The sequence below is a fragment of the Lampris incognitus genome, chromosome 4 (genome assembly GCF_029633865.1).
Source record: "Lampris incognitus isolate fLamInc1 chromosome 4, fLamInc1.hap2, whole genome shotgun sequence".
Lineage (NCBI taxonomy): Eukaryota > Metazoa > Chordata > Actinopteri > Lampriformes > Lampridae > Lampris > Lampris incognitus.
The window spans coordinates 26,960,630-27,017,391 of record NC_079214.1 but is presented as its reverse complement, the minus strand read 5'-3'; the positions used below and the strand labels follow the sequence as shown (position 1 = coordinate 27,017,391).

Sequence of the window (56,762 nt, the reverse complement as noted above, 5' to 3'; positions counted from 1 at the left end):
TTGAAGTAATGACACATCCGCTGCCCTAAAAGGCTTTCCAAACTAAACCAAAAAGATTATTGTTATTATTACTATTGTTGTTGTCATTGTTATTTTTTGTTGTTGTAGAATCACAACAATGTGCATGATAGACAGCATCGAAGACCATTATACCAATAAATAAATAAATCTTTGTTTGGTAACTTTTTTCTTTATTCAGAAAAGTGCGAAACAGAAACATTAAATATCATACACCATACATTTTCTTTTCACATCACCCTGCCTCCATATATAGCACACATACAAATTAAGGTTGTGCGATCGGAGAGAACTAACAATCGCCACCCCCCCCCCCCCCCACACACACACACACACACACACACCCTCAACCCGGATCTCTCCCCTCGAAAACAACGAAGACAAAAGATTAAGGTCGATCACCTTGCATCTTCTCTTTAATTTGTAAGCCGTATCGCACACTCGGAGAGTTTTAAGGCTGGCCCCAGGCATTCAGGCCACCGACCACGCCGTCAGGACAAATTCGAGGAGAGAGTTGGCCCACTGTTGCAAAGCCAAGGAATGTGGTGGTTGCCACCTCAAGGCCAACATTTTCTTGGCTGCGTGAGACCAGCCCATACAATGCGTCTTTGCTGCAAAGACAAATCTAATGAGGAGTAATCGTTACTGGCGCGTAGCCGTGGGTGGGCCTGGGCCCATCCACTTGGCACTCAGGCCCAACCAATCAGAAGGCTCTCTTTTTTTGCTGGATCGTCCAGTGAATTGCAGTCAGTGAACACTTTCAATTATGTGATTACGCGACCAATAAAAATTAAGCAATTCTCGTTTCTTACGTATTGCTTACCATATGATGATGATTGGTCAGATTTTTTTTAAGTGGCAGCACATTTCGCAAATGCCAGATTATCAGCAGCCCCTCCTCTTTCACTCTGTACAGCCAGCGCGTTTCACAGAGGAACAGAAGCCTACTTTCAGCTTGCTAGCTGCTTGTAATGTAGGTTAAGATAGAAATCATGGCGAAACAAAACACTTTGCTCAAGTTTGTCACAAAAAGATGAGGAGCAGGAGGGAGAGAATTCAGCTCAAGTTCAGGCATCATTCTCAACTCACCGCCCACACCAAGCCCAGTCACTCCTGCTGTAATCATCAAAAGTAAGCTAATTTACAATTTCGGACTGTAGTTTGCCTATTGGATGTACAATTGGATTTTACGTTGATGTTGCTGCGTCTCACATCACACATACAGATATGTGATGATAAGAGGCAGAAAATACAATAATAAATACTGATCGTGCAACCCAACAAAATGATCTCATTTCTCTCCCTCGCTCTTCTCTCGCTCTCTCTCCCCCTCGGTTGTGCAAGTTTACACTTCACAAGAGCTAGCTCAAAGTTCAATTCACACAGATTAAAATGAAAGTTCATGTTCCTAGTTCAAAGTTTACAGTCCAAATACATGAATCAGATCCTGTTAATGTCTTCTGTTTTTTGTTAATGTCCTACTCAGATGGTCAGATGCTTCAACTCGCTGTGTCGTTTCGAATTCGTTGCCGATATGGCTGACAGTCGGACTTGTTTTTCTCAGACCCGGCGGGCACAATTTGCATAAAAATGTGACATTTTTGTCCGTTGGACTCTGTACTGATTTGTCCATGAAACTCCTTCAAATATTCATATTGTAGCGGACTCCATCCATCCATCCATTATCTGAACCGCGTATCCTGCTCTCGGGGTCGCGGGGATGCTGGAGCCTATCCCAGCAGTCATTGGACGGTAGGCGGGAGACACCCTGGACAGGCCGAAAGTGGTTCCGGGTTGACAGCGTGTGCTACGAGGATGATTGTTTGGGGCAGCGCCATGTTGCTCGGGCTGTTGGTTTTGTGAAAAGAAATAAAAGACACACGCGTTCGTGTAGTCAATGAGAAAAATTGTCCGTCCCTACTTTCCTGCAATTTCTACATTGGTGCCCCCGACGTGATGTCTGCTGGACGTTTCCAGAGACAACTCTCCGTGAACATGACGACTAATGCAGTTTCTCTCAAGCTGCCTGAGTTCTGGGAGCCGTCAGCCTCGGCTTGGTTCGCCCAGAGTGGTACTCACTAATTTTCTTAGCCACTTATGAGTAAGACCATTCCTCAAAGAGCCACAGAGATTGCAGATATAACTCGGGTGTTTTTTTTATCATCACTCTCAAGATATTTACCATCTTTGTGTATGTTTAAAAAAACATAGTACCATGCTTTCCATCCTTACATCTCTTTTTATTCTCAATTAATAATTATATTGCATTATTAAAATATATAATACTTGTTTGTGAGTTTGTAGGGATGTGAGTGGAACCCATCTTATGTATGCGTGTACATATGCAATTGTACATAAGCATTATCAACATGAAAAAAATGTTTCGCAAAGCTACACACATAGGCTATACGTCTACCCATGATCCCACGCTGTTACTTAGCCTACGTTCTTTGACGTATCTTCAGTATGCTGCCATCTTCTGGATAATTTATTTCAATGTGCTAAAACAGGGCACAAACAGAACCTAAAGAAGTAGGTTATAGCTATGTTCTTATTATCAGTGGATCTATATGAGGCGCAAAACAAAGTCTCACGAGCCTTATGGGGCTCGCGAGCCTCGTAAAGAATAACGACCCAGACAGAAGCGCAGTTCGCATTGCGGGAAATCATCGCGGACGCCACAAAATACTGTTATGCGGTGTTGGCTCTCGGCGGTTCAACAGCAACCAGAGTGGTGAGCCTCCTCAAAAATCCTCCGCAGCAGCATAAATACTCAAGGCTCACCCGTTGAAAACTTTTGAACTTTCTGACGCTGAGCGGGCCAGCTGGCTTTTCTCTCTACCATGCCTCGGTGACAGTAAGCCGTTCGAATTTATGGTCAGGATGCTAGATCTGCTGGGAGAGCACAAGCCCGACTTCCTCTTCATCCAGCTGTTTCTGCGACAGCTGCTTTCTCAGGTACGGGCTGCTTTAGCCAACACCGCCATCACTGACTGTCATGCTCTGGCCGAGGAGGCTGGTAACTTTTTTTTTTCCTGGCTGGTCAACAGGACCGCGCGGCCGCGTTTTTTCCTGCCCAAACATTTTCACCATTGCCTGGAGACACAACAGTTGCAGCAGCAGCCTTTCAACGGCGGCAGGACCACGGCCTGTGTTTTTACCACCCAAGGCAAAGCGGTGCCGTTCTCCGTGCAGTTTCAACGCGGCGGGAAACGCCGTGGCCGGCGCTCAGTAGTGGCCATGTGCGTCGGCCGAACTGGCAGGCTGCTCTTCATCTAAGACACCATTTCTGGACGGAGGTTCCTGTGCGACACGGGCGCGCAGAGGAGCGTCCTTCCCGCATTGAGAATAGACATCCTGTCCTGCGGATATACACCCACACGGAAGCCGCTAACGACAGCCCCATCCGCACTTATGACACTAGGTACGTGGAGCTGTGTTTCGGAGGACAGCGGTTCGGTTTGGACTTTTTCACGGCAAAAGTGGCCTTTCCCCTCCTTGGCGCGGAATTCCTATGCGCCTATGGGCTGCCTGGTGGATGTCAAAAACCGCCGCTTGATCGATGCTGTCACTTTCAGTTCGTATGTGTGTACTCTCAGCGGAGCGGACTCCATCAGATTGTCTAGCATGCTCTCCGCCACAGACGATTTTCTCCGGCTTCTCGCTGAGTTCCCGGTCCTCACGCAGCCCACCTTCTCGTCTTCCAACGCCAAACGCGGAGTGGCGCACCACATCGTCCCCACTGGCCCACCAGTCTATGCTCGGGCTCGGCGTCTCGACCCGGCCAAGCTCGCCGCCACCAGGGAGGAGTTCAAGAATATGGAGCGTCTCGGCATCATTCGCCGCTCCAACACATCGTCCCGAAGCCAGGTGGTGGGTAGCGCCCGTGCGGTGATTACTGCCGACTCAACAATACTACGACACCGGACCGCTACCCAGTCCCACACATCCAGGATTTTTCCGCCCATCTAGCTGGAAAAGTCATCTTTTCCCAAGTGGACCTCGTCCGTGGTTACCATCAGGTGCCCGTCCACCCACTGGATGTCCCCAAAACGGCGGTGATCACCCCATTTAGACTGTTCGATGTCCTGTACATGGCGTTCGGACTCAAGAACCGCCGCGCAGACATTCCAGCGCCCCATGGATTCGGTGCTGCGGGACCTGCCTTTTGTTTTCGTCTATCTAGACAACATCCTTGTCGCCAGCACCTCCAATGTCCAACACCTGTCCCAGCTCCGGACTGTTTTCGAGCGGTTCAGCCAGCATGGGCTGATCGTCAGTCCAGCCAAGTGCCAGTTCGGGCTGACCACCATCGACTTCCTCGGACACTGTTGACATATATGGAATGTGTGCTCTCAGTTGTAGAAGTAAATCGATATTTTTTGTATTAACACAGGCAAACGTCATGAGTACATACGGGTACTGTATGTTGGACAACGATAACAGCCAATGAAATGCGCTGAGATTGACATGTGGTCTACGCACAGACCACACATAACAGTGTGCATTTGTCAATAAAGTTTCTCTTTCTACGTTGATTCCGGTAAGAGAAGAACTGATGCCCCACTGTGTATTTTTTCCTCTGTAAAGTTAGCATTTATTTCGGTCTAGCACTGGGTATGCACGCCAGAATCACTGAACAATTCAACTCTAACAAGAGGTTATGGGCCCAGTACTACCCAGAGATAGTTATCAAGCGATTTGCTACCGAGAGAAATATCGCAACGTACCGCGTGTGTCGGTTAGCATGCTAGCACCATGAGTAGAAGGGTCGCCGAGTCAAATAGCAGGGGCGAAAGACCCAGGATGGAAAGATCGAGTAGCCGTTGGTCTCAACTAGTCTTTGACGGAGATGAAAAGAGCTGTGAACTGTGGGAGACGAAATTTTTGGGCCATCTTCGGTTACAAGGGCTAAAGGACACTATTTTAAATGAGCCTACCGACGATGATGGACGTGCAGAAGATGGAGCGAAAAATGCCGAGGTCTATGCGGAGCTAATCCAGTTTCTGGATGATAAAAGTTTGTCGCTGGTAATGCGGGAAGCAGCGGACGATGGGCAGAAAGCGCTGACAATTCCGAGAGACTATTATGCAGGTAAAGGGAAGCCACGTATAATTAGCCTGTATACAGAACTGACTTCACTTCAAAAGTCGAGCAGTGAGAGTGTGACGGAATACGTTATAGGCGCAGAGACAGCCATCACCGCATTGAGAACCGCTGGTGAGACATTGAGTGGTGGGTTGGTAGTAGCAATGATTTTGAAGGGACTACCAGAATCATTCAAACCGTTTGCTATTCATGTCACGCAAAGTGATGTGACAATGCCTTTTGCCAAATTCAAAACGAAACCACGGAGCTACGAGGACACTGAGAAAATGCGCGCAACAGCATCCGACGACAACGTCATGAAGGCGCGAGTGCAGCCAAGTGCGAGACCCGCTCTGGCCAGGGCTGGTGATCGGCCAGCCGAGAGTGCAGACATAGTGTGCTTCAGATGTGGTCTGAAAGAACACAAAGCCAGGGCATGTCAACGCAAGCAGTGGTGTAGTCGGTGCAAAAGCCTGCAGACGGAGACAGCGGCGGGACGACGCGCGAGAAGTGTCCGAGGAGGCGAGCAACAAGGCGCATATATTCCTGACGAACGACGGGGACGCGGAGATCCAGCCAGGGCGTAGTGTCAGGATGAGAGGTTTGATGGTGGACACGGAAGCAACTTCACATATCATCACGGATATAGCAAAGTTCAAGAAATTCGACGACAGGTTCCAGGTCGATACACACTTCGTGTAGTTGGCTGATGGCACAAGAAGCAACGGAATCGCAGAGCGCATAGGAGAGGCGGAGGTGCGCTTGATCGACACCAGAGGGCGACGCCACAACACGACGCTGAGACGGGCGTTGTACATCCCCTCATGTCCGCAGGACATCTTTTCTGTGAAAGCTACTGCCAGCGGAGCGACCGTAATCTTCAAGAAAGGAAAGGACGTTCTACAAGACAGAGACGGTACACAATTCCACATTCATGAGCATAACAGACTATACTACTTACACACAGTAAATGATGAATGTGATGACCAATGTAAAGCATGTTTTGATATAGAGACATGGCATGAGAATCTAGAGCACTGTAATTACGATGATGTTCAGAAATTACAAAATGTTATTGATGGTATGACAATCAAGGGGAAAGTAGACAAACTTACCCTACATTGCGAAGTGTGCACTCAGGGAAAATATATCCGAACTAGGAATAGGGAGCCTGATGTGAGAGCCAAAGCAGTTCTAGAGTTGATACACACACATCTAGCGGGACCAATAGACCCAGAGTCCAGAGACGGGTATAGGTTTGCGTTATCATTCACTGATGATTATTCCAGTGCAGTGTTTGTGTACTTTCTAAAAAAATAAGAGTGACACAGTGCAAGCAACAGGGAAGTTCCTTGCTGACACAGCCCCATACAGGAAAACTAAATGTATCAGATGTGACAATGGTACAGAATTCATGGGATAGAATTACCAGACACTACTCAGCAGAAATACAATTAGGCATGAGACCTCAGCACCATACTCACCACACCAGAATGGTACAGCTGAGCGAAACTGGCGACCCCTGTTTGACATGGCGTGGTGTATGCTGATAGAGAGCGAGTTGCCAAAAGTGTTATGGACCTATGCAGTGCAGACAGCAGCTGTAGTGAGGAACAGACGCTTTTGCAATCGAACAAAACAGACGCCTTACTTAATGCTGACAGGAAAACGGCCTAAAATTCTAGGATGCAAAGTTTGGGTCAGTGTGTTATGCCTATAAGCATGACAAGAAAAAACTAGACTCGAGGTGTGAGAAAGGAATCTTTGTCGGGTACGACAAGAATAGCCCAGCCTACATGGTCTATTATCCTGACAATGGGAAAGTGCAGAAGCACAGACTGGTTAAGTTTGTGGCAAAAACGATTGCGGAGCAGCAGACACAGACTGACATGACGCCTGACGACGATGACGTCAAGACGCAGAATAGGGCTAGCAAGACCAGGCAAAATACTTATGTGAGTCAAGGATGTACTCAGAGCCAGATCCCAGTAACTAGGCCTGAGGTGAACAGCAAAACACAGATGGGCGAGCCCAGCCATGAGCCTACACGATACTCTTCTAGAGTTAGGAAGAAACCAGGTTATTTAAGTGAATATGTATCTGATGAGGAGAGTGATGATCAGGTACTGACGAACATAGATTACTGTTACAGACTGATATATAATGTACCCCTAATATTCAGGGAAGCGGTAACCTCAACTAACTCAAAGGAATGGATTAATGCAATGGATGACGAAATGCAATCGCTCAGAGAAAATGACACATTTACTCTGACCAACTTACCTGAGGGTAAGAATGCAGTGGGGGGGTAGAAGGGTATATGCGATTAAGAACGATGTTGAGGGATCTGATAAATACAAGGCATGTTATGTAGCTAAGGTATACAGTCAAAAGATGGGTGTAGACTATGAGGAGACATTTTCTCCTACTGCTTGACCAGTATCAGAGTGTTGATGCAAAAAGCAGTGCAGGAAAACCTGATTTTAAATCAGATGGATGTCAAAACTGCCTACCTACATGCACCAATAGATTGCGAGATTTTCATGGAACAACCAGAGGGTTACGAGGTGAAATCTAGTACAAATGAAAAGTTGGTGTATAAGCTAGAAAAGTCATTATATGGGTTAAAACAGTCAGGCAGGAACTGGAACAAAATTTTGCATGAGTATCTGAGCGAAAAGGAGTTTTTGCAAAATCTAGCTGATCATTGTGTTTACACAAGGGAAACAGGAAATGAGAAAGTGATAATTATATTATGGGTTGATGACTCGATTATTGCTGCCAGTGATGAAAATGCACTGAAGGTTGTAAAGCAGATGCTCACAGCAAAATTCAAGATGAAAGACTTGGGTAAATTGAAACATTTCCATGGTATCGATTTTGACCAGTGTGATGAATATGTGAAAATGTCACAGAAGAGGTATGTGGAAAAAAATGCTCGAAAGGTTTGACATGCAAGATTGTAAACCCTAGAGCAACACCATGTGAACAAAAATTGCACTACACTAATGATGCAGAAATGTTGAGTGATGCCAGAAAATACAGAGAGATGGTTGGTAGCCCATCTGACTACATGTACGAGACCCGATCTAAGTTTTGTAGTAAGTAAACTGTCACAGTACTTCACTGAGCCAACAGAAGTGCAATGAATTACTGTAAAACATATACTGAGATATCTGAAGGGCACAATTGACAAAGAGTTGTGTTACAGGAAATGTGACGATGAGAAACTGTGGCTACAAGCATATGGTGATGCAGATTGGGCGGCTGACGTAACTGACAGAGGCGTCACAACTGGTTCGTGTATAAGCCTAAATGAAAATTGTCCTTTTGCTTTCATGGAAAACCAAAAAGTAGCCCATTATTGCATTGTCCACTTGTGGGGCAGAGTATATTCAATTCAATTCAATTTTATTGTCATTAAAAACAATGTGCAGGCACATGCTAAAAATGAAATGAGGGCTGTGGCTTCACCAAACAGTGCAAGACAGACACAGACAAACACAGCAAACACAGTATAAGATATACACACATGAAGACCAAAAGCTAAAAATAAGTTAAAAGAGAGCTGGAGTACAAAATATTTAAAAATATCTACAGACATTCAGTGGGTAGCCAGGTTCAGGTGGGCAACAGCTTGTGGAAAGAAGCTGTTTTTGAGCCTGGTAGTGCGGGCTCTGAGGCTCCTGTAGTGCCTCCCAGAGCGCAGGGGGGAGAACAGTCCATGGTTGGGGTGGGTGGGGTCTCTGCTGATGCTCAGACCCCTTCGAAGGCAGCGTTTGTGATAAATGTCTTTTATGGCTGGGAGCTGGGTACCGGTGATGTGCTGGGCCGCCTTGACGATCCGCTGCAGAGCTTTCTGGTCTACTGAGGTGCAGTTGCCGTACCACACTGAGATGCAGATGGTCAGGATGCTCTCTATGGTGCAGTGGTAGAAGTTAGCTGCAACTACACAAGAGTGTATGTACCTAGTACAACTACTAGAAGGTATTGACAGACGTCAGTATGCACCACGTAAGGTCTATGAGGATAACCAAGGTGCAATAGCGTTGGCAAAGAATCCTGTAAGCAGACAGAGATGTAAGCACGTTGCCATAAAGTATCACTTTGTAAGGTCAACTGTGAATGACGGAAAAATAAGTCTGGAGTGTTGCCCAACAGACCAGATGGTAGCAGATGTGATGACAAAACCTGCAACAAAAATTAAGTTGATTAAGTTTGCAAAGTTTGTTTGGAGAGTAACCATGCAAGTGAAAGGTTACATGATGCGAGGTAGAAAATCTTATGATGTTTTGAGTTAAGATGAACAACATGAGAGCAAGTGGGGGTGTTGATATAAATGAAATGTGTGCTCTCAATTGTAGAAGTAAATCTCTATTTTTGTATTAACACGGGCAAACTTCATGAGTACATACGGATACTGTAAGATAGACAATGATAACAGCCAATGAAATGCGCCGAGATTGACATGTGGTCTGTGCGTATATAATGTAACCAGGTTAAAATTAATGTTTTTATTTTATTTTGTTTGAGTATGAAATATCACCAAATCCTGTCTGTGTGCTGTTATTTGTGTTTACTACATTTTATTTTATGTCATTATTTACTTTTATGTATGTTTTCCAACGACCGTCATATACATGTACTGTCGCTTTAAGAGAGAGGTCTTGTGGGTACACGGAAGAGGGAACGCGGGAGAGGCCATTTTTGTTTTGTGGGAGGAGTCTCAAGCAGCAATCGAGCCGAGCCACACGTATTTCTTACCGTAGGACAGTTTTGCTGGTTGAGGAGAACGTAACCTTGAGTATCCCTGTAAGAAGATACTGCAAGCTGTGGGATAAAATACTTGTTTATCCTTTCTTACATCGGAGTCCCGTGGACGGTTTCTCCTTCTAACGCACACGAGTGAAGTCCGGGCAGTGGTTGAACTTCGACCCCCACGTCCGTAAGAAACACCGCTCCCGCTGGAGGACTGGACGTTTGTCGAAGGGTTTGAAACCAAAATAAATGGCAAGGTGGGCCAAATAGAGTCCTGTGTGTCCCCCCTCCTTCCTTGATCATGATGATGATGATGATGATGATGAGAGACTGAGGGCCCCCACAACACCTGGGGCCCCACCCAACTAGAACACAACGCAGAGCTAATGATGAGAGTGACGGGCATGCAGCAGGCTGACCAGCATAGAACAGCATAGGACTGCCCCCGTTACAATAACAATGTGCATCTGTCAATAACGTTTCTCTTTCTACGTTGATTCCGGTAAGAGGAGAACTGACGCCCAACTGTGTATTTATTCTTCCGTAAAGTTAGCATTTATTTCGGTCTAGCACTGCGTATGAACACCAGAATCGCTGAACAATTCAACTAAAACCCTGCCACCCTGCATTTTGGAAATTCGCCTCCGGCGGTTGTTACATCCATCTGTGCGTAGATGTGTTCACTCATGCTAGCTTTGTCCGAGGCTGTTGCTAGCTTAGCTTCAGTCATTCCGGTGTCACGGCACGATCTTCTCGGGGTAATTATTTTCCTGGCTAAGGCCACCTTGTCGCATTTTTAGGTAGCTAATGTTCTGCCAGTTTAAAAAGATCACATTGCGGGACTTCGCAGCAACATACGAGATAAAAAGATAGATCAGATGCTCTAGCTAGCTGTATTAACTGGCTAGCTAGCCAGCTGCAGTAACTTCTTAGTAATTAGCGATTGCTAACTAAGGTTAGCTAACACTAGTGTATCGGTTTCAGATTACTTTTTAGCTAGCTAACAACGTGATTATCGTTACGTTAGCTACATAGCTAACAACAATCAGCAATTGCAAACTAGCATTAGCTGACAATGTTAATGATTTGCGTTATGTTAGCTAGCTAGACAGCTAACAACATTAGCTAATGCTAGCTAACGTTAGCTAGCTAGCTAACATTAATGTTACTTTGGATATCCTAATAACGTTACCTAACTTTAACTAACCGTTTATATAGGTCTTTGACAGATGACGTCACACACAAGCGCGCTCTGAGTCAGCCGCCATGTTTCTGGTATTTCTGTGGTAAACGCTGTTGTGGTATATTTGTGGTAAACGCTGTACTCGGAGCATTTTCCTTTCATTCGCTTTCTTTTTTATCGCTAAAATTGTAATAAAAGAAGACACACAACAGACAGACTGAGAATCTACGTTGAAAGGGTCATCGGAAATGGTTGTCAGAAGTATAAAATCTTAACAGGAACCATATCCATCAACATGATACTTCCATGTGAACGTGAGGCAGTCCCATTTTTAGATAAGATTGTCACTGTCTGTTGTGCACTGACAAACCAATGTCCAGCTATAATTTAAAAATGTGATGTGTGCTGATGTTAAGCTCAGCCTTTAACTGCACCATTCAAATGAATGCACCCGTAATATCAATCAAACATGTATACATATTCAAGTAAAGGGTCTGAATACTTGCACCATTGTCCCCAACAATAAAGTTGAATAAGTTGACTTTTCATAAATGTGTTTGTGCTGACTCCTGTCATTTCTGTTATTAGTATTTTGAAACTATAGTGCCACCTACTGGCGGAAGGGTTATTGCTCCTGCAAGGAAGTGATGCGGTGCCAGCCCATGTTGTCATAACGGCATTTCCTTTCAGTATGAGTTCGCTTGAAAACAAAAGTAACGTTAATGGATGTGCTCTACAGTTGTTTTTGTGTCCCGTAGAGAAGATCTATCAGTAAATATGGTGTTATTTCGTGTTTAAGTTAGAAATGAATGTGTGTTATGGGAAAAGTTAAATCATGGGTTTCTATGAGTGTTTAACGTTACGTCGGTTATTGTGTGTGTGTGTGTGTGTGTGTGTGTGTGTGTGTGTGTGTGTGTGTGTGTGTGTGTGTGTGTGTGTGTGTGTGTGTGTGTGTGTGTGTGTGTTAAGCTATATACCGTTAGCCTAGCCTCGTGCATGGTAGCCTGACATTACTTGCTGATAGCTGTGCATCACATTCATTGTTCTGTTTTGTGTGCTCTGTAGTTTACCTACCATATACTTACCCATCATTATTTGAAACTGGAAGGAAGTTCTCTATTAATAGAGCTATAGTTTATTGTTACATAGGAAAAGTTTGTTATGTTGAAATTTGGATTGTACTTACCTTTGTGAATGTTGATCCTGGTGAGAGTACCTGTAAAAGAAACATGTTAATTGAGGTAACAATTGTTTAATATTCTTATTTTAATGTGTTCACATTGTGCTTTGTGTGTTTCAGTTTTACAAAATTGCAACGAGTGATTAAACTACTCCAGTGGAAAGCTTTGTCCCTCATTCGTGTTAGCTATCTGTCTAGGCACTGCACAGAACTCATGTGCCGAGGACAGAATTGTAAAATGATAACCACCCAGCGGGAGAAGACTGCAAAATAACTGTAATCAGCACTCTGCATTCCATCACGTAATGCTGTGAAGATGAGCCACCTTGAGCAGCAACGGTGAACGCCAGTCTCAACTGCAGACGGAGACCCTGAACCACAACAACGACGACGTCCTGTCTCACCCGCACATGGAATCTGGGGCCCTCAGCAACAAAAACGACGAACGCCAGGCTCACCTACAGATGGACTCCGGGGCCCGCAGCAAGAACAAGGAACGCCTCTCTCAACCACAGCTGGCGTCTCAGGTTCCCGGCAACGCTAGTGAACTTCCACCAGACCTGCAGGTGGGGTTTCCTCCCTCAGAAGCAACTCGTAGGTCAACTCAAGCCTCAACTACTGATGAACGTCCATCTCAGATGAGCCTGCATACAAGGTCTCGAGCGTCAGTCTCCAGCTCTCGCAAATCCTCTTCAACGTCACGGTCATACCACAGTGCTGCTGCCACAAGGGCTAAAGCCAAAGCAGAGGCAGCTAAGATAAAGGTATCCTATGGCAGAGAAGGAGGCAGCAATGATGACGCAAAAGGCAAAGATCAAAGCAGATCTTCATGTTTTAAGGCAGCAGAAGGAAGCCACAGCAGCATTAAAAGAGGCAGCTGTTTATGAAGAGGCAGCCGCAGCTGAGTTTTGGGTAAAAGACTCTCATGGTGAGTTACAAGACTTAACACAAGATGGCCCATTCCAACGCACCAGAGACTATATAAACACTCAGTCGTTTGAACAATTGGGACCTAGCTAGCTGTATTAACTGGCTAACTAGCCAGCTGCAGTAACTTCTTAGTAATTAGCGATTGCTAACTAAGATTAGCTAGCACTAGTGTATCAATTGCAAATTGATTACCTTTTAGCTAGCTAACAACGCGATTATCGCTATGTTGGCTAACTAGCTAGCTAACAACAATCAGTGATTGCAAACTAACGTTAGCTAACAATGTTAATGATTTGTGTTATGTTAGCTAGCTAGCTAACTAGCTAATTAATGTTACTTTGGATATCCTAATAACGTTACCTAAACATTTATATTGATTGCAAAAAGTGAACTTGTTAGCCAGCTAACGCTAGTCTGCCATTGATATACCTAACGTTTGCTAGTTGTGCTGGATACCAGTATCAGTAACGTCAGTGGTTTTGTTGAATCATAAGTTAGCTGGCTAATGCAGTAACCCACAGTAGACAGACAACACAGCTGTTCAATTTGCTTGTCTGACATATCTCATTTGACTAATTATACAGGAGTCCATGCAACTCTTACAAAGTGTAAGAGGATGTTATGTCCATAGCATACTAGACTAATCATTTTCTTGTAACCAATTCATACACATTCCCACCATGGACAATTACACTGTCTACCAAATACTATTAATTAAACTGTCTACCAAAATACCCATAATATATTATTTTCATTAGTGATACGGTTTGATGTAGGTTTATGTCTCCTCTTGCACAACTCTATGATGTGATCTTGATGCAGGTTAGCTGGCTCCTTTTGTACCATTCTGTAGTCTTTGCAAATTAAATGTACTTTTCCAAATGCAAGTACAGTATGTCAATAAATATTGTAGCAATCAGCAAGTTTACCCAGTTAACAAATAATAAAAAAGGTAAACAACAGACTCATCAAGATGATTTTTCTTATTGCATATTCAGGGTGAGAGCGTGGAGAGAGAGAGAGCGAGAGAGGGGGGGGGGAGCGAGAGAGACATTTTCTTATTAAATAAGAAACCTACAAAATCTTCATCCTTCCCCCTCATGGGTTTCGGGCAGAAAACAAAAAACTAAAATAATGAAGTATCCAAAGGAGTTGAATCAAGTGCAACTGGACTTGGTATATATCCAGTTGCACTTGATTCAACTCCTGGTATATATCCAGTTGCACTTGATTCAACTCCTTTGGATAGCCGTGACCTGGATGAATGAGAACATTCACAGACATAAAATAATGAAGGCAAATAAAGTGCAAGCGGCTTAACTAAATAAATATGTCACATATTGTGTCTCTCTTTGACTTTGCTTTTATGTAATCTCTCCAGACAAACTTCCCAAGCCCTTGACATGTATAAATGAAAGGAAAGACAGACTTGGGTCAATTGTGAAGTGGAATACTGAGTGTTAATAGTAGCAACTGGTGGCCACTGTTAATGGATCCTAAACCCGTGGCGATTTGGGTAAAGGATAGGAGTGGGCAGTGTTAACAGTAGCTACTGACGACCAATGTTAATGGATACTAAACTCGTGGGGATTTGATAGGAGTGGGCATAAATTGTGTTAACAGTAGCAATTGACGACCACTGTTAATGGATCCTAAACCCGTGGCGATTTGAGTAAAAAATAGTGTTGTGGTTTATACTGATGAGGAGACTGGCGGGTAGTCCTTTTTATGAACTGTATTCAGGAACAAAGAACAACAACCGTGTATGCGTATCCTAACTGACTTCAGTTCTACTTACGTACATCCGCCTGAGAGCACGCCTACTGGCCTTTCGTCGTATTACCTATAGTATAGGCTCACCACCGTATTACTCCGCGTATAGTGTAACGTGCATGGATTAGTAGACACGCTGGCCGCTGGCTGGCGGGTCTTACTCTTTAGTCTAGCGGTTAGCGATGTCTCCTGCGGTGCGGGCGATACGGGTTCGCTTCCCGGCCGCGGCAGTTCCTGTGATTGCGTTGTCCCCCGAATTCGCTACAATATATAGAAATAGGACAAGTAGTTGTTTTGATAAGTATATATAGTATATTGATGTGATGGGCGAAGCTCGGTTATAACTTATGCTAGCTAACGTAGCTGACTAGCCAAGCATTGTCAGGGCAACGAAGGAATCACGTGCTTTGACAGGAGCAACGCGAACGTTAGAGCGGCAACGTTTCACCAGCCAATCAGGTAGCGCTTCTTTATGAATAATAATAAGCCTTCCCTTGCCTCTCTGCATTTCGGAAATTCGCCTATGGCGGTTGTTGCATCCATCTGTGTAGTCGTGTTCACTCATGCTAGCTTTGTCCGAGGCTGTTGCTAGCTTAGCTTCAGTCATTCTGGTGTCACGGCACAATCTTCTCGGAGTAAATATTTTCCTGGCTAAGGCCTCCTTGTCGCAATTTTAGGTAGCTAAAGTTCTGCCAGTAAAAAGATCATGTTGCAGGACTTCGTGGCAACGTACGAGATAAAAAGCTGGATCAGACCTAGCTAGCTGTATTAACTGGCTAGCTAACCAGCTGCAGTAACTTCTTAGTAATTAGCGATTGCTAACTAAGATTAGCCAGCACTAGTGTATCAATTGCAAATTGATACCTTTTAGCTAGCTAACAACGCGATTATCGCTGTGTTGGCTAGCTAGCTAACAACAACCAGTGATTGCAAACTAACGTTAGCTAACAATGTTAATGATTTGTGTTATATTAGCTAGCTAGCTAACTAGCTAATTAATGTTACTTTGGATATCCTAATAACGTTACCTAAATGTTTATATTGATTGCAAAAAGTGAACTTGTTAGCCAGCTAACGCTAGTCTGCCATTGATATACCTAACGTTTGCTAGTTGTGCTGGATACCAGTATCAGTAACGTCAGTGGTTTTGTTGAATCATAAGTTAACTGGCTAATGCAGTAACCCACAGTAGACAGACAACACAGCTGTTCAATTTGCTTGTCTGACATATCTCATTTGACTAATTATACAGGAGTCCATGCAACTCTTACAAAGTGTAAGAGGATGTTATGTCCATAGGATACTAGACTAATCATTTTCTTGTAACCAATTCACACACATTCCCACCATGGACAATTACACTGTCTACCAAATACTATTAATTAAACTGTCTACCAATGTACCCATAATATATTATTTTCATTAGTGATACGGTTTGATGTAGGTTTATGTCTCCTCTTGCACAACTCTATGATGTGATCTTGATGCAGGTTAGCTGGCTCCTTTTGTACCATTCTGTAGTCTTTGCAAATTAAGTGTACCTTTCCAAATGCAAGTACAGTATTTCAGTAAATATTGTAGCAATCAGCAAGTTTACCCAGTTAACAAATAATAAAAAAGGTAAACAACAGACTCATCAAGAAGATTTTTCTTATTGCATATTCAGGGTGAGAGCGTTGGAGAGAGAGAGAGAGAGAGCGAGAGGGGGGGGGGCGAGCGAGAGAGACATTTTCTTATTAAATAAGAAACCTACAAAATCTTCATCCTTCCCCCTCATGGGTTTCGGACAGAAAACAAAAAACTAAAATAATGAAGTATCCAAAGGAGTTGAATCAAGTGCAACTGGACTTGGTATATATCCAGTTGCACTTGATTCAACTCCTGGTATATATCCAGTTGCACTTGATTCAACTCCTTTGGATAGCCGTGACCTGGATGAATGAGAACATTCACAGACATAAAATAATGAAGGCAAATAAAGTGCAAGCGGCTTAACTAAATAAATATATCACATATTGTGTCTCTCTTTGACTTTGCTTTTATGTAATCTCTCCAGACAAACTTCCCAAGCCCTTGACATGTATAAATGAAAGGAAAGACAGACTCGGGTCAATTGTGAAGTGGAATACTGAGTGTTAATAGTAGCAACTGGTGGCCACTGTTAATGGATCCTAAACCCGTGGCGATTTGGGTAAAGGATAGGAGTGGGCAGTGTTAACAGTAGCTACTGACGACCAATGTTAATGGATACTAAACACGTGGGGATTTGATAGGAGTGGACATAAATTGTGTTAACAGTAGCAATTGACGACCACTGTTAATGGATCCTAAACCCGTGGCGATTTGAGTAAAAAATAGTGTTGTGGTTTATACTGATGAGGATACTGGCGGGTAGTCCTTTTTATGAACTGTATTCAGGAACAAAGAACAACAACCGTGTATGCGTATCCTAACTGACTTCAGTTCTACTTACGTACATCCGCCTGAGAGCACGCCTACTGGCCTTTCGTCGTATTACCTATAGTATAGGCTCACCACCGTATTACTCCGTGTATATTGTAACGTGCATGGATTAGTAGACACGCTGGCCGCTGGCTGGCGGGTCTGACCCTTTAGTCTAGCGGTTAGCGATGTCTCCTGCGGTGCGGGTGATACAAGTTCGCTTCCCGGCCGCGACAGTTCCTGTGGTTGCGTTGTCCCCCGAATTCGCTACATTAGTGTCAGAAGTGGGATGGAGCGACCGTAAGGCCATCGGAAGCGTATGCGCCCTGAGGCGTGAAGGAGCTGATATGCTTAAGCGCGGGGACGCGCTTCCCGAAGGAGGGGGGTAGTGTAACGTGCATGGGTAAGTAGACACGCTGGCTGGCGGTTCTGACCCTTTAGTCTAGCGATTAGCGATGTCTCCTGCGGTGCGGGCGATACAAGTTCGCTTCCCGGCCGCGGCAGTTCCTGTGGTTGCGTTGGCCCCCGAATTCGCTACAATATCTTCAAACCCATATACTACATCCCCCTTTCTCCACAGAACAAAAAACAAAACAGTCACATTATAGACTTGTTTGTTCCACTATCTATCAGTTTGAACTTACTGCATTGAGAAACAAATGCCTTTGTTCATCTTTTCTTAAACTTCAAAATGGAGATATTGTGGCGGACACTAGGGGCTATGTCTCTCACCCAGCAGGACTGTGAGCTGGGGGCGTGGTTTACGTTCCCGGGCTCGCCGGTGTGTAACCAGGTTAAAATTAATGTTTTTATTTTATTTTGTTTGAGTATGAAATATCACCAAATCCTGTCTGTGTGCTGTTATTTGTGTTTACTACATTTTATTTTATGTCATTATTTACTTTTATGTATGTTTTCCAACGACCGTCATATACATGTACTGTCGCTTTAAGAGAGAGGTCTTGTGGGTACACGGAAGAGGGAACGCGGGAGAGGCCATTTTTGTTTTGTGGGAGGAGTCTCAAGCAGCAATCGAGCCGAGCCACACGTATTTCTTACCGTGGGACAGTTTTGCTGGTTGAGGAGAACGTAACCTTGAGTATCCCTGTAAGAAGATACTGCAAGCTGTGGGATAAAATACTTGTTTATCCTTTCTTACATCGGAGTCCCGTGGACGGTTTCTCCTTCTAACGCACACGAGTGAAGTCCGGGCAGTGGTTGAACTTCGACCCCCACGTCCGTAAGAAACACCGCTCCCGCTGGAGGACTGGACGTTTGTCGAAGGGTTTGAAACCAAAATAAATGGCAAGGTGGGCCAAATAGAGTCCTGTGTGTCCCCCCTCCTTCCTTGATCATGATGATGATGATGATGATGATGAGAGACTGAGGGCCCCCACAACACCTGGGGCCCCACCCAACTAGAACACAACGCAGAGCTAATGATGAGAGTGACGGGCATGCAGCAGGCTGACCAGCATAGAACAGCATAGGACTGCCCCCGTTACAGGTGCAGGGTTGTTCCTGCTGCAGTTGGTTTTTGGAGTAGAGGAATAAACATCAAACTCGCCTTGGTTTGCTGTGTTTTTCCTCATCCTTTCACATTGGTGACCCTGAATTGAACATGTTTGGAGAAGAAGAGGAGTGTGAATCCACTTCGGCCACGCCGCCCCAACTCTCACAGCCGGCCGTTCTCGCCGCGGCTATGAAGCTCCCAGAGTTCTGGCAGAGCGACCCGGCTTCGTGGTTCAAGCATGTCGAGGCGCTGTTCCATCTGCGTGGAATCTCCGCGGACGACTCCAGATACTATTTGGTCGTCGCTGCGCTGGACCAGCAGTCCACACGCCGGGCCATGCAGCTGTTGCGCGCCCCTCCGCAACACGGTAAATACGTCGCCCTCAAACATCTTCTGCTCCGGAGGTACAGCCTATCTGCCGCAGAGAGGGCAGATAGAATCCTTTCCCTATCCGGTTTGGGCGACGGGACTATTGTATTTTTTAAATCACTTCAGGACACAGCGCTGTCGCTCGACACAACCTCTCCGTGGCATTCTGTATGCAGACTGACCCAGCATCAAAGGCAGACCCGATCAAAAAACCCAGAGCCCGCAGGCATCACCAATCGATCCCAGCACAATAGAACAGCACCAAATCAAATGCAGCACTGTCGATGTGTGCAGACATAACATCCCCCCCCCCCGGCAGGATTTCAAACATGAAAGGTTGACACAAAGTCCTCTAGGTGGCCAGGGCGTAAACGTGTGCGAACAGGTCGCGGGGCGGCCTGAGGCTGGGCGGGCCGAGGTGGGGAGGGAGAAGGCAGGGGGAGCTGAGGCCCAGGAATGTCTGGGGCCCGTGTAGGAGCTGCATGAAGCCCCGGGGCGTCTCGCCATACTGAGGGAATGGCTATGGTTGTGTCACCAGCTGTGTGTGGCGGAGCTGACACCTTCCGTAGACGACTGGAGTGCCACCGAGTGCCATCGCTGAGGAGGTAAGTGGTGGGCCCAGCTGACGGGTGACTTGGAGAGGAGAGGACCAGTATGAAGCCATTTTATTGTCCCTGTGGGGCCTGCGGACCCTGACCCAGTCTGACACATTGATGTCTGGCACCCTGGTTCGTTTTGACTGGTCAAACCGTTGCTTCATCCGCGTCTGCTGACGAGTGACTGAGGCTCTGACCCCAGAGGGAGGTGCCTGAGGTGTGGAGGGGCGGAGCCTGTCAAGGGGCATGCACAGTTCCCGTCCTAGCATGAGAGAGGCTGGGGAGACGCCTGTGGTCGAGTGCTGTGTGGTCCGATAGTGCAGCAGAGTGTGACGGATGGCCTGCATGAAAGAGCACCCTTGGGCCATGTGTGCTCTGAGGCCGTTCTTCAGTGACTGGTGGAAACGTTCAACGCTGCCATTGGCCTGGGGGTGGTAGTACGCAGTGCGTATATGACGGATGCCCTTGCTTTCGAGATAAGCAGCGAACTCAGCAGAGACCAGCTGAGGGCCGTTGTCAGTGGTGATGGTCTTTGGGAGGCCCCAGCGAGAGAAAAGAGAGTCCAGGAAGTCGATGATGATCTGTGAGGTCACAGTGCCGGAAGTGGTGAGTTCAGGCCATTTTGAGTGTAGATCGTAGGCGACCACCATGAAGCGTTGGTGGTGGGGAACTCCATGGATCTCACCACAAATGTCCAACTGTAGGTGTTCCCAGGGCTGAGAGGGCCAGGCGAGAGGTTGCAGGGGTGGGGGAGCCTGGTGGCCAGTCTTGCCACTCACAAGGCAGGCAGAACAGTCCTTCACCAGAGCCTCAATATCTCTGTCTATCCCCGGCCACCACACCAGGTCTCGGCAGCGCTGTTTCAGTTTCACAATGCCCAGGTGGCCTTCATGCGCCGTATTCAAAACAGGTGCACGGAGAGCAGCTGGGACCACTGTGCAAAACCCACGTGCCACGCAGGTGTCGTTCCAGCAGGAGAGCTCCTGTCTGACTCGGGCGAACGCAGCCAGCTCCTCTGGGACCTTGTGAGGCCAGCCGTTCTGGATGTAGGTGCGGAGCTGGGGGAGGACAGGGTCCTGTTCGGAGGCTGCCCTCAGCTCCTGCAGAGAGACAGTGGCCTGGAGGGGTGTGTGTAGCATTTGGACAATGTCCTTTTCCACACAGTCAGTATCCGTCTGTGGAGCTGGGGTGGAGACAGAGCGAGAGAGCAGGTCAGCGACAACATTGTCTCTGCCTGGGGTGAACTGCAGGCTGAAGTTGTACTGGCGAAGGCGGTCAGACCAGCGGTGCAGCCTCAGGGGTTTGTGGCCTGTCCCAGATGTGGACAGCAGCGCTGTCAGGGCCTGGTGATCTGTCCTGAGGGTGAAGGAGCGGCCATAGAGGTAGAGGTGCCACCTTTCACAAGCCCAGATACAGGCTAACGCCTCACGCTCACCCACGGAGTACCGCTGCTCGGTCAGGTTGAGGGCACGGGAGGCGAAGGCAATGGGCTTCTCCACACCGTTCTGGGTTTGAGACAGCACAGCCCCTATCGCTGTGGCTGATGCGTCACAGGTCACAAAGGTGGAGCTGGAGATGTCGAAGTGAGCCAACACTGGTGGTGAAGTCAGTTGAGTCTTGAGATCACGCACAGCGTCACTGCATGCCTTTGACCACACCCATGGCTCGTCCTTACGCAGCAGCTGGCGCAGGGGGTCTGTGGTCGCAGAGTACTGGGGAAGAAACCTCAGGTAGTAACTTGTCATACCCAGGAAGGAGGCGACCTGGGCGGCCGAGCTGGGCTCAGGGATGGCCTGAATGGCGTCCACGTTGGATTGTAGTGGAGTTACACCGCTCGCTGACAGCCGGAACCCCACGAAGTCGATGGCTGGCACAGAGAGGACACATTTCTCAGCATTGAGAGTTAGCTTGTGCTTGGACAGGGCTGCGAAGACCATGTTGAGGCGCTTGTCGTGGATTTCACTGGTGGGTCCGTGTACCACTACATCGTCCAGATAAATGGCCACGCCCAGTATGCCAGCCCGCACGGAGACCATGATTTTCTGGAAGCAGCTAGGGGCGGAGCTGAGACCGAAAGGCATCCTGGTGTAGCGAAACACTCCTGCATGTGTCACAAAGGCTGTGAGGTTTCGGCTGCTGAGGTGGAGGGGCACCTGTAAGTACCCCTGTCTGAGGTCGAGCTTGGATAACACCTCAGAGCCATAGAACTGAGCAGTGAGTTCTTCTGAGGTGGGCAGTGGATACTTATCAGGGACCACTGCCTTATTTACTGCACGTAGATCGACGCAGACACGCAGGCCCCCCGACTTCTTCTTAGCCACCACGAGGTTTGAGACCCAAGGTGACGCGTCCACCGGTTCAATGATGCCAGCTTCCAGCAGTTGTTGCAGCTCGGCGGAGACCCCATCATGGAGAGCCAACGGGATGCGGCGCAGTGGTTGGATGACAGATTTCACAGCAGGGTTGAGGAGAGGTTGATGGGCGAAGGCGGAGAGGCAGCCCAGCCCCACAAACAGCGATGGCCACTTCTGCTGCCAAGGTGTGGCAACAGTCAGGATTGCTGCCCCCCTTGTGTCTAAGAGGGAGAACCCCAGAGCGGAGAACAGGTCCAGGCCCATCAGGTTGGCCCCACGGCGTGCCACATGAAAAACTGCATTGGGCACCAGCTTGGTTCCATAGCGGACAGCCACATGGAGAGAGCCAACCAGATCGATTTTGGAGTCACCATACCCACAGAGGACAGCTGAGGGTGCGGACAGTGGCAGTGAACCGAAAAATTGACTGTAGGTATCAACATTCAGGAGAGACACACTTGCACCGGTGTCCAACAGCAGGGGGATGCACACATCATTAATGTTGACTGTGCATGATTTGAATGACACTGGCCCAGAGCTCAACTTGTGAATGACGTCGGTTGAAGACTGGGGGGTGTGGCCCTCTGACCCAGCCGGGGAAGATCGACAGACGTTGGCAAAGTGATTGTGCTTACCGCAGCTACGGCATTTCTGGCCACGGGCAGGGCAGTTCTGAGCCCTTGAAACATGAGACCGAGACCCACAGTTACCACAGGACTGTTGAGGGCGGGGCCGAGAACGCCGTCGTTGCAGTTGCAAGACGTCCCCGGTGGAGTCGGCGCCCGCCTCGCTCTGGCTGGGTTGCGTCCCGAGGGGCAGCCGTGAGTAGAGGGAGGAGTCGTTGGCAGCTTGACTGGAGGTGGCCACTAACTGTGTATTTAGCATAGCAGCACACTCAGCTGCTCCCTCAACCTGTAGTGCGATGGTAATTGCTCTGGACAGCAGCAGATCGTCTTTTTCCAGCAGGAGAGTCTCACGCACCTTTGCGTTGTTGGTGTGTTCGATTAGCTGGTCGCGAACCATCTCGTCCTGAAGCGCGCCAAACTTGCATGAGCTAGCTAGCCCTCGCAAATTAGCTACTTACTGCCGCACAGACTCACCAGGCAGTTGGTGTCGCTGACGGAATATAAATCGCCGAAGGAGGGCACTCTGTGGAGCAGCGAAATGGGTGCTCATAAGTCCCACAGCTTCGTCAAAGCTTGTGACGTTCCCCAGAGTCCCGAGCACACGATGACCCTCTGCTCCCAAGCAGTGTAGCAACAAAGCCGTCTTCCTAGCCTGGCTCACGTCGTCGAGCCCTGAGGCGATGATGTAATTTTCAAAACTATGTAGCCAGCGAGTCCATGGTACCGGAGGCTCGCCAGGTAACGCCAGGAAGGGGGCAGGTGGTGGGAGAGAGATATCAGCCATCCTCGTCGCCAATATTGTATTTTTTAAATCACTTCAGGACACAGTGCTGTCGCTCGACACAACCTCTCCGTGGCATTCTTAATTTAGACTGACCCAGCATCAAAGGCAGACCCGATCAAAAAACCCAGAGCCCGCAGGCATCACCAATCGATCCCAGCACAATAGAACAGCACCAAATCAAATGCAGCACTGTCGATGTGTGCAGACATAACAGGGACGGCTGTGGATCTCATGGACAATACGCTGTCGCTGCTAGGCTCGGACGAAGGCGGATTCCTTTTCCCGCATGTTTTCCTGCGCTAGCTTCCGTCTCCTGTGCGCGCGGCTTTGGCTAACTCCCCGTGTCTGGCCGCTGGTGGCTGCCAAGGTTTGGCTGAGGAGGCCGATCGGGTCCTGCTAGCTACCAGACGGTTCTCTGTGCAGAGTGTGGCATCGGAGCCTCTGCAGCCGGCGTCGGAGTACGCGGACCCGGCAGTGGTGGCTGGAGTGACTGCCCGGAGAGCGGCCTCTGTTTTTTCCACCAGCGGCAAGGCGGCAAGGCGAAGCGCTGCGTCCCTCCGTGCACGTTTGAGGCGGCAGGAAACTCCAGGGCCAGCGCTCAGTAGCAGCTGTGGGCGCTGGTGGACGTAGTGAGCTGCTCTTCATTAAGGACACGATGTCAGGAAGACGGTTTCTGGTGGACTCAGGCTGGCAAAAGAGCCTACTCCCTCCTGCTAAGACAGACAGGTCGGCCGAAGGCGGCGGCCCACAGTTAAGTGCAGCTAACGGTTCGTCCATTGCGACGTTTGGCACAGGGTTGGTGACTGTTTGCTTCCACGGGCGCCATTTTGAGTGTGACTTTGTAGTCGCCGCCATTACTGTTCCTATTATCGGCGCGGATTTTCTGTGTGCTAATGGTCTGTGTGGTGTATTGGATCGAGCACATAAGAGAAGTCACAACAGTCTGCTTGTTGATGTTGCAAACCGCCGTTTAATTGACGCTGTGTCTTTCGCCACTTTTCCGTGCGAGACAGGGGGAGCCGGGCCGTTAACACACGCTAACTTTTTAGCATTAGGGGATGTTTTTCAGCGTTTGCTGGCGGATTTTCCATCGGTGACTACGCCTGCCTTTTCCACCGCGGTTACTAAACACGGGGTAGAACACTTCATTCCCACTGTGGGACCGCCAGTTTTTGCGCGCGCGCGGCGCCTCGACGCGGTAAAATTGGCTACAGCTAAGGAGGAGTTCGCCATCATGGAGCGTCTGGGTATAGTGAGGCGTTCCAACAGCCCGTGGGCCTCGCCGCTTCACATGGTGCCCAAGGCGGATGGGTCGTGGCGGCCTTGCGGCGATTTTCGCTGCCTGAGCAACGTCACCGCCAATGACCGCCATCCCATCCCACACATACAGGACTTTTCCATACGGCTGGCAGGTACCACTATTTTCTCTAAGGTGGACCTGGTGCGCGGCTATCATCAGGTTCCCGTGCGCGCAGAGGACGTGCCCAAGACCGCAGTGATCACCCCATTTGGGCTTTTTGAGTTCATGCGCATGCCCTTTGGCTTGAAGGGGACAGCGCAAACCTTTCAGAGGCTGATGGACTCGGTGTTGCGTGACCTTGCTTTCGTGTTCGTTTATCTCGACGACATATTAGTGGCCAGTCCGTCAGCTGAAGAGCACCTGGCGCACCTGAAACAGGTTTTCCGTCGTCTGGACGAACACGGCCTGATAGTCAACCCGGCCAAGTGTCAGTTTGGACTGCCGGTGATTGACTTCTTGGGTCACCGCATTTCGCCCACCGCCCAGTCTCTGTTAAGGCATTGCAGGAATTCTTAGGCATGGTGAATTTCTATAACCGTTTCCTCCCTCGCGCTGCCCACCTCCTTCAGATGCTTTACGAAGCCCTGCGGCTTAAGAAGGCTAACGACCCTGTCGACTGGACTCCCGAACGGGTCCAGGCCTTTGACGGAGCTAAGTGCGCCCTGGCTAACGCTGCCCTCCTCGCCCATCCCACACCCACAGCGTCCATAGCTTTAACAACCGATGCGTCTGACATAGCCGTGGGGGCTGTGGTTGAACAGCGTGTGGCGAATGCGTGGCAGCCACTCGCATTTTTTAGCCGCAAACTGCGAGATAGCGAGCGCAAGTACAGCGTTTTTGACCGGGAGTTGCTGCCACTGCACCTTGCAACCCGGCATTTCCGCTTCCTGCCGGAGGGTCGCCCATTCACGGCTTATGTGGATCATAAGCTCTGACTTTCGCCATGTCCAAGGTGACTGAGCCGTGGTCTGCTCGTCATTAGCGGCACCTAGCGGCGATCTCCGAGTTCACAACGGACATTCAGCATGTGGCCGGGAAGTACAACCCTGTTGCTGATTGTCTGTCGCGTGTGCTTGTGTGTCCTGTGCACCTCGGTGTGGATTTCTCCGCTATGGCTGCCGACCAGCCCAGCGACCCGGACGTCCTTGCCCTTAGGTCAACGCGTACCGGTCTCAAGCTAGAGGACGCTGTGATGCAGGAAGGCAGTCCTGCCCTCCTCTGCGGTGTCCCCACCGGCCGTCCCCGCCCCGTTGTTCCAGTGGCCTGGCGCCGTCGATTTTTCGATTCGATTCACTCCCTCTCGCACCCTGGAGTTCCGGCGTCGGTGAAGTTGGCCGGTTCCAAGTTCGTTTGGCCTGGCCTCCGCAAGGACGTCAAGGGGTGGGCAGCTGCATGTGTAGCGTGCCAGCGCGCTAAGGTCCACCAGCACACTAAATCGCCCCTCGAACCGTTTCCGATCCCGGCCAGACGTTTCGACCACGTGCATGTGGACCTGGTGGGCCCTCTACCTTCTTCACAGGGTTTTACGCACCTGCTCACAATGGTAGATCGGACCACCAGGTGGCCAGAGGCTGTCCCTCTGTCCTCCACAACATCCTCGGATGTTGCACGCGCTTTTCTTTCCTCCTGGGTCGCCCGTTTCGGCACTCCGTCAGATATCACCTCAGACAGGGGCCCCCAGTTCGTGTCAGAGCTCTGGTCGGCACTTGCGCGATCCATGGGTGTGCAGGTACACCGCACTACCGCGTATCACCCTCAGGCTAACGGGTTGTGTGAACGTTTTCACCGGTTGCTCAAGGCAGTGCTGCGCTGCGCTCTCGGATGTTAACTGGGTGGATCGTTTACCTTGGGTTATGCTCGGGTTGTGTTCGGCTCCTAAGGAGGACCTCGACGCTTCACCCGCTGAGCTGGTGCTCGGTCAGCCGCTCCGCGTCCCTGGGGAATTTTTGCCTGGGAGTTCCGCTCCTCGACCCCGTCCGGCCGTTTATCCTTTTTTGTCCGACAGCACTGGGGTTCCAGGCACCGTTCACCACTGTTTTCCGCGGTCGTTCGTGCCTGCGGAGCTCATGTCGGCTCGTTTTGTTTTTGTACGGCATGATGCTCACCGCTCGCCTCTCCAACTCCCATACGATGGCCCATTTCGGGTTCTTGAGACGGGTCCTAAGGGTTTTGTGCTGGATATGGGTGGGCGTAGGGAGCGTGTCACGCTTGATAGGCTTAAACCGGCGCACAGGGTGGCAGGCGAAGTTGTGTTTCCGGCCCAGGTTCCCCGTCGGGGTCGTCCTCCTTCCAAGACCCCGGCAGTGTCTTCACGGGTTCAGCATTCTGCTTCTCAGCCGGCTTTGGACTGTGTTTCACCTACTGTTTCGGCTGAGGGATGGCGCAGCCGTTATGGAAGGCTGCTTAAGCCTCCAGTGAGAAACTAATTTTCTTTCCAGGAGTCCCTTCTGGGTGTTCGGGGGGGGGGGCTGTGTGGCGGACACTAGGGGCTATGCCTCTCACCCAGCAGGACTGTGAGCTGGGGGCGCGGTTTACGTTCACGGGCTCGCCGGTGCAGGGTTGTTCCTGCTGCAGTTGGTTTTTGGAGTTGAGGAATAAACACCAAACTCGCCTTGGTCTGCTATGTTTTTCCTCATCCTGCCACAATATAACACTGTCCACAAGACCACTATGAACTGTTTAAAGGTCTGGCTTTGAATGCTTACTACAATATATATATAGGCAGCTGATGAGTGCATTGGGCACTAAAAAAGCTTGTTCTGCCATTTAACAGCTTTGAGCAATAGAAATATATTGTAGCGAATTCGGGGGACAACGCAGCCACAGGAACTGCCGCGGCCGGGAAGCGAACCCGTAGCGCCCGCACCGCAGGAGACATCGCTAACTGCTCGACTAAGGGGTCAGGCGCGTGTCTTCTTATCCATGCACGTTACTATATATATATATATATATATATATATATATATATATATATATATATATATATATATATATATATATATATACACACACACACACACCTAAAAAGCTTAAATGAAACAAATGTTTGCCCTATTGATTATTATTCTTGAGATTGTGTATTTCTTAACGTTAGATGCGATGTTTGCTTTGAGAATGTTGACGGAGAAGTACAGAGAAGGCCAGAAGGAGTTACATTTTGTCTTTGTGGATATAGAGAAAGCATATCACAGGGTGCCGAGAGAGGAGGTGGGGTATTGTATGAGAAAGTCGGGGGTTGCAGACTTTCGTAGGTTATGTGTGAATGTCCAACTTGAGCTTCTGGCTTTGTTCAAAAATCATAATATCTACATGAAATAAAGATATATTTTTAGAAACATTTGTTCAACTTAACCAAATACATAATTAGATAAGGAGGCTATACGGTAGGCTCGGTTACCTTGCTAATCACGTTTGGCCTTCCTCAAACAGTCTGTACATCCCACGACATTCATCGCGCTATTTGCACCTTAAAACAAAACATCAGTCAAACTACGATATAGGATACAACCATTAACCCCCACACTGTAATATTAGATAGAGAGATGCATCATTAAGGAACCCATGGATTTCATTAGATGGACTCAGAATGCATTTCGCCTACATCGCTCAGCTTAATCAATCGGAAAACGAACCAGATTCCCCTGAGCGCAAGAAGAAATTCGCCAATCTCGCCCTCTAGTGGCACCAGATTGTAACAGCTAAGAGTTAACCCTTTTTGTGATCTTCGTTGTTCCCTTAGGTACAATCTTACTTTAAAAAATGGTTTGTACGTATGAATTACATTTTAACATAACAATAACTGTACATACCTCTTCCCTTGTACACAGTCAAACCAAAATAAAATCTATTCTCTTTTTACACAGGGTACATGGAATTTACCACCTGATATAGATAGATAGATAGATAGATAGATAGATAGATAGATAGATAGATAGATAGATAGATAGATAGATAGATAGATAGATAGATAGATATAAAATACAGTTGCAACCGAATTGCAACTTGAACCAAACCGAGTTGCAACGTCACCTGTCACAAGTGTGGGATGCACTACCCGAGATTACCACTAGATATCACCCTTCACCCATTATTCACGCCCAGTCACGAATCACTGTATTATTGTCACCCTAACCCTACTTTGGCACAGTTACACCTTTGCTCGGTTTTCACGGCTCTTTGGATACGCCGTTCGAGGTTCATAGTTCTCTTGCCTTGCAAGTATTTTTCCTTTCTTTAAGACCTTCTCCCCCTTTGTTTTGATCTTCTTAGTTGTTTTGTATACCACCCCTTGTTCGTCCCTGATTTAGTCTCTCAAGTCAAGTAAAGACTGAATTTAAAGCCTGGTTTCCGTCTGCTGTTTTCTGTACTTGGCTCCAACCTCAAACCGAGACCCCAACAGTCACCACTGTCGGCTATTGGCTGAGCTTTGGTCTACACCCACTTGCAGAGAAGAGCTCAAAGGTCGGACAAAATAGAGAAGTGTGTATGCCAGAGGACCCTACGTAGTGCACCAAAAGTCCAGATCGTCTTTCATGCGGAATATAGCATAAGTATGCATATCATATATACCTTACTTGCTGGTTTGGCAATTTTGCCATTGTTGCTTTACGTAAGGAATCCTTACGTTTTCAAAGACCTGAAACACGCGTTCAGGTGCATTATAATGGGAGTCCGATTCGGACGATACAGAAAACAAAAACCGTTTTACAGCCTTTTGGATCGCTTTCTAGATAGAGTGGCGGCGCGTCCGCAGAAACCGTTCATCGTGTTTGAGAATAGCACCTACACGTATGGAGACGCCGATGAGCAAAGCAACAAAGTGGCCCGGGCTTTGCAAACGCATGCCGGTGTGAAAGCAGGGGACAGTGTGGCTCTCTTCTTGGGCAACGAGCCGTTCTTTATCTGGATGTGGCTCGGCATCGCCAAGTTGGGATGCACAGCCGCCCTGCTCAACTCCAACATCAGATCCAAATCTCTGCTGCACTGCTTCTCCTGCTGCGACGCCAAAGTCCTCGTTGCCGCTGCTGGTAAGCTGCTAGGAGGAGGCCAGGAGTCATTGGGCAATGTGATTGACATGTTATTCAATTCAATTCAATTCAATTCAATTCAAAACTTTATTGCAGACTCGGGGTCCATAACACAAAGACAAATAGGTAAAAGACAAACCCTAGACAATATACAGAGTAAACACAATAAAATAACATAAATGGAACAAGTCAGTGTGTTAAAAGAAGGCAGCTATACCAGTGGTCCCACTGCCGGGATTGGTAGTGTGTGGCACTGAATCTTATACTAGTTAAACTCTTGATGATTACATTATCAGAGTCATTGAGCTGGCAAATAAATTTATACATAAAATTTCTTAGAGGAGCCTGAAAGGTACTGACTGCTGCAGCCACAAACATTTCACTTGCACTACACCATCTAGGTCTTTTTAGTAGTATTCTCATAGCATCATTATAAGCTACTCTAAGCCTCTGTAAGCTTGCTTTTTTATAGTTTGACCACAGGCGTGCAGTATAGAGTGTTGTACAATATGCTCTGATCAGAGACATCTTCACACTAACTGAACACATACCAATCTTGCGTGACAGTGTTTGCTTGTGCATACATCATGCAGCATTGCCTATAAATATCATCTGTCATTTGTTCAGTAATATAATGTTCAAGATATTTCACCTTGTGACATACCACAAGATTATCAGACAATTTAAAACCAGGAAATTTTAGATGATTGACCTCTTTGGTTCTGCAGATCATGACAACACTCTTACTAACATTGTATTTGATATCATGCTCCACACCATACACAGGACATATATCAAGGAGCTGCTGGAGACCAGCGCTATAGGGACTAAGGATGACAAGGTCATCTGCATACACAATATGGTTCACCAAGGTATTACCAGTCATGCACTCAGTGTTACAGGCTTGCAGCTGCTTGGACAAATCATCAATATATAAATTGTAGAGAACTGGAGACAGAATTCCCCCTTGGCTGACACCATTTCTAATCCTCCAAATGGGGCTGAAACACTATTACCCCATTTCACTTGCATAGTCTGGTGGGCATACCAATAAGCCAGAATTCTCACAATGTATTTAGGCACCCCTCTTTGACTCAATTTAACAAACAATTTTCTATGATTAACACAATCAAAAGCTTTAGAAGCATCAATAAAACACATAAGAACTGATGAGTTTTGGCCTCTGTATTAAATGCAATGTTAAATGCAATGCACCTCAAGTTCCTTCATTGGTACGGTTATTTAACTTGACCATCAGGATGCTTATAAATCCATTATGAAAATGTGATGCATTTCACACTGAAAAACAAAAACAAAACTGCTGAGATTGTGCTATTGTTTTGTAATGTACACATTGCACCTTTTATCTGTTTTCATGACTCCATCGTCCTTTTTTCATCCTTGCAGAAATGTTTGATTTTTTTTTCTTTTCAATTTCCTCTTCTTCAAAAAGTCCAAAAGTCAACTGACTTTGTGATGTTATCTTGGTTATCTTGGTCTATTAAAGTGCCCTTTGGTCAGTTTTGTATTTTCCTGTAAACTGCATTTTGATAGCAAACAATGTCCAAATGCTATTTCAATTGCATTGAACACCTGATTTTCACCATGCAAGAAAATAAGATCAGCTCACTTTACACAATCATTCCCTGATAGCTTTTCAGTCCACCTCTCACTCCCAGTGTTCATGTTTTTTCATTCTGTGTGAAATCTGCTTCTATTTTTTGCCCATCTCCCTCAAGAGTTACAGGATGCTGTCGAGGAGGTGTTGCCCTCCTTGCAGGAGCAGGGTGTCCATGTGTTTATCCTCAGTGAGAAATGTGACAAAGAAGGTATTGAGAGTTTCTCTGACAAGATCAAGCTGGCTTCAGATCAGCCTCTGTCACCTCAGCTTCGAGCCGACATCACTTGCAAGAGCCCTGCACTTTACATTTACACCTCAGGAACCACCGGTAAACCTAACTTGCACAATCAAACATTTTATCTCCTACTTTGAAATAGTATTTGAATCATATTAGTTTTAGGATGCTTCATTATTATGATCATGCATGTTTTGCTTGCATGCACTTGGGCATTGAGCTGCACCATTTGATACATCACTGTCACAGATATTGTACTTCAATTTCTGATTGTTGTTGTTTACATTGTAGGCCTTCCCAAAGCAGCTATAGTTAACCATGAGAGGGTGTGGATGGCAACCTTTTTGCAGTCTATTTCTGGAGTCCGTTCAGATGATATCATTTACATATACCTGCCCCTGTACCACACTGCTGGCTTTCTAATGGGACTTGGTGGCGCTATAGACAAAGGTAAGGCTGTTAGCAAGCACTGATGTCTCCATTTGAAGATAGCTTGTATGTGTTGTACCTCCAAAAGCATCACAAAACTAAGATTTAAGTCATACCAGTAAAACATAAATTATTCCTCTGAGATTAAGTTTTGTTGTCGACAATATGAGTTGTTAATGTTGATAACAATGGCAGAGATTAAGCAGAGATCACATGTGACCTCTGTTTAATATTTAAAGGTTATGTTCAAAAAACTAGAAGTAGGCAGGTATAATCTCATAATGCTGCGATGGAGGTAGTGGGACTCAAGTTTAACTTGCGTGTGTGCTGAAGTCTGACGAGTTCAAGTCTAGAATTTGTATCGAACCAATACCAGTTTTCACTGGTCATACCAGCAAGCATTGCTCTCGATATGGAATTATGCATCAAGGAAACCTGTACTTTTCTATTTCTAGGTATCACCGTTGTGTTGAGACGTAAATTCTCTGCCTCTCAGTTCTGGGATGACTGTAGGAAGTACAATGTGACTGTAGTACAGTACATAGGAGAGATAATGCGTTATCTCTGCAACACACCGAAGGTAACCTGTTTCTCTGGCCTCAGTATGCTGTCACACAGTCTTAATCATCATTGTTTGGGCAAAATTCGTAACACTGGGGTGTCCGGGTAGCATAGCGGTCTATTCCGTTGCCTACCAAAATGGGGATCGCTAGTTCGAATCCCCGTGTTACCTCCGGCTTGGTCAGGCATCCCTACAGACACAATTGGCTGTGTCTGTGGGAGGAAAGCCGGATGTGTCCTGGTGGCTGCACTAGCGCCTCCTCTGGTCGGTCGGGGCACCTGTTCAGGGGGAACTGGGGGGGATAGCATGATCCTCCCAGATGCTACTTCCCCCTGGTGAAACTCCTCACTGTCAGGTGAAAAGAAGTGGCTGGCGACTCCACATGTATCGGAGGAGGCATGTGGTAGTCTGCAGCCCTCCCTGGATCAGCAGAGGAGGTGGTGCAGCAACTGGGACAGATTAGAAGAGTAGGGTAATTAACTGGGTACAATCTGGGAGAAAAAAAGAGGGAAAACTCCAAAAAAAAAAAATCTTAACATTGTGTTGTAAGCAAATAGTAGTCTAGGTATCAAACACCTGCAAGACAGATGTCCAAACAGCCATATCTACCATATATTCTCAAAGTTTCCTCATGTGGCGGTAAAAAGATGTGATATTTTCAGATGATTAAATCAGTTCGAGAGTTGTCAACTTTTAATTCAACCTTTACATTTCCCTTTTGCCAGCGAGAAAATGAAAGAGATCATAAAGTCAGACTGGCTCTAGGTAATGGGATAAGAGCCGACACTTGGACCGAGTTCCTGCAGCGTTTTGGAGATATTTGTATTTTTGAATGCTATGGAGCTACCGAAGGAAACATCGGCTTTGTTAACTACACTGGAAAAGTTGGAGCTATCGGAAGAGAGCATTTCCTTCATAAAGTAAGTGAAGAAGAAAACTTTGTGGTTTCTCTCTTTTGAATGTGGGTGAGTTTGACTATTTTGAAGAATTAATTTACAATATCAAAAAAAAACAAAAACAAAACAGTATGCTGATCTGGTTTCACTGGAAGGCTTTACCGAATTGTACTGGTTGTACTGGAACCTAATGTAGTTAATGAATTTCACAGGCTGTAGTGTCTGATGCATGTAATCACTTTTTTTAAACTTATATTTTCTATTTCTGAATTACTATTCAGGGTACGTATCAATATGCCCTCCTAAAGTTCAACACAGAGAAAGAAGAGCCTGTCAGAGACTCCAGAGGCTTCTGTATTGACGTTCCAAGAGGTAAAACAAGACAGCCTCACGACTTCTCAAATAACCATTTTATCTAAACAAAAAACAACAACAAAAATTGCTTCCTTGTTTAAATTTGCCAACAGGAGAAACTGGTTTGTTGGTTGCTAAGATTGGAATGAGAGCACCTTTCAGTGGCTATGCCAAAAACAGGCAGCAGACAGAGAAGAAAATACTAAGGGACGTGTTTGTGAAAGGAGACCAATACTTCAACAGCGGTGACCTCCTAAAGATAGACAAGGAAGGCTTCATCTACTTTCAAGACCGTATGGGAGACACATTCAGGCCAGTGAATGAAATCCTTTGCCCATATCAGGTTCTCTGTGGACTTTTTTTTCATGGTACCCAAACAAAATATAGAATTACAATGCACTGTGCATTGATTTACCGTCCTGTTATTGTCATCATGAACAGGTGGAAAGGGGAGAATGTGGCGACCACAGAGGTGGCCGATCTTTTGAACATGATCGATTGCGTTGAAGAGGCTAATGTCTATGGTGTAAAGGTGCCGGGTAATACTGTTATTCTTCTCTCATGACAGAAGCATCGAACAAAACACTTGCAAACAGCTGTAGCTTTTAGAGCTACAATCCTGAAAATGTACATGGAAAACAAATATGCTCTGTCGCTGGTGTATTGAAGATAATAGCTAATCCTCCAAACCATTAACACATCTTTAATTGCTCATTTTAATGGTTAATGTCTGGTAGGACTTTCATGGGAATTTTTTTATTTCTTTGGAAAATTTTCCCACTTTGTCTCCCCAGTTGTATCTGGCCAATTACCCGGTCGCTGCTCCACCCCCTCTGCCAATCTGGGGAGGGCTGCAGACTACCACATGCCTCCTCCGATACATGTCTTATTCTATTTACTTACTTGTCTTATTTACTTATTCTAGCTGTGGCTGTTTTTCACCTAGTGTGTCCTTAAATATTTCTTGTTGCCTAGCTGTTTTAACTTAGTTATCCTTTTAGCTTATAAATATACTCCTTGGTAACTTGCTGTTTGCAGTATTAATGGTATTGTGTGAGGTTTGATTAGAGTTTTACATAAGTGACCAGTGTCAGGGCAATAGGCCTATTTTCAGTGTACCTCTTTGGCCAATTGGGTGTTAAGTGGCCAGGGTGTGGCCAGAACATCACAGAGATTTATAAGTCTGTCCTGATTCAGTTTCAATCCAGTGTGCATTTTAACTTCTGTAGTGATTCTGAATTGCTGGTTCATCTAGAATAGAGTAAGTATCCTCTTTCTTGCTTAACAAGTTGCTATTAGTCTTATTGCAGCTGCTTGAGTATTAGTCCTTTTGTCTATACATCTGCTGCTGGTTCCTAGTGGGATCTTATTCTAGATGTAGCTGTCTTATTCTATTTACTTACTTGTCTTATTTACTTCATCTAGCTGTAGCTGTTTTTTCACCTAGTGTGCCCTTAAATATTTCTTGTTGCCTAGCTGTTTTGGACTTAGTTATCCTTTAAGCTTACAAATATATTCCTTGGTAACTTGCTGGTTGCCGTTTTAATACAATTGTGTGAGGTTTGATAGAGTTTTACATAACTGACCAGTTTCTGGACAATAGGCCTATTTTCAGTGTACCTCTTTGGCCAATTGGGTGTTCAGTGACCAGGCTGTGGCCAGAACATCACAGAGATTTATAAGTCTGTCCTGATTCAGTTTCAATCCAGTGTGCATTTTAACTTCTGGAGCGATTCTGAATTGCTGGTTTGTCTAGAATAGAGTAAGTATCATCTTTCTTGCTTAACAAGTTGCTATTAGTCTTATTGCAGCTGCTTGAGTATTAGTCCTTTTGTCTATACATCTGCTGCTGGTTCCTAGTGGGATCTTATTCTAGCTGTAGCTGTCTTATTCTATTTACCTATACTTGTCTTATTTACTTATTCTAGCTGTAGCTGTTTTTTCACCTAGTGTGCCCTTAAATACTTCTTGTTGCCTAGCTGTTTTGACTTAGTTATCCTTTTAGCTTATAAATATATTCCTTGATAACTTGCTGTTTGCAGTTTTAATAGTATTGTGTGAGGTTTGATAGAGTTTTACATAAGTGTCCAGTTTCTAGACAATAAGCCTATTTTCAGTGTACCTCTTTGGCCAATTGGGTGTGGCCTGCACTCATGGCAGACAATTAGCAATCAGTGTTCTTTTAATCACTGCTGCTTCTTGGAGGCGTCAGGCAAACAAGCGTAGGTTGAACGAAGGCTAGAGTGACTTTTTCAAGCCAAGACTTCCTCAAGCACGGACTCCTCTTTTTAGATCCGGTCAGTCATCTGTATTTTGTGTACCTTGTATAGACTATTTGTTTCTTTCGCATTCCTGTCCTTTCCTCTTTCCGGGGCTGGAATAGACGTTGGGTCACTGCTTGGCACTGTGACCCTACCAATCTCATCTATCCCACTCTCTCCACTCACATTGAGCAAGTGGTGACGGGAGGGCTCTGGAATTGCCAGTCTGCAGTGCCGAAAGCTGAGTTTATCTCAGGCTACGCATCCTTGCTCTAACTGAGACCTGGATAATGCCAGAAAACACTACCACTCCCACAGCTCTGTCTGATGTGTACTCTTTTTCTCACACTCCCAGAGCTGGGAGGCGGGGTGGTGGTACTGGCTTGCTAAAATGCAAAAATACTCTGTTTCCAATCCACAATTTTCTCTGCCCTATTTTGAATTTCATGCTGTTACTGTCTCTTATCCAGTCAAACTCACCATCGTGGTTGTGTACCACCCACCAGGCCCCCTTGGTGAGTTTCTGGAGGAGCTTGACACACTTGTCTCGCACTTCCCTGTTGATGACTCTGCACTTATCCTTCTCGGTGACTTCTCCTCCTTTGACCTTCACCTCTCACCCTCTCCTCCTACCCATAAGGCCGGCAACCAGCTGGACCCTCTTTACTAGACACTGTCCTATTTCCTATCTCTCTGTTACTCCCCTCCAGCTCTCTGACCACTATTTTATGTCCTACTCTCTCTCCCTCTCTTCACCCCCTCTGCCCCTTCTCCTACCCATATGGTTTCCACCCGTAGACACCTCCGCTCTCTCTCTGCCACTGATCTTTCTTCCTCTATCCTCCCTACACCTGAATCTTTCTCTCTCCTACCCTCTGACACTGCTACTGATCTTCTTCTCTCTACCCTCTCCTCTTCTCTGGACAATCTCTGTCCCCTCATCTCCAGGCCTGCACGCCCAACTCCACCTGCCCCTTTGCTGACCGGCTGAGTACATACTGACAGACGGAGCCTGAGAGTGGCAGAGCGCAAATGGTGAAAAGGCAAACTCCCAGAGGACCTTCTCAACTTCCAATCTCTTCTTTCCACTTTCTCCTCCTCCCTTTCTGCTGCTAAGGCTGCCTTCTATCACTCTAAAATCCTATCTTCTGCCTCTAATCCTAATAAACTCTTTGAAACCTTCTCTACACTTCTTCAACCCCCACCTCCTCCTCCTACTTCCTCCCTTCTTTCCGATGACTTCGCTAATTTCTTTGACAAGAATGTAAATGACATCAGATCCTCCTTTTTTCACCACCACCCGGTTAGTGCTGCTTGCATTATCCCACTCTCTGCACCCTCCCTCACCTCTCCATGTCCCACCCTATCCCACCTCGCTCCCCTCTCCCCCGACGAAGTTCTAAACCTCATCACATCCAATCGCCCCACCACATGCTCCCTTGACCTGGTCCCCTCCCCTCTTCTTCAGTCTATAGCACCTGAACTCATTCCCTATCTAAACCACCTCATCAACAGCTCCCTCCAGACAGGATGCTTTCCATCTGCCTTCAAGACTGCTAGAGTCACCCCCTTCTCAAGAAACCATCACTTAACCCCTCTGATGTAAAAAATTACAGACCGGTTTCCCTTCTACCCTTTCTATCCAAAACTTTCGAACATGTTGTCTTTAACCAACTTTCTTTGTACCTCCTCCTGGACCCCAACCAGTCTGGGTTCAGGGTGGGTCACTTGACAGAGACGGCCCTCCTTGCAGTGACAGAATCGCTGCACTCTGCGAGAGCAAACTCTCTCTCCTCTGTCCCAATACTCCTGGACCTGTCAGCTGTGTTCGACACAGTGAACCACCAGATCCTCCTCTCTACCCTCAATGGGCTGGGTGTCACAGGCTCTGCACTCTCAATGTTTGCAACCTACCTGACGGGTTGCTCCTACCAGGTGACATGGAGGGGATCTGTGTCGGAGCCTCGCAGACTGACTACAGGCGTTCCACAAGGTTCAGTTCTGGGTCCTCTCCTTTTCTCCCTGTACACGACATCCCTAGGTTCTGTTATTCGCTCGCATGACTTCGCTTACCATTATGCCGATGACACCCAGCTGATCTTGTCCTTTCCTCCCGCTGACACACAAGTAGAGACACGCATTGCTGCGTGCTTGACTGACATCTCGGAGTGGATGGCAACACACCACCTGAAGCTCAATCTGGACAAGACAGAGCTGATGTTCCTCTCGGGGAAAGGTTGCCCGCACCAAGACCTGGCCATCACCATTGACAACACCGTGGAGACACCAACTTGGACTGTGAGGAATCTGGGTGTGATCCTGGACGACCAACTGTCGTTTGCTGTAAACATTGCATCGGTTGCTCGCTCCTGCAGATTTCTCCTCTATAACATCAGGAGGATTCTCCCATTTCTTACCGACGAGACAGCACAGATGCTCATCCAGGCTCTGGTCATCTCCCGGCTGGACTACGGCAACTCCCTTCTTGCTGGCGCCCCGGTGTCGGCCACCAGACCTCTGGAGTTTGTTCAGAAAGCTGCAGCTCGTCTGGTGTTCAACCACCCTAAGTTCTCCCACACAACTCCCCTTCTCATGTCCCTACACTGGCTCTCAGTAGCTGCTCGCATCCAGTTTAAGACTCTGGTGCTAGCCTACAGGGCAGTGAAAGGAACAGCACCTTCCTATCTCCAGGCCATGGTCAAGCCCTACACCCCCGCCCGACCACTTCGCTCTGCTGCCTCGGGACACCTGGTTGCCCCATCGCTCAGAGGCCCTTGCTGCCAATCGATCTGGTCATGGCTCTTTTCTGTCCTAGCCCCGCAGTGGTGGAATGAACTCCCCACTGATGTCAGGACAGCAGAGTTACTGCCCATCTTTCGGCGCAGGTTGAAAACTCACCTCTTTAAGAACTATTACCCTGTTACTTATTCTTAGCACTTATTGTATTCACTCATTTAAAAAAATCTCTTTCTTGCACTTTTACTTTAGCACTGGTTTTGCTCTTAGATGCTTCTTTAGATGCCCTTATGACCTCTGATGACTAGTAGTTCTCCTGATTTCCTACGTTAAATGCACTTCTTGTAAGTCGCTTTGGATAAAAGTGTCGGCTAAATGACTGTAATGTAATGTGGAGTTGCCAGCCACTTCTTTTCACCTGACAGTGAGAAGTTTTGCCAGGGGGATGTAGTGCATGGGAGGATCACACTGTTCCCCCTCCCCTCTGAACAGGCGCCCCGACCGACCAGAGGAGGTGACCAGCAGCAACCAGGACACATACCCACATACAGCTTCCCACCCACAGACATGGTCAATTGTGTCTGTAGGGACCCCCGAACACGGGGATTCGAACCAGCGAACCTTGTGTTGATACACAACGAAATAGACTGCCACGCTACCCGGACTCCCCTTTCATGGGAAAATTTAAATGGTGCATGGTCTTTTACACCTTCATTGTACAGCCAAATGTGGGAGGTAGCGACAATTTTGAAATAGAAGTAAAGTTGTTGTAGGTAAAAAAAAAAAAAAGAAGCAAATGTTGAAGACAACATGAAATGAAAATTGCGCTTCTTATTTTTTTTTACTTGTTAGCTCAATTCCCAAGTCATATTATGCACCTTTTACGTCAAGATCTAATGACCTTAACTTCCTCTAAAACAGGCCTTTTTTTTGTGATTGCATCACCAAGTCCAAGGGGCCGAGCGAGCAACATCCCAACCAATAATATCATAAAATACCTCACCCTCATTTCAGCATCACGTAAAACCTGCGCAGCGCAAAAATCTCACAATCCAGTCAGGAGATCAAATCAAAGCCCTCCCTACATTTTTTCCTACTGGGATTCCCACCCTAAGAGTCTGTTTGACTTGGAAATGTGTCAAGTTATGGAAGCAAGTTACGCTCTGAGTGTCACTTCACTTTGTCTTTAGGTGTTATGTGTTATTATACATGACGGGCTTCTGTCATTCAGTGATGTGAATGACAATAGCAAATCAAAGTAAGCACGGCAAACCAATTCAAATGGAAGGGCAGAAGATACTCAGTATATTTTGCTGACATCTGTCAAAAGGCCTTCAGAATAATGTTGATACTGAATAGTTTGGTCAGGTGTGCAAGTCTTTAGTAGGGCATCAAATAAGCAAAACACCTCAGCTGGCTTGGCATCTCAGTTTTTGAATGCAATTATCAGGATGGTGGGAGCGTGAATCATTCATTAGTTTGTTTCAATCTGTACCGTTCAGCAGTGCTTGCTACTATTGTATGATATATTATGCCTTGGGGCTGCCAAAATAGTGCACATAGCACCTTTACCAAACATACTACAACATCAATAGCTAAAATCCAGGTTCCCCTTTATTTTGTTTTATTTATTTATTTTTTCAGAAGTGGATAAACTGCTGACACAGCATCACTTTTATTAAGAATGGATCTTTGCGAATCGGAGTGTTCAAATACCAATGCAATACCAGTATCACCATTGATGTCAGCATGTTAAACAAGAACTACATTAAGAATTAACTGTCGCTTTAATGACCTGTGATTCCCTTTACATTTCCCTTTGCTTTTAAACTTGATTGAGTAGGACACGAGGGAAGAATCGGGATGGCAGCAGTCAAACTGAAGGATGGCATGGAGTTTGACACCAGCTCTACATACGAGCTTGTCAAAGACTGCCTCCCCAGCTACTCAAGACCCCGTTTTGTTCGCATACAGGTAAATTTGACTATTTTCACTGTTGCTTCAATAGTGAAATAACATGAATAAAAAGTGTGTACTTATGCAAGTGTGACAAGAAAAAAAATTTAAATAATTGTCTTTTAATCCAAATCGTTCCTTGACAGAGTGCACTGGCAGTGACTGGAACCTTTAAACAGATGAAGGTGAGGCTAGCGGAGGAGGGCTTCGACCCAGCCGTCATCAAAGAGCCCTTGTACTATCTGGAGGACAGAGAGGGCTATGTCCCCATGACTCAGGACATATTCAGTTTAATCTCAGAGGGAAAGGTTAAACTCTAAACAGTTTTGTTTTGATCCTGGCAAGAGCTGTCTTTTATGTTTTAATCATAATGTTAAAGACCCAGTCCAGTGAAAATATTTTTACCAATCTTGTATTTTTAATAGAGGGTTTGTTAATTATAAATACATACCCAAAATTATAGAACTATTGTTGTTATGACCATATGACTAAAGACCCTTGAGAAACGCTCATCCTGATTGTCAACATAATTCCAGAAAATCCATTTGCTGCTGGTGATAAATTACATCCTCTAATACCCTGATTTGATTGAACAGTAAATGAATTGTCATCAGTCGGCCTGTCAGTTGGCCTGTTTTTGAATAGTTGCTAGCAACATCATTGCTATCAATAAAGAGTCTTGTGAACTCAGGGCCATGCCCCCTCGACCTCCTGCTGTGTTTGGAGACGGTGAACTAAAACAGTTATAACAAACCAAATGATCCTTCTGAAACGACATTCCCAACATTAATATTCCACAATAAAACTTGTCTGATAATTAATTTCAATGGACTGGATCTTTAAGTCAGTCAGCATCAAAAAACCCATTTGGTTTTAGGTTTGAGGAGATTCATGATGAGCGTTGTGTATACTGACTCGGACCTACTCTTTCACCACCTTTACCACAGATTTTATGGGTTATTATACCAAAATTATTTTTCTTTTTTTTTACTGAACATGTATGAAAACATTCCAAGAGTAATATTTTTGTTTAAATGTTTAATTAAGCAAGAAAATAATCAACAATCTGTTTGACTGGACTGTGAGCAGTGGATATTATTCTCAAAGAATTTACCTTATATTTTTATAATTGTACCCTATATAATATTCTATGCCAAGAACTCAGACTGTACTCATACATTGGCAAATAGCTTGATTTCCACAGCAGAGATATTTGTTTGTTTTTAAAGCTTGTACAGTTGGATGTTAGTCAATGATAAAGCACACCTTTATGGAAGCTTGTGGGCAGCGGTGGCTTCCAGAGGAGTAGGAGAGGGAGTTTTGCTGGGTGCAAGGGAGGGAGACATACATGTCAGCCTTCTGCAAGTGGAGAGGGGTTTTGGGGGAACATGTGGAACCTTCAATGGGCAAAACAGCTCATATCTACCATACTGCACCCACTGGTTGCAAAAACTAGGCACACTATAGAACTTTGTCAGCTTTTTCAGGACCTGTTTACCCAGAACACTTGAGGGCAACTCTGGAGTCTTGAACAGGGGGCCTAATCCTGTACCTGAAGGCAGAGGCCTTGATGTGGAATCCGTCATTGGGGGGAAAACTACAGGATCTTTAGGGCCAGGCTTTGGCTCAAAATTATACTCAGACAGCGGCCCAAAGTTGGTGCAAGGCAGCAGCTCGCTGTTGCAGCTAAGAGAGCGTATTGGCCTCCTTGATCTATCCCAAGCCTTGTCTATCCACAGCTCCACTTGGACCTTGTCAAGTCTGGAGGCAGAACTGTCTGTCTCCTCCAACGGTGGCTCTGAGTCAAAGTTATTCTTCTTGTCCATGCCTGAGGTGTGTTCAGTGTCACCTCTTGAGCAAATTCTTGTTACTTCATCCTCCTTTGCATGTAGTTCCTCGGTATTACTAAGAGGTTGCATTTCTGCCAGGAGATTGGAAGCTGTCTTGGAGATAATGCTCCAATCTTTGAGGATGTCATCTGATGTGGTGAACTGTGAGGTCACCGTAAATCGGATAATACGTTTGGTGTGTATGTCTGCAGGAATGAGGTACATGGTGCCAGACCGTGTCAGTCTTCTCAATAGCTCCTGCGTCAAAGCATTTCCACCCTGGAAAGAAACAATTTTTACTTTGTACAATGCTAAAACACACAAGGCTTTGTGTAGGCTACTTCTTCATTACAAGGCATTTGAGAGTACAAAGCCTTTAGTGAAAATCATAAGACATGAGAAGTATCTGGGGCTGTGCTAAAGCTTGATCATCTTCATGTTAAAGTCCTTGCTTATAATCTTTTGATCTCTGTAATTGCTTGTCCCTTTCATAATACCAGATAACCTAACACAGTGACACAGCTTTGAACAAGGTGTGACTTGAAAGATTGTGAAACTCAGTAATCATTAGCCAGTAAGATAGCTTAATCAACTTAATTGATAAAATTAAGTTGAACACATTTTGTTCTAACTATGCTTAACCATTTACTTTAAATTTACTATATGTTATATGGGTTGTTTGAGAGGATCTTTGCAGTGTGAGTGCTACAAACCTTCAGACAGAAGACCACCAGGCCAAGGTGTCTCTTGGCAGGAACTTCAAAATTACAGTCATTCCTTATGTGAGACTCCAGGAGCCTCGCCATCTCAATACCCTAAAACCAGAGGAAATATTTCTTTATTAAGAATGGATCTTATTCCCCCTTGTTGTTCAGATAGTTTTGTCCTGGTTGTCTGGAATTTTCCACACCAATATCGGCAAAGAACACCAAGCAATTATGCAAAATAATTGAGTCATAGAGCGACTACAATGTTTCACTGGTTTAAACTTATTTACAGTAATTTGAAAGTAATGTATTACAGCTGTATTAAAACCTTACTACTCAACTGAACATTACGTGGAAATAAAATGTTTGATCAAATTTTTGATTATTTTTTTCTAAAAAAAAAAAAGCAAACAAAAAGCACACATACTATTATCTAAACAATGTAAAATGCATATGTATGAAAGCCATAACCACCAACAAGAAATGTTTAAAGAAGTAATTGATATCAAATTTATGAATGAACGCTATCAATTATACTCAGTCTACTGTGCCATCAATACACATTCCCTCTATACACATTCACTTTTCTACAACTCTCTGTCCTCATTCAATACCATTAGATGTGTGATATTTTACATTTGGGTAAGATATTGGTGATCTCACTTGGTTGAGCGTAACGAGAGGTGAACAACACTTACATGTCTGATATGAGCCTGGAGATTTTTCAGGCCAAAGGAGCGCATGACAAACCAAAGCTTAAGAGAACGAAAACGTCGGCTGAGGGGAATCTGCCAATGCTGAAGAAATAAAAAATAAATAAGATAACAGTTATAGTAAGCTCCGGGAGAATAATTAAGGTCATATTACAAAAAAAGTACAGTAACATGACTAATCTTTTTAATTGGAAAATGGATAGAGGAAGCTGGTCTTACCATAAAGTCAGTGGCAGCCTGTGAGTTTTCATGTCGGAGGTAGACAGGATCAACACTGAACGTCTGCTGGAGCTTATATTTGTCTTTTACCCTATGGTAATAAGGATAATCCATGTTAGCCATCCTCTAGTCCTCAACAAACACTCGTTACATGAAACCTAAACGTTATTTTTGAAACATTATCAGCAGAATTTTCTCTTTTTTGAAACCACACGTGACAGTAAAAAAAAAACAGGAAATTGAAGACGCAGTTCAGCTGTACAACCATGCAAAAGGAGCAGGAGTCTCCAACACAGAGTGCCCAGATAGGGGAATGAGATCACTGTAGTATTTATGTTTCAGAAAGCATGGAACAAAATGGAAAACATGATATTGTCCATAAGCAGCTAAAGTGTTAAAGTTTACAGGGGCAATAGTCTGCTTACAGACATGTATACACACATTATAACACATAATGTGATGGACTAACAAAGAAAATGAATGGTGGCGCTTGTATTCTTTTTTTCAAACGGTGACACTGAACTTAATAACTGGAAACACATATGTTGAAGCGTGCACCTAAAATAGAAATACCTAAAATATAAGTTAGATACAATTTGTGCCATTGTGTTATAATTAATGGCTACGGGTAATTGTTAACATTGTGTATTTATGCACTGTTTAAATTTTAATTTCTTTTTCCCTAATAATATAAAAGCCAGCATACATTTACTTTGTAATTGCTGTTTGAGTCTTAATTGAACATTTCACTTTGCAAAAGCAGTGGAACTTACTGGTCCATTTAACATATTATTTAGTCCTGGTATAATTGGTAATTAATTCCATATAGGTCCATATAATATGCATTCACCAAACACATGAATTCACTGATATACATGTTAATTAAGAGCTGCAATATTGTTGAACCAACACCTGGCCCTACATGAATCCACGATCTTATAGAACCAGTCTGTTTCTCCTGGCTTTAAATGTTTGCATACCAAGCAGTCAGTTTTAACTAGTTTCATACATTTACTTAAAGAGAACCTGTCAGTTTTAACTAGTTTCATACATTTACTTATAAAGAACCTGAAGGAAGATGAAATGGCTTCAAATACCTCAACCTCAAATATCCCTTCTCCATTTCCATAACAACACAGACTGGTAATTTTAACATTCATTTCCCAAACTCAAGCCCCGGATGTTTACATCAATAGATCTCTCAGTCATGAAGAACACTCAAGTCAAACCAACTTTAAAGGAAGAGCTGCTTTTCCACTGGGGAGACGTCAGAGTTTATGCACAGCATGGATTTTTTTTTTTTTTGCAATAAAAGTTGACCTGGAGATACAAGGTTTGCTTTGTCTGAATTTATCAAAGCACCTTCAGATAGATCAACCATGAACAGCTTCTCTGTCCAGAATACCAGACTTAGGAACTGGGTTTAATGCTGAAGACTCCAGCATCCCCGTGACCCTGAAAGCAGGATAATCGGCCCGGATAATGGATGGATGGATGGAAATTGAATCTACCCTTCAGGTGCTTACTATGCCCATGCCAAGAGTGTGTGAATTATAACTGGATCATTGCAGTAGATAGAGATTGAGATGTCTCAGTATTTAACTAAAGTGAACACAGGGGGCGTTAATGTTTTAGGAAGTCGGGAGTTGAAGAGAAGTATGTAGGAGTGGTGCAGGATATGTATGAGGGAAGTGTCACAGTGGTGAGGTGTGCGGTTGGAATGAAAGATGGGTTCAAGGTGGAGGTGGGATTACATCAAGGATCGGCTCTGAGCCCTTCCTTGTTTGCAATGGTGATGGACAGGTTGACAGACGAGATCAGGCAGGAGTCTCCGTGGATGATGATGTTTGCGGATGACATTGTGATCTGTAGCAACAGTAGGCTGCAGGTTGAGGAGAGCCTGGAGAGGTGGAGGTATGCACTGAAGAGAAGAGGAATGAAAGTCAGTCGGAGCAAGACAGAATACCTAGGCATGAATGAGAGAGAGGACAGTGGAATGGTCAGGATGCAAGGAGTAGAGGTAATAAAGGCATATGAGTTTAAATACTTGGGGTCAACTGTCTAAATCAAAGGGGAGTGCATAAGCAATGTGAAGAGGAAGATTGCAGGCAAGGTGGAGTGGGTGGAGAAGAGTGTCAGGAGTGATTTGCGACAGAAGGGTACCAGCAAGAGTTAAGGGAAGGTTTACAAGATGGTTGTGAGACCAGCTATGTTATATGGTTTGGAGACAGTGGCACTGATGTAAAGACAGGAGGTGGAGCTGGAAGTGGCAGAGTTGAAGATGCTAAGATTTTAATTGGGAGAGACGAAGAAGGACAGGATTAGGAATGATTATATTAGAGGGACCGCTCAAGTTGGACGGTTTGGAGACAAAGCAAGAGAGGCAAGATTGAGATGGCTTGGACATGTGTGGAGGAGAGATGCTGGGTATATTGGGAGAAGGATGCTGAATATGGAGCTGCCAGAGAAGAGGAAAAGAGAAAGGCCAAAGAGGAGGTTTATGGATGTGGTGAGAGGGGACATACAGGTGGCTGGTGTGACAGAGGAAGATGCAGAAGACAGGAAGAAATGGAAACGGATGATTTGCAGTGGCGACCCCTAACGGGAGCAGCTGAAAGTAGTGGTAGTAGAACACAGGGGGCGTCCAGGTAGCGTAGCGGTCTATTCTGTTGTCAACCAACACGGGAATCACCGGTTGGAATCCCCGCGTTACCTTCAGCTTGGTCGGGCGTCCCCAAAGACGTGTCTGCGGGTGGGAAGCCGGAAGTGGGTATGTGTCCTGGTCGCTGCACTAGCGCCTCCTCTGATCGGTCGGGGCGCCTGCTCGGGGGGGAGGGGGAACTGGAGGGAATAGCGTGATCCTCCCACGTGTTATGTCCCCCTGGCGAAACTCCTCACTGTCAGGTGAAAAGAAGCGGCTGGTGACTCCACATGTATCAGAGGAGGCATGTGGTAGTCTGCAGCCCTCCCCGGATCAGCAGAGGGGGTGGAACAAAGGTGGGGGGGGGAATTTATAGCATTCCTTACCAACCTTGCCAGAGGATGAAAAAGTGCACTTAGTTGGTTTTACCCAATATTGGGCTAGTCACGTACTCCATTGCTACAGGGTAATTGAGAAACAGACATGCTAAAATGGAGCTTCTTTATGTTTTATACAGAGGGGCTCAATGATTTTGACTCTTCCACTGATTTAGAAGTACATTCTTATTGAACAGAGGCCCCTAACTCCGCCAAAACACTAGTAAAATATTCCAACAAGCATGGTACATCCTTACAGTGATGAAAAGGGAAGAATGTGAGATGTGTATATATGATTAACTTCACATTGTTGTGTATGCCCAGACCTACAGAATACAGTTTGAAGAGAAATGAAGAAGATGGGTCTGGGGCCAGGTTAGGCTGGCTACAGGCATGGGTTTGAAATTTTTCCAATTAACCTTATAACTCAGGAAGACACCATACAGACAAAAAAATATGATAGTTTAGGTGCATTAGCCTTTAAAATAAACAGTAACATATCATCTGAATAGAAAAAGATGTCATCAGCATCAAAACATATATCATAGGTGAACACCTGACTGTTACCTCAATGCTTTGTTTAATCCCTCTGTGCAAATATGTGGTATAAAGCCATTGGTTATTACCACAACCAAAGGATTGTTTACCTGATCAAATTTAATCTGGCCAAGCTGATTGGTTTTTATCTGACTTTATGGTAATTGTAATTATTTAGTTTCCATGGGATCAAGTAATATGATACTCATACTTACCAGAAGGCTGTACAGTCAAAGTGAACCATCATCCATTTGGACGGGTTAAACACAAAGGAGTCTGCAAAGTCAATGCCCTCCAAGGACCAGCGCAATTCAGGACAGAAGTAGGCTGAGCCGGCATATGCAGCATCAACGTGGAGCCAAAGACCCACCTCTTTACCTTCACAACAACACACAGAATGCAAACTTAAAATTTTCTATAAAATTCATGAACCATTTTTCTTAAAACTGCATTCAAACTCTATAACTGCATGAAAACAGTACAACCAGGTTACCATCCCAAAATGAAAAATAAGGCTGTGATAAACGTTTGACTTTATAATCTTTTGAGTAATTTAAATGAAGGTGAAATAACTAGAGGTAAAATAGATAAACTTGTAGACCTACATATTGGACCCAGTTCAGATAGGTTGTCAAAGGCACATACTCCTGTAGTTCCCAATGTGGCACACAGCTGGACAATAGAAAATCAAACAGACAAGCAAAGAAAAATGATCAAATGTTTCCAGGCCCAAGAATTAATTCCATCATTTTATACTACTGAATATTTGATTTGCATAAAAATACTGTGCATCAACAAGAAATCTCTCTAACACCACCAAACACCTACCATAAAAGGGACCAACCCCCTCCTTCTGTCCTCCCGAATAGCTTGTTTCAGCATAGCTCCTCTCAGAGAAAAATGCTCATCGGTGGGCAAAAAACGGATTTTCACCAGAGAGATCAGCCCTGCCTTCTCAACTGAGGAGTGGGCCTGGAGACACCAAACCACATGGGGTCAATCAACCCATTTTCATTTGGTTGACAGGAATCTAGAACAGAAAGGCATTGGGAGACAGACCTGGTCTGAAGCATAGACTACCAGTCTGGCATTAAGCACTGACACATCTATGTCCTGATCGAGTCCGGCCTGCAGCTGCAAGATTTTGTCTTTCCTTGCTGCTAGCAGAGCCACCAGGGTGCTTTCACTCACTGTACTCTGGCAGAGGAGAGAAAAACGGTGGAGTGTGTAGAATTTAATAGTTTAACATGCAATTTACTACTAGGTGTCATCAAATGGCACCATCTCCAGAGACTATTATGCTATAGCTTTGGAGATACAATAAACAGTACCAAGTACCAAGGTGTAGCCTACCTGAAGAATGCCTCCTCCTCTGCTGTCAGGATGATGATGCAAGAAGAAGGAGGGCAGCCCCAGGGCTTTACACAGCCAGTCCATCACATTCATCTCCAACTCTGTACATGCAGGACTGGAAGCCTATATAAAACCATCAGAGTAGTAACACAGTATTTTTTATTTCAGTTGTGATATTTTTGTGGTTTAATGCATATTGTGGAGGCGGAATATGAACATTACAAGAGAGGGTGTTTCCATTACCCAGGTGAATCCAATGCAGTTGATTGCGTCAGCCAGCATGTCTGCGAGCAGAGAGGGCCATGAGGTCAGACTGGGATAGTAGGCATGCATGTGAGGGCTCTGCCAGTGAACCACCTGGGAAACACGGGACATCATGAAAAACTAGAAGGCCTTATTCCACTACTGGCATGTGCCATAGTCTGCCGTAATGATTTAATGAGCTCACGGGTTCAGAGACCTGATTCTCTTTTGGGACCCGGTACACAATTATCATATTAAAAAAAAAGTAAAAAAGTAAAAAAAATTAATATATTTCAAAATATCAGTTTACACATGCAAAAATACCAAAGTTGTGTCATGATATGAAAGCATCCGAATCTCATCCCAGTAGAATACCACTAAAAGAGGATAAACGTTAATCTGGAATTATTGCCCAGCCCTACCCGACCTTCATGTGGAAATCTTTTGATACTGCAAGGGCGAGTTATTTCAGTGAACTACAGAGGGAAACGGCTGAATTCACATTCAAGTTTGAACTTACCCCAGGCATGATGACTTTCTCAATATCCTGGAAAATACTGTCCCAATCCTCTGGCTCGGGTGGAGCACTATCAGGGAGGAGATCCCTCATGTACCCTGGCTTCACATCTGGAATCACCCTCCTCTCTCTGATAGAGCCCAGGTAGTCAGTGATGTAGTCCACCATCTCCTTACCTACAAGATATTGTTTTTACTGCATTGAAAGGAGCATCAAATGTATGTGAACTCAGTATATTTATCATGGTGATTATACTCCTCTTATGCCATGCACGTGTGATTGGAATGTAATAATGATGACTTGGAGGGAAGATGCCAAATATCTTGTAATGCAGCCAAACATTACCCCTGTGATTGTATTCCTCAGCTTGCATCCTTGAAATGGTAGAGCTTCTTCCACGGAGAGATATGGATATGTAGCTTTGTGTAACAGGTGGCTGCTGTGATGCTCTGCTCAGATTACAGAGCTATATACATCCCACATTTAAGAACACACCCTCAACCAATGACGCATGTAATTCCTCAAACAAATGTCCTCCATGTACTCTTTCTGTCTCAAAGGTAATAAGTCACATCACCATTTTGCTGGGATGACTGCTGGAATAGGCTCCAGCATCCCCATGACCCTGAGGGCAGGATAAGTGGTTAAGATAATGGATGGATGGTTTTACTAAATACCTACCTCCCTGTGGGTATTGATATTGTGTTTGTGCAATAGTAGACCACACAAATTTGATCACCGAAGTTCATTATAAATTATCTTCGATTCACAGTTGCATGGGAACGAGAGCGTTTTATCAAGGGCCAGGTAGCTGTCCATAAATTAGTTTCATCAGCTAGAAGTCTCTACCGCCTCTGCATATCCCTCAGCATGGATTTACCACCATCAGATTAGAATAATAACTGCAGCGGATATTAGTGAATGTTTGTGCATCACAAACCCTTCTAAAATAACACTGTATCTCAGCTCCCGGTACTCCCATCTGGCCGACACAAACATCATGCCAGCTCCATAATTTGATACAATAATCTATCAATGCCATTTCAAATTACCATATTTCAAAAAGGCATTACACAGGAATTTTTTTTATCATCCAAGGCTTATTGTAATGCTTGTTTCGGATGATGACAAACCAATGGAAAAGATAGGGAATACTGAAAAACTGGATGATAAATGACTACAATGCACATCTATACCGTAGCTTATCAATGCCTTTTATCCCCTGACAAAAGCCTAGGTAGCACCTGGAGGGTTCCCACCCGCCCATGTTGACTGTGCATTGTGTTCAATATGTGCCAGCTCTCATCTTGATCTCCGGAGAGGCCACTAGTACGACGTAAATCTGACGACAATACAAACACAGTAAGGGCATATCAGTGTTATACTACGGGGCACTGCAATGAAAGATCATCAGTTCAATTCATTGATGCAAGCAACTAGAGTAATAGAGAATCAGTGGGCCATTTTAGACCAGATTGCCTCTTAGATCATAATGATGTTTCATATTGCCACAGATTGAAATGTTTTGCTGGTAAAGGGATGTCATTTTAAATCATAACATTGTGTCAACACACCTAGACTGGGGTTTACTTTGAATTTAATCCCCTGCAAACATCAGCCTTGTGCAGTTTGCATTCACCGTTGATCCCTTTCAGAAACGATTCAGAGTTTCAAAACACTCTTAAGAGAATTTTTAATTGGTGGTCTTCCATGGCTGAGAGCCATGTGAAAAGGACAAGAAAACAAAACAGGATTTACAGTAGACTTTCAAAGGGGGATTTCTCTTTTGTTATCAAAAACATATTGTTAACTGTTAACACATATGATCAATTAACTTCTTTTTTTTTCAAACTCAGGATAATTTATAGATGATAAGGCTAGAATTCCTACCACTTGGACTATTTCTACCTAGAAGGGGTGCATTTGAAATCTGGCTTTATCCCATCTTAAAACTTGTGCTTTAAATTATGGTGCATGGCAAATTTAACACAACTGATGCCACTTTACATCAGTATAGTTTCCCACGCCATGTTCAGCAGATAGGTGTTTGCACTACACGACATTAAATGCTGAGCTCCTTTACATCTTATCGCAGAATCTCTTAGCTGTGTATCCTCACTAGTTCACTCAGTCTAAGCTCCAAAAATCATCTAGACCTTTGAGAGGAAGGAGACAGTAAATTAATTAAAATAGCAATGACTACTAGAGCTCGCAAGAATCAGAGTTGTACAAAATGGAGCACAATACAAAGGGACTATTATCAAGTCAAGTCAAGTCAAGTCAATTTTATTCGTATAGCCCAATATCACAAATTACATATTTGCCTCAGGGGCTTTACAGCAATACAACATCCTGTCCTCAGACCCTCGCATCAGATAAGGAACAACTCCCTAAAAAAAAAAAAACTTTAACAGGGAGAAAAAATAGGAAGAAACCCCAGGGAGAGCAACAGAGGAGGGATCTCTCTCCCAAGATGGACAACGTGTAATGGATGTTGTGTTTACACAATTTACAGAATACAACAATTGAAAGAGGATAACATAATTATAATGGAATTATAAAATATATGAAGAATATGATGAGGAAGATACCAAGCAGTGCAATTGTGCTTTTTGTGTCTGGTAGCCGGTGGCTGATGAAAGCAGGTATAAGGGTAATTGAGCTCTCCCTAATGGAAGCTCGAGTATCTACTATATTGCAGTTTATGACATGACATCCAAGTCAATATTGTTCAACATGTCCTTTTTTTGCCGTTTTTATTTAAGACCCAGGAAAAATAATGTTGTTTAATTTCTACTTTTTGTACATAAATGAAGTGTTGGGGTGGTAAAACACATATTGCAAAGAAAAACATGTTAAAACTTTATTTTGTTCAAATTTTACAACATGTCCATTGTAGTGGACAACCGTCCCCCGTGTGATGTCATTTTAAAGGCACAGTTGTCCTCTTTAAGGGAAAACAGGCCTGAATACAGTGGCATGTATAGTATGAGAGATATGAGCAAAAACACTGTGTCCACTACAGTGGGCAAAAATGAATTGCTGGGTCTCAATAGGTTTTGAATAAGACTAGTGTGGATGTCAAATTTGAATGTTTCATATCCCAAAGCAAACTTTGTGATCAAAAACTTCAATTAAACTAACCGACCTTGGTAGTGTTTCTTTGGTTGCTGGCATTGCTAAACTCTTTAAGATCACAGAAGAAGAGTGGAGGGGAGATGGGCTTGATGAGACATGTCAGCTGGTTGAACAGAGCTTCAAAGAGAAGATGGGGCACTTGTGTTTTTCCTGATTCACTAGGTAATGGTGATATCAGGAAAAACAGTAACTCAGTATGGGTTTGGCTTGTTTCAGAATAGTTTATAGACCTATTTTACTTCCCCCTATAGGCAAAAATATGACACTCACTTTGATGAAGATGAGAACTCACACTCAAAATGTTTTTACTGGTCAGGGTTGTGGGAGCTAAAATGGGCTATACTAGTGAAGCAGCCTAGATGCAGGCTATCCTTTTCCTCAGCTACTACTTACATCTAGATCTGATGCTGGATTTTACTTTTTGAGAAGATGGCACTCAGGGGTCCCCATACCACCTCTTGTCTCCCCAGGAAAATCCAAGGTGTTTAAAGCCATTATAAAGATACATATGGGGGTCTCCTTCCAGATATAGGGGTCTTCTCTCAGCTGGGGGTGCACAGTATACCTCCACAGGGAGGTGATGATGATGATGATTTATTTAAAACACGTAAATAAGTAGGATATAAAATACAGATGAACCGTTGCCAATAACCTGAAGTGATCAACAAATCCACACATCAAACTCGTGAACAAATCTCTGTATGCATCAGATTATGTGTTACATGTTCAAAAAGGAATAGGAGGAAGTATACACTTATTTTTTCCTACCCCTTCTCACCTACTCTTAAGTTAATTCAGCTACTATACATCCATCCATCCATTACCCAAGCTGCTTATCCCAATTGTGGTCGCAGGATGCTGGAGCCTATCCCAGCAGTCACTGGGCGGCAGGTGGGAAAACACCCTGGACCGGCTGCCAGTCCATCACAGGGCCAATACATTCACACCTAGGGACATTTAGTACAGCCAATTCACCTGACCTACATGTTTTTGAACTGTGGGAGGAAACTGGAGCACCCGGAGGAAATCCACACAGACACAGGGAGAACATGCAAACTCCACACAGAGGACGACCTGGGATGACCCCCAAGGTTGGACCCAGGACCTCCTTGCTGTGAAGTGACAGTGCTAACCACTGTGCCACTGCGCTGCCACCACTACTATACATTTCAAACTCAATTCCCACTGTACTGTGTAGTTCAAATTCAATGCAAGTTGTGCTGCACAATACAAACTCAACTATGGTGAACAATTAGAGAAGAAAAGAAGAAAAAACACACACATCAAAAACACATGCGAGAAAGAAAAATAAGAAAATAAAAACACATCCTCATGTCATGTACCAAGAATAAACAGATCTTAGTGCAATGTAAAACCCAAAAATCAACTCGGTGTCATAGAGAGAAAAATTAAAAGGAAAATAAAGTGCACACCGAACCAGGTCCGACTTCCTCCCCTCAGTTCATAAGAGCAGAGGCGTTCTCAGGTCCTCCAGAATAGCTTGACCTCTTTGCCCTTTAACCGAGGGTGAGCGCTGGTATCCTGTGGTAAAGAAATTGGGCCATTTGTAACCAACTTGCCATTCTTTAATTTTATTAATTTTAATGTAATCAGTCAAAGGATCACACTTCACAGGGAGTTATTTGTTGCCTAAATTGTTTATCTGTCAAGTTAAAGGTCACTATAGATTGGATGCTTATGAAGAAATGAAAATTGTAGAGCTGTCAACATCTTTTGGATTTACCTCTCTTGGTTAATATGTAATGTCCTGCCCAAGAGGTTTAAATTTGTACAGACTGTGTCACAGGTACCTTTACTGAGGCATTGCTCTGGGATGTCCCAACACCCTCTACTGCGTCAGTGATGTGTGGCTCAATAAAGTTTGAAACCTCTGTCACTCAGTTGGTACCACTTCCTTCGACAGAAATCACAGCTTCAAAATATATTCCAATGTAGCTAATTCAGGGGGCAGCCATCAATCGAACCCGTGTTGTCCTGAACGTGAGCGACTGTGCTAACCAGTCAGCTGAAGGGTCAGACCCTTTAGCCAAGGGCTAGCTAGTCTAATCATCAGTGGTCGTTACACTACCCCCCTCCTCAGGAAGCGCATCCCCATGCTTCAGCATATCAGCTCGCTCACGCCTCTGGGTGCACGTGCTTCCGATGGCCTCATGGTCCCACCCTCCCACTTCTGACACCAATGTAGCAAAGTCAGGGGGCAGCCGGGAATCCGCCATAGCCGGGAATCGAACCTGGATAGCCTGAACCTGCTGACAACTATAGAAGTGGTGCCCAATCATGTGCCATGGCTATAGTTGGACCTCAACACACACACACACACACACACACACACACACACACACACACAATAAGGAACGATTCCTTATTTTAAGGAACGGTTGGCAACCCTAGTCGTCAGCTGCTTCTTTTCACCTGGCAGTGAAGAGTTTTGCCAGGGGGACGTAGCGCGTGGGACGATCACGCTATTACCCCCAGTCCCCCGCGAACAGGCACCCCGACCGACCGACCAGAGGAGGCGCTAGTGCAGTGACCAGGACACATACCCACATCCGGCTTCCAAACCACAGACACGGCTAATTGTGTCTGTAGAGACCATCAAGCCAGAGGTAACACGGGGATTCAAACTGGCGATTCCCGTGTTGGTAGGCAACGGAATAGACCGCTACGCTACCTGGATGCCCCAAAGCTCAATCTTTCTGAGAGCTGTAGAAGGAAAGGAAAGCACTGATATTGTTAACAAGACTAAGAACCAAACGTCGGCTGACTGGAGTGGAATTGATATGAGTAGTTCAGAAAGCCGTGGATGGTATTGTAAACCCACTGACTTACATCTGCAACTTCTTTCAAAACGGATACATTTCCATGTAATATGAAAATCGCTAAAGTTATCCCACTATATAAAGCTGGGGAAAGACATCACTTTACCAGTTACAGGCCTGTGTCCTTACACAGTAAAATCCTGAGTGTAAATTTAACTTCCTGAGTGTTAATTTGACTCTGAGAGTATACAAATGGACCCAAAAGGATCCATTTGTACACTCCCAGAGTCAAATTAACACTCAGGTTTTTACTGTGTACTTTCCCAGTTCTATAAAATTTTGGAAAAAATATATTGCAAGGTCGGATAATTTTATTGAGAAAAAAATGTATTTGAGTCAGTATGGGTTCCGATCAAACAGATCGACATCTATGACATTAATGGAGCTAATAGAAGAAATAACAAGCTGTATTGATAACAAGAACTATGCAGTGGGAGTATACATAGTTTAGAAAAAACGTTTGATACAATTAACTATGACATATGACTTAATAAAATTATAAGATATTGTGGCGAACATAGAAGCAACGACAAAGGTAACTTTGCAGCCCCTTTATTGAACTCGCACAGAAACAAGAACTTACCGAAATGTGACACAATACATGGGTGTCATCAACTCGAACAACAAAGTTGTTCAGGGTTTCAGTTACAAGGTTA

At 45.1% G+C, this 56,762-nt stretch overlaps 2 protein-coding genes across 2 annotated transcripts; one reads left to right on the top strand and one right to left on the bottom strand.

Moving 5' to 3' along the window:
- The first annotated feature begins 29,467 nt into the window (after positions 1-29,467).
- LOC130111111 (long-chain fatty acid transport protein 2-like) lies at positions 29,468-41,390 on the top strand. Its single transcript, XM_056278157.1, has 10 exons — positions 29,468-29,942; positions 31,682-31,891; positions 32,090-32,248; positions 32,683-32,807; positions 33,515-33,709; positions 33,967-34,057; positions 34,153-34,351; positions 34,481-34,578; positions 40,880-41,010; positions 41,139-41,390. The coding sequence occupies exons 1-10, from the start codon at positions 29,468-29,470 to the stop codon at positions 41,310-41,312; spliced, it is 1,857 nt and encodes a 618-aa protein (XP_056134132.1). The 3' UTR covers positions 41,313-41,390.
- Positions 41,391-42,229: 839 nt separating this feature from the next.
- hdc (histidine decarboxylase) lies at positions 42,230-50,501 on the bottom strand. Its single transcript, XM_056278156.1, has 12 exons — positions 50,474-50,501; positions 50,132-50,304; positions 49,612-49,725; positions 49,369-49,491; positions 49,075-49,212; positions 48,844-48,987; positions 48,621-48,687; positions 48,231-48,393; positions 44,461-44,551; positions 44,227-44,325; positions 43,535-43,636; positions 42,230-43,100 (listed from the first exon to the last, which is right to left on the bottom strand). The coding sequence occupies exons 1-12, from the start codon at positions 50,499-50,501 to the stop codon at positions 42,261-42,263; spliced, it is 2,082 nt and encodes a 693-aa protein (XP_056134131.1). The 3' UTR covers positions 42,230-42,260.
- Between the last annotated feature and the right edge of the window lie 6,261 nt (positions 50,502-56,762).

What these genes read in the sequence shown, in the direction of transcription:
- LOC130111111 (XM_056278157.1), top strand. Translation starts at nt 29,468, where the DNA reads ATGCATATCATATATACCTTACTTGCTGGTTTGGCAATTTTGCCATTG. An exon ending in GAGAGCATTTCCTTCATAAA is followed by an intron (nt 33,710 to 33,966) that starts GTAAGTGAAGAA and finishes ATTACTATTCAG; the next exon opens with GGTACGTATCAATATGCCCT. An exon ending in CCCGTTTTGTTCGCATACAG is followed by an intron (nt 41,011 to 41,138) that starts GTAAATTTGACT and finishes GTTCCTTGACAG; the next exon opens with AGTGCACTGGCAGTGACTGG.
- hdc (XM_056278156.1), bottom strand. Translation starts at nt 50,501, where the DNA reads ATGCAAGCTGAGGAATACAATCACAGGG. An exon ending in TGAGGAATACAATCACAGGG is followed by an intron (nt 50,305 to 50,473) that starts GTAATGTTTGGC and finishes AATATCTTGTAG; the next exon opens with GTAAGGAGATGGTGGACTAC. An exon ending in AGGCTGCCACTGACTTTATG is followed by an intron (nt 44,326 to 44,460) that starts GTAAGACCAGCT and finishes TTATTTCTTCAG; the next exon opens with CATTGGCAGATTCCCCTCAG.